This window comes from Sycon ciliatum, chromosome 8, assembly GCF_964019385.1.
Source record: "Sycon ciliatum chromosome 8, ocSycCili1.1, whole genome shotgun sequence".
NCBI lineage: Eukaryota > Metazoa > Porifera > Calcarea > Leucosolenida > Sycettidae > Sycon > Sycon ciliatum.
In genome coordinates this window covers 10,803,689-10,855,758 of record NC_088650.1, presented here as the reverse complement: position 1 = coordinate 10,855,758, position 52,070 = coordinate 10,803,689, and the positions used below count along the sequence as shown (strand labels likewise).

Here is a 52,070-nt window from a genome sequence, read left to right as displayed (position 1 = left end):
TTCCTGGAAGGGTGGATGAGACGAAAGGGAAGTGAAAAGGGAGAGGGGAAAATAGTACTTAGCAGAAACACTGCTCAGGGAAAACTACAGGTAAAACCACCAGGGAGAAACAGAATACATGACGAGAGCTAGATACGAAAATCAGGAATTCCAGTGGTGGAGAATTTGTACGTTAAATAATGGTCTTTCAGGAGAAACCGAAACTTAGCAGAAGATCGCTCCCTGCGTAGGCTCTCAGGAAGCTTGTTCCAGACAACTGATAAACCGAAAAGAGGAGATTTAAAGAAATGAGTTCCAGAACGGGGCAAAACGATAGAGGAAGGGTGGCGGCAGCTGCTGGAGATGGTGAAACTAAACTGGCTCAGTACGAGTCATAGTGCTGGAAATTAGTAGAATACATGATGAAAATAAACTAGAGAGAGAATTTGACGACGCCATTGGAGCGATTCCCATTCACACAGACGATTCAGAACATTCTTGGATGTTGTCCAAGTAGGAAGCTGTCGGGTCTTACGCATTAGGTAGTTTGCACCACACAACCATAATAATTGAATGTGAGACCGTCCGTGCCTGGCAAAGTGGTCTGTAGCACCAGGCTGGTCGCTAGTCACGGTGGTCTTTAGTTACAGGTTTTACTGTAGTACCAGGCTGGTCGCTAGTCACGGTGGTCTTTAGTTACAGGTTTTACTGTAGTACCAGGCTGGTCGCTAGTCACAGTGGTCTTTAGTTACAGGTTTTACTGTAGTACCAGGCTGGTCGCTAGTCACGGTGGTCTTTAGTTACAGGTTTTACTGTAGTACCAGGCTGGTCGCTAGTCACGGTGGTCTTTAGTTACCGGTTTTACTGTAGTACCAGGCTGGTCGCTAGTCACAGTGGTCTTTAGTTACAGGTTTTACTGTAGTACCAGGCTGGTCGCTAGTCACGGTGGTCTTTAGTTACAGGTTTTACCGTACATGTATAATGCATATCCACAAAGTGTAGGTTTGAATCACATAATGTTTAGCTAATAATAATTATTATGCATGTAAGCAATCAGTAGGATGCTGTCAGTGGTGACCCGCTCTGTAGCATGCGCAACGAAATCCCGAGAAACGTACATGGCAAAGAATGTCACGTACTGAAGTAGTGCCCGGACTGTCATGCGTTACTATACTAGTACGTCATCGTATGAGCTGCACTGCTAAACTAAGACTTAGTAACTTGAAGAGAGAAAAGGTCACTTTACCTGTTCAGGACATGAATTACTCTATCTTCACTCATTCACCTGATCGTAACCCGGCGGCATAAATGCCTTAGTTCTACGATGGAACCAGGTTCAGAATATTTGGAATACTCCGGGGAGTCACTAGAGCCAGCTAGTGCTCAGGATAAGAACAACACGTCTGAAAGGTCACCAAGCTCGAGGGAGAGTCCCAGACTCCCAGTTTGACACAGTCACCGGCTCAAGATGGTGGCCCATCCCGGGAAGTAGCCTGGGGCTAAACTCACCATCCCGCGTGGCGGCGCCACCACTTGCTCCTGTCCGCAGAATTGATACCTCGTTAGTGTGCCTTTCAAAATTACTACTCTTTGTGGTGGAACGAGTGAGCCCTCACGTGCTGATTTAGAATCCACTCGATCACTGTCTGTATTCAAACAGTCCGTGCTCGATAGACAAGGTGGATTCGTTCCCCTGGTGGCCTGGCAACGGATGACGTAGGCAATACAGGAACCTGGTACATGCACAAGAGGTGCACGTTTCGCTGAGTAATTCTACAAGACATTATCCACGTACATGACGTAGTACATGGACACGTACAGTGTACATGGACATGTACATACTGTAATTACTCAATCTCCAGACAGCATGATGTTTCAACCTTATTAGGTCTATAGAAAAGAAAAGGACCAAGGAACTACAAGTCACGCTATAATGTCTATCCGAGTCCATCCTTATTAGGTCTCCTCAGTCAGCGGAGCTCATGCTCAAAGTATACTGAAGTGTGAATTCATAAAACTGCCTGATATCGATATACAAATGTAGTGTTAAAATGTACGTACATGCACGTGCTTCGACCATTTACAATATCTTATCACTGAAGTGTACACCCGTAACATGGTACATCCCCATAACACCCCCCCCCCCCCCTCAGGGTCCCTTCTGGCCCATAAGATCCTGGCGTACATGTACATGGGATCAGCTCGCTGTCCCACCGAATTTGGACACTTGGTCAGAGACCAGAGGTCTTCCAGCGTCATGGCATGTCTAATTGGCTTCGTGCAGACTTCTACAGATCACTTCTGTGTGGTTGAAGAGCAGGGATAAGTCATTCTTCCTGGCTCAGGACCTCCATGACAAGGGAGACAGTGCACGTGGGAGGACTCAGTTGAAAAGTAACCTGCAAGTGGGCGAGTGACGTACATTCTCACAGGGGACTTTCGTGAAATCCCAGTGGGGCTGTTTTTGCCGTACACAAGTCAGAGGCACCTTGGGGAATTGGGGGGGCCGCAGGACTGATTCTGCTTACATGTGTTCATGTACAATTGTATGTTTTGTACAGGCCGAGATAACAATGTCCATTATCTTGTGTTTACTTCTTTCTGGCAGTCTAGTACGATCACAGTTGTTGTTGATATACAGTCACGTGACAATATGCATTGCACATGTATAATGTATATGTACATGTACATGTACATGTATGTGGTTTCTGTCCATGACTCCTCATGTGGACGTAAATGACATTGTATACACTAGTTACAATGTACCGAAGTATCAATAGCGATGTCCAACATAAGCCCTGTGTCTGTGGCTCATACAGGGAGATGCATCAGACCCATTGCTAAAATTTTGACACTACAATGGACAGAACTATGGTGTTCAAGTGGCGATTTACCACCATGATTATCGTGTTATACGTATGCAACCTGACAATGTGTGTGATATGAACCATGTTGCACACATGAGCACACTTAGCACACTGAGTTTTGTGATGCAAAGACTCGGAGAGGTGTGGTTGACTCATGCATATCATCAACAGAATATGAAACTGTTTCAAGATATAAAAAATTGCGCGCTGTATTGCCTCACGCACTACAGGTTTAACGTGAATGTAGTGGTAACGAAAACATACCTAGTGCTTTGACAGATCCGGTAGCAGGAACTATTCTCGACGTGTACCGTGATCGTTTGGTGATTCCTCCATGAAGCATGCATTCAGTACGTGCTGCAATTCTGTAATATAGACAGCTAGCTTTCTGAAGTCCCTTCGCCGAGCATAATCCCTCTGTGGGTTACATTGTAAGAGGCCCTGTGTCTATGGGGATGGCCCTGTTTTAATAAACAGCGAGCCCACTGAGAAAGATAACAACACCAAGCCAAAGTGAGAGAGTTGCCTGAGCTCCACGTCGAATGAGAGATGCCTCGTCTGTAATTTGTAGCTCACCGGTGCTGGTATCCCGCGGCTGCATGCCGGTACACCAAGCCAGCACTGCACAATATCCGAATGCTGATCACGAACAGGATTATGTTTTCAGTCAGTCTACCCTGAAAGGTATCGTGACCACGATAAACAGTATGTACGTGTATTTGCATTCATTTGTTTGGATTGTGGTTGTGAATGTACCGTTACACCGCTTTCAAATCTTCACCAGTGCAAGGAGGACAGAACGTTCTAAAGCAAGAAATACATGTGGTCAAAATGGTATACAAGTGCTGTATTTCACTATTTCTCCAGAGAAAAGAATCTGAAAGGTGTGCTGGCTGGTCAACGTCTTGGCGATATTCTGTTGTTCATTTCAGCCCCCACATGACTTGATAGTCTTCCTATGGCTGCTGCTGAAGGCTCCTCCATTTAGGCTACATGTACATGTATATGTACGTTACGTTTTGTGCATAATCTATAAATTGAAAACAAATAAAGTTACTGAACATGACCACGCTTGATTGGCAATGGGTGCCATTGGCTGTTGGACTCTGAGATGATACTGCCACAGACTTTGAACCATGTGGTTTGTTATTGAGTTTTGACTCGGTACTTGCTTGCTTGTTCCACTGACGATGCATCGATATACAAAGATCATGAGGATTTATAATAACATACCAGTATCTGGATAGCATACTTGTATATTCAGAAAAGGCGCAGATATCTGTAAACGCGTTTCTGGTCTCGACGTCTCTGGAGACCTACTTCATTTGAACTGGAAATCGGTGTGAGAAGCAGGGAATGTGTCAAAGCAAAAATCACATCTACTTGTGTTCCTGAGAATGACATAGGAAACAACGTGTCAGTCTATGTCATTGTCTCTCTCTGTCTCTGTCTCTGTCTCTGTCTCTGTCTCTGTCTCTCTCTCTCTCTCTCTCTCTCTCTCTCTCTCTCTCTCTCTCACACTCTCTCTCTCTCACTCTCTCTCACTCTCTCTTTCTCTCACTCTCTCTCACTCTCTCTCTCTCACTCACACTCTCTCTCTCTCTCTCTCTCTCTCACTCTCTCTCTCTCTCTCTCTCTCTCTCTCTCTCTCTCTCTCTCTCTCTCTCTCTCTCTCTCTCTCTCTCTCTCTCTCTCTCTCTCTCTCTCTCTCTCTCTCTCTCTCTCTCTCTCTCACACACACACACACACACACACACACACACACACACACACACACACACACACGCTCTCACATACACCCTCTCTATATCTCCCTCTACGCGCTTGACTCTTACTACCCACAATTAGTCTTGCTGACTTGCTAATTAAGTCGCGACGGTGGTTGCCACGCGTGTATGTTGTAAAATCCAGATAATAATCATTTCAATGGTTGGCTCGTAGTCCTCCAAGTTATGTCGATCAGTATGAGTCATAGAGATAGCGCATATTTGTATTCCCTCTAGCATTGACCTAAGATGCTCGGGACCATGTTATCAATCTGCGCGATATGGCCTCAGGCAGCGTGCAAGATTTCACCTTCAGTCTCTACTGTAGTCTCGTCTAGAGCTACGTTACATACGGGTCGTGCAAACACAGTGTGCCTTTGACATACACTGTAGTCCGTAGATCTGTTTGTTCATCGCGGCTATACATGTACATGCACTGACCCTGTATATTACTAGTATTCTGATAATGTATGGGTGTTGTCACCGTATAGATATTTTACCATTGAATTGCAATAGAAACAGATCCTGTGCCATGACCTGATCGCTTGTGGGCGGCACTATTCACCTGCTGTCCAGTGTTACCGGTACAAGGGCATCTTGGGCGGCTGCTCTTCAACAGATTGGCAAAGTCCTCTTGGTCCTGTAGTCGCTCTAATGGCTTGAGTTTGCGCCATGTTATCCCTATGAACTCATGTGCTGCCTGCAGATCACCAGTGTATTTCTATCGGTTCGGTTTGCACTGCTGTATAATACATGTGCATGTTTTTCGACGCGCACATTGGCCCTTGGCAGATATGCCACATACATTGTATGCCAGGCAGAATTCGAGGAGTTGCCCTCCATAACCCTTGTATTGTTCTACCTAGGGACTAGGGAGTCGCCCAAAAACAAATTGTGCGGCTCTCTGGTTCTGCCAACACTTTGTCGAGCGGAATCTTCCAAACGTGCGCGCATTATCCTCCAAGGCCCAGCACACACACAACAGTGAGAAGAGCAATGCCTTCTCCTCCCAATGTGTGAACAGCTCTGGACGTTGTGCATCGTAACATGAATCACTAGTGCAGCGACGGTGCCTACTGTATAAGTACAAATTTCGTTTTGAATTGACTTTCGCTATATTCGTCAGGGGGCACGAAATAACTGAAGTATATACCAAACTAAAGGTTTTTTTCTGCACGTTCGGGGTGACAGACATCGACATTTAGTACGTAACGACCCTGCTGGTGGAGTGATCTAACCAAAGATTTCGTAAACGAAAATCTGTACTAACTACTAGTATTCAATGAAATCCGATCAAGCGGGTCAGCTTTGCTCTCTGCAACAGGGAACATCCCTGTATTCGCAGATTGAAGGTAGTACAGTGTACTAGTAACTCGTCCTCCGCTTACTTGACGCATTTAGCAGCACTGTGGTAGTGATTCAGCACTGCTGCTTTGACCGATGATTGCAAAGAAGTTGCTTCTTCTGATACATGTACATGTAGTTGACAGAAAAGCCCAGTTGATTCCTTACGGCGCTATACATGTACATGTACATGTACATGAATATATTATACTCCCAGAAATGTCACCATTGGCATTGAGTAATGTCCCTGATGACGCAAAGGTGGTCTGAGTTCGCTCCTACATGTAATTACGTATTACCGGTAGAAAACCTTGTATTGTAGAAACACGCTTTTTTAGTTTGACAGCATACATGTAATTATTATGTTGTTCCACCACCTTGTATTATGCTGTCAAACTAAAAATGTATTTCGGTGTATCGGTGGGCGTTCGGCGTGAAGAGATTGAATTGCACACTTAACCATATGTTACGCCATAGAACAGGTTGTTGACAATCGTATTTTATTTTTATCGTTTTCTTCCGCGATGGTTCATTGCCAAACAAGGGCGATGAAATGAATCACATCAATCTAGGAAGGACATGAGCTAGTTGAAAGCTAGTGGAGGAAGGACATTTTCCAGGCTTGGTGAACAGCGTGGTTTGCTGCAAGTGCAAATACATGTACAATGTTAAAACGTAAAGTTCGCACGTCCGCGTTACAACCGGCTAGACAATTGTATAATAATAACTTTATTAGGATGACCCAAAGGCAAATCGCCTATCGAGGGTTCACCGCGTTGAATGGTTGTGATATGACAAAGCAAAGAGGCAACCATTGTGCGTGTGGGGGGGGGGGGGAGGGGGGAGGGGGAGTTTCGAATGCACAGTGAAGGGATAATTGTATGTACATGTATTGAGAAACACAACCAGCTTAGGACTTTTCGCTGGTGCCAGGCCACCACTATGCCTGTAATGTCAGGGTGGCGGATGCAACGCCTAACGGGGACAGTGAGGTGGTAACTCTCACAACCAACAAAAATGTACATGAAAGAATCAGGCTCGATACCTGTGATTTGTCTTTCTCAATGCTGGCTGGAACATGCAATCCTGACGCATATACTCGTATCATGATTGTATAATAATAATAATAATAACTTTATTAGGATGACCCAAAGGCTGACCGCCTATCGTGGGGTCATTAGTACATGTACATGTATGTACACGTACAAGCAATGTAGTGTCTTAGTTCTGTGTAGTTTGTGACTTGTTGCATATTAGTAGTGTGAATTCTGTCGATACAATGTCTTATATTAGTCATCCATTTATATCTTCTCCCATATCCGCGTTAAGTTATGATGCCCTCCGGGGTGAAAATTTGGAAACAATCGTCGTGCGTGGTGTAGCGAATGACTGCTCGTGTGTTGCAAGTTGGAACGTACCCAGCACACTGTACATCATGTGTGCTGGGGCTACTCTTTCCCGGTCTATTCTGAGGCATGATTCTGGAATCATTGTCTAGAATCTACGTTGTCTAGGTATAGTCATCCTGGCTGATTGGCATTTTTAATACAACTATTTTACTTGTAGTCGTAAACAAACAATCGAGTACTCTGTTTGTGCATGAATGGGACTTGCTAAAACAGCTGAGTCTCCCGTGCATTGATATAATCGAATGGCCTTTCGTTCATCTCCCCCGTGCCACTGTAACAAGGCCGTTGGCCCGTGGCAAGCACCAGGGTAAGAGAAAAAGTGGTCGTAAAATGAATGTGTGTTTTGCTTGTATTGCCCGGGGGAGATGCACGAAAAGGCCAATGTCAGGACAGTATATGAACAACACCAAAAACATAATAATATATATACGTTCGGACCTGATTGGAAATTTTTATTTCCATTGCTATCAGGTTCGGCCTCATTTCCTCTGTGCTGCGCTGACGAGTCCACAGAGGACGAAACAGTTCTGTTCGCAGATTGATTATTATTATACATGTACTTGAACCTCTGTTTCCCACACCCTCTGGTGTTTTTAACGTTCCTTCACGGTGAAAACGGTATTCCGCGACTTCATAGTTGCGCTACTTTTTTTCGTGGGGAGCGAACACCTTTCCATCATTTCCCCAGGCTTACGTATAGCACGCAGGGACCCAGTTGTCTTTTAGTACATCAGTACGCCAAACATCTTAAAACTGTACGCGTATACGGTGCATGCTTTGAATTGATTCTTGGGAATGTAAGAATAAGCATGACATCGAACATGTGCTATTCTGAGTGGCTTTGAAATGTCTGACCTTGAAAGATACCGCGAAGACAGCTCCGATAGGCAATGACCCAAGTAGCACAAATGGCCGTATGGATGTCGCTTCTGGAATCTCGACGCTGCACCGAAATGAGGTCACAGCGGAGTGATTCAATCTATGTTCTCTAAGTTATTGGCACTTTGAAAATCTCTCAATGACTGCTTCTGATCAAATACACTGTGTTGTGAAGTTACCAATTGGCATGCATCGCGGCGGTTGGTGGAAAATAGTGAACAAGCGGCTGAGTTCTTCAAAGTATCTGTCATGAATTGCAGTCCGAGCGAGACGTGTGTTAGTTAGTGTACGTTCAGTGTTCGCACTCGACACTAATGCACGTGGAGTAAGACTGCATATTAATTAACGCATTGTGTTCGAGCTCCTACTAGTAACTTTACGAATACATAACGGATACCGTGCACCGGCACATAACCCATGCAGCCAGTCTGTCACAGTGTCAGTGAACTCTGAAGAGTGCTGTATTCATCGCGTGAAGCTGTGAGGTCGGGATGTTTTCAGTCACAGGGTGTTCTGGCCATTCACGCCATACATACAGGGATTCGGTGATGGTGCGTATCGAGGTCACCAGAGTACTACATGTAGTAATAGAGCAAAGTGTTCCCTTCATACTTACCCGCAGCACGGATACGACAGGGTTTGCATTCCTGGTCGTGTTTAAACCAGCTGCGGCATCATAGAGCTTGACAGTTTGGCAAGATGCAGGGCATTGGAGAAACCACCAAACATACCAGCGCCGCCTTAGTATCTATCTCATTGTGGTTGGCGACTTGTGGAGATTTGCGTGTCTTGACTGTTTCAGTCCCTCGCCCTGTCATCACGTGGACCAATGCAGCACTGGCTAGCGGACACAAAGATAGCTGGCCAGGACGGGTTTGTGACATCTCACGTCGCGATCGCCCTTCGCTCCCTGGCCCCAATTCCACACTGCAAGCAGCTGCTGCTGAGAATGATGATGCACATACAGTGGTATTGAGTCCGGGTTAAGGATCTGTGGTTGGACCATTCATACTATCGTCGTACGATGTGCAAGTGACCGTCCTCTGCGCTTGGCAGAGCGCCTCAATGTCGAGTGGTGCGTCTCTTTTCTGCTGCCAGAACTGGACACGCACGTCAACACTGTGGCAGCAGCAGCAGCCAAAAGCAGCCTGCAGCCGCATCCCCCTGAAAGTGCTGCAACTGTACGAGCAGATTTACAGACAGCACACAACACTCCGCCAGTCATGTTCTGTAAATTGAGCTACACGACGGCGAACAGGGCCCCTTCACATTGCCCTCACACAGTCAGGCTCGTGGTCATGCGTCGTCGACGGCCATCCCTGTTTGCCCTTGAGGTAGCGGTGCATGGGAGCGCCTCAGTCGCGTGCTGGTGCTGGAAGTGATCAGAACTGCCCTGCAATATTCGGACCCCACCTTCCGCTCCAGAAAAAATCAAAACACGGAATTGCAGAAAGTATCCCGTCGCCTAATGATTCCATCGTATCTCGAGAGCAGTGTGCGATGCTACCTGAAATACTCCTGTGACGTTTTCACATGAAAGTAGAACATCAGACGTGTTTCTGTACTATTGGTCCCCAGAGAAAGTCGTTGCTGAGAGGAGATATCCGGGGACGGACTAAGGAAGTGCAACCCCACTCAAGCGGACCGACTGCAGCAGAGAAACCCAGAGGTTCGTTTACCAACGGCAGCAGCAACCACTTCCCGACTGCTCTGTTCGAAAGCGGCACAGCGGACGCTGCGTGTGTGACTACGTCTAGTTTCTGGTTTCAATGAACGCATCTGGGCACTGCTCGTGACCTGGCGGCGCAACACCGTTGAGAATGTCGTCCTTCGCAAGGTAAGCGATGATGTATCACGCTGTGCCTAAAGGAGGACACGACTAGCTCTCGTGCATTCGAGATCCCAGGCATTGTGCATAGGAAGCAGTACCATTGAAATCTCTGGTGGTCACAACCAGGTTGAATTTGACCGTAGGCAACGAATCAGTTTGTTTTTGACAGACGCGTCTGGTTCAATGGGCACAATACAAAAAATGGGAGTAGAATCCTGAAATATCGATTACAGGCGCAACAGAGTCATGTTCAAAATACAATGAGGTCGTTTCAACTACATGTATGTGTTTTGGGGCCGAACTTACTGCTGATTGGAGTAACCTCGGAATCCCTGTGGTTCAACCTTCCCAGAATCTCTTTCTTATCAAGGGTGGAATGTTCATTTGATAGCGCAGTATCGTGTGAACTAAAGCTAGGAAATACTTTAGGATATGCATTTGTGAAGGATAGATGTTCTTGCAAGAGTATGGGTTTGTCCACGGAAGCACATGTACATGTACTGCAAGAGTATGGGTTTGTCCACGGAAGCACATGTACATGTACTGCAAGAGTATGGGTTTGTCCACGGAAGCACATGTACATGTACATGGACACCGTAGAGAAGTGCCACTGATTGGAAACGCCTTATAGCGTTAGCAGCATCCACCAAGGCACTGGTAGTACTGGTTTACGCTCGTACACGCTCTGGCATCAGAGTTAATTCGGCCCAATCATCATCCGTATTCTCGGCGATACAGCTGGAAGTGATCCAGCGATATCCTGCTGTGTACTAATGCCAGTCTGGACCGTGGTAGACCTGATGTGCCACTCTAGATTAGCCACAGATACATGATTGCATGTGTATATTGTGTAACTGGCAAATTATTGTTGGTAAACAAGAGCAGTGTCGAACAAATTAGAGGAGATCCCACCAAATCCAAACGCACTTGAGACGGATAAGTGTTCTGATACAGGTCGGATACACTAGTGGGTGGGCTGGAAACTAACGCCACAAAATCCTTCCCTAGCCTAAACGACATAGTTGTCTGTAGACTTCAGTAGACAAAAGGTCAATATTGGAACATTTGTAGATTCGTTTTCTTACTTGGGACGTGCGTGAGGGGATAAAGGGGTCGTTCTCAAATGTTCCTCCTTCACGTCAAGTTTCTAACAGGTAGACTAACGTCTAACGGCCGAGTAACAGATGCTGCGAGGCACGACAAATCAGTTTGTGCACGCAGGTGCGTGACGGTCTCGATGGATCACAACATTGCCCTTCAGTGTGCATTCCTGCAATTGCTCACAGCCAGGGGCTGATGGCGCGATCGAGTCAATTGAGATGTTCTTCTAGGAATGGGCGTCTGGCAATTGAATAAAGAGAAACGACCATTCTGGCCTAGCCGTCCCCGTAACTCCACATACTAACACAGGTCTAACACATGGTGATGTGCATGTACATACATTATGATCATGACGCTGGGTGAAAAACATAGAACGCTCTTGAGAGTTATATTCGGCGGCTGGGTATATACATGTAGGTAGTCAGTCTATTTTCTATGCTGAATAGCTGTAAGCTGTAACATGTGAATGTTATATGCCCGTGTGACCGTATTATACATGCAAGATGACGTAACGCTCTTGGTAAGAGAATGGGCGTTATGTTAGAGCTCGGATGTTGTGTTGTACATGTATTAGCTCGTTTATAAATTTGTGATGAACTTGGTGTACGTTATATCGTGCATTTTCAGAGTCAAGTATGATACTTCCTAAACTTCATACACGCATCCCTTGGCATTGTTCTGCGGGCGAAGTGATGTCGCTCGAGGGCCCGGTACACGGGTTGATCTGCATAAGAACGCCCCAAGTTACAATTAGCCATATTGAACCGTCGTACGGCGGTTGTCAGCTCATTGTGCTCTAAAGTGGTGGCTGGATTGGTACTGTCCTCACGGCCCCTGCAGTCCACAAGCATACTGTTCATTTCTTTCAGTTAAGACTTGGTGGACAGTAGTTTTGCTCACTCTCTAGCTCTCCCTTTCTTCGCCAATGAATAGACGTTGGCTGTTGCCGTGCCTAAGACACCACACTCTCAGACGATGAAAAGGCCACGACGGCCCTCAGCTACATAGCATCTCGTCTTATCGTGCTATCTCGATTGCCTCCTCCAGTAAAAGTCCGTCTTGGTCGGGCTTGATTAAGTACAGTCAAGTGTTTAAGAGTTTATCGTGTCCGAGTCAGGATGCTGGGCCTAGGTATTACTAGTAGCGCAGACGCTGAGTCACTGCGGCCCTTGTTCCGTACTCTGTCCCATGCTGTGGCTGCACCATTCGACATTGTAGTATAGTGCAGTAATTAAGTTTGGGTTACTGGCGACATCTCACGCGCAGTGTTGTCATGTAAAGTGGAAGGAGGATAGAATATACCCATGTTCACGAGCTGTAGTGTAGGTGCTCCGGACTTGACCACCGCTATTCATAATTCTGTCCCAGTCTTCTGTAGGCCTTGGGATTTGAACAGCAGACCTACATGTATCTAGAATGTGATTCCTTGTTCCAGAGCTACAATAGTTGAAAGCATGCTCCAACTGGAGCCAATTTTTAGGAGAACATCGGTTAAGAGTTGTCGTGCATGTATGCCCTTCGAGTTCGAAGTAACCACATGTACATGCGCATGTAAGTTCGTGTAATTGCGATCAAAAAGGCGATACAACTTGCACATTTTTACCTTGACCAGCATTCTTGCAGCCTATTTATACGCTCAGAGTTCTACATGACTGTACTTCTACCTGTCGTGCTCCGTTCTTAGCCATTCCTAAGTGCCAGTCGTCGTCATTCTGTCTGAGCTCTGTGGACATTGGCCAGGTTATTCTAAACGGAAGGACCATGCCCCGACCATGAATAGCCTTGAGACACCCGACTGTGCCTCAGGCACTCGCTGAGGAATGTCCCGAAGCAACGGCAACACGGGGCCGGGAGGACACGCGCACGCCCACACACAATCCGTATACATAGCCCTTGTGCTGAAACGATACGCCCATTGCTGACGTCGCAACCTGTACATACCAGCAGCTATTTTGAACGCCCAGCAACAGTGAGAAAGGTTGCCATACAATTGCGTGGGTCGAGAGATGCAATTCGTCCTGAACGGATATAGCAAACCTCACGGAACGAAGCCTGTCACCCGAGGCTAGCAAAAAAAGCTTGTCGTCTGAAGGCTGACAATGACAACTGAAAGGTTCTAGTGGGAAGCCGTGTTTATTGCAACTTGCTATTGTCTTTCTGGGATCGTTTCTGTCATCAGCCAATTTGCTTCTGCAACACGTGTAATTTCATCTTTGAACCATCTTGAACATGCACGTATCGGTGGTGCTTGGGCGATTCTTCAACCCGACTCATATCCCAACTTAGCATGGACATAATAACACCGACTTTCCTTCTTTAAAAAATATTTATAACACCTTGGGGACGTGGCAGAGGGCGATAATGGGCATGCTACTGCCAGCGTGTGTTACCAAGTTCAGTTCTTCGTGTCGCAAGGAGTTTTGTGAGAACCGAGTGTATGCGTGGCGATAACGATGTTGTGGCAGTCCTTGCAAGGGACATGTCCATGGCGAGATGATGGACTCTTGAAACTGCAGTGTTGCACTAGAACTGCGGCCAGCCCTGTGTTTTCCTGTAATGGCGGTATGAGCAGTCACGTCAGTTCGCCATCCTCGTCGTTCTCCGGACCTCTGGCCCTCATGCAGAGTACCGTCACGTCTTGTTATGCTGCTCTGCAGTGTTGGGTAAGTCTATGGAGAAACGCTACCGTGCCTTCCCAAGTTACTGTTAACACGAGAAGAGGTAAAAAATGCTGAAGTTGAAAATGAGAATGAGCCAGCAGTAATCACTGCGGCAAATCCATGCCGGTTCCTTTTTTTTCTTCTCCTCCCCTTCTCCCTTCCTTGCCGTGGTTGGCTAACACCCTCTTAACCCTCTTAACATTTGCTCTTTGTATTGGCCGGTGTTCTCACTGTGCTATGAGATGCTGTAATAAATAAATAAATAAATAAATAAATAAATAAATCAAATAAAAATTCAGGGAATGGAAAAATGAAATAATTTAAAAAATAAAATAATTTTTCCATCCTGTGGAACATCAGCACGGCGTGGCTCTATACATGTACATTGTATGTACATGTATGAGTATCGGTATAACATCAAGTGTTGGAATGTATCCTTCGGGGCGGTACAAGGTCTGTCACCACCACTAACGCCAGCACGCTTCAGTGCGTTTTCTGTGAACTGTGCCACCACAGGGTACTTTGGCTTCGAAGATACGCACCAGCATTTTCCCGTATCAAGAGTGTGTTTCGTTATCACCACTCCAGAGGGGTTTTCGAGTGTCTGCGTCCATGCACCAACGTCAATCTATGGTGTGCATTGTCGCGTGAACGTGGTCCAAGGGCCGCAGAAATGATGACAGCACCAACTTTGGGGAAGGGCGACGGTATCCGAAGAACACCATTGAGTAGCCCTTGGAGGCATTCAAAACACACGTCCACCCTGGCACACCCCAGCAACAATGCCCAATTATCGCAGCCGTTTTCAATGAGGTCGACTCGTAACTATGGCCAGCGCACAGTCCATGAACATACATGTACTTCAAGGTACACACAATCTCTGCATAAAAAAACACTACTTCGAAGTACAAAAAAAGCGGATGAGAATGATTCCGTCTTTTCGTAGAGTACCTGGCGTTGACCGTGGTTGACGTGGGACCCACCAGATGACTGAATCGCGTCTGCTTTCCTCTACTGTTTCATATCACAATGGAGTACAAGATGTGAGCCGTGTGTACAATCATGTAGATGTTGCTGCTGGGTGTAAGTGGAGATCGGCGCAAGGAAGTAATGGGACGCGCTGGAATAGGATATCACACAGCGAAGGTAAACAAAGATGTATCCAACTCGGTCAGAGATTCTAGCTGATGGGAGATACAAACTGTGCTGAATTGCTAAATGTTAGCGTCAACGTGCAGCATGGTGGATGCATTACTGCTCTTTCAGTGGTTACCCTCTTTCAGTGGTTACCCTCTTTCAGTGGCTACCCTCTTTCAGTGGTTACCAGATTACGCTTTGTTTCTTCAAAGGCCTTTACATTCGTGCTCTGGCTCTGTTGCCACTTGGGGTATGGGATTTAAACAAGGATGTACATGTAGCAAACTACCTTGGGCAATTTCAAATGCGGCACAGGATATACGAAACCAAGTACTGTACAGGTACAATGAGATGAAGTACATGTACTTCAGTGCAAGAATGTACGGTACCGAATATTGCTTTCTGTCGTGTTGGAACAGTGTAAATCGGTGGTTTTGAATTTTGACATTACACTTATATCCGTCAACATTGTAGTTCTTTCAAATTGATACGTTTTGAAAACAATCCTGATAATAAGGATGCGCCGTTGGTGTAGTGGTATCATGCAAGATTCCCATTCTTGCGACTCGGGTTCGATTCCCGGACGGCGCAGATATTTTTTCCTTCGTTTTTGGCAACTCTCTCTCTCTAGATCTCTAGATCTCTCTCTCTCTCTCTCTCTCTCTTTTCTCTGTCTCCCTTTCATACTGCAGTATGCCCAAGAGTACTCTTGGTATGACTTATTATTATTATTATTCTCGTATCCGTCCCGAATGGGACTCACAACGACAGAATTAACTGTGCGCATGTGTGTGTGTGAGAGTGGGAGAACGAAATGAAAAAGAAAAGAAGGAGAGTCTTGTAATAATAAATAAAGGTCAAATTTAAGAAGAGTAGTACTAGACTTGGTATGACTGTAGGAGTAGTAATATATCAACTACATCCAGTATGCCTGTTACTGTAATAGTTGTATTGAAATGTTGTTTTCGTATTCGCCAGAAGTGAAACAAATGTCCATCACATCCACTCGGGAAATTGTCAATTCTGTACTGACGTATAGTTATCCTCTATGTTTGTCACAATACTTCTTCCAGAGGATGCTATCACCGGAAGGGGGTGCCCATTGAAACGCGGCTCTATTACATCGAAGTCGGGAACCATTGAGCAACCCCCGGGGGGGGGGGGGGGTAGGGGGGGACCAATGTTCTCCAGTCACCCTTGTGTACCTGCCGCCAATGATATCTGTACTCTCTTGTACATGTACCACCATCCTTCAATGCGACGGACCCCACGATAGGCGGTCAGCCTTTGGGTTGTCCTAGTAAACTTATCATAACAACTGGCTGGCCGCAATACAATAGAATTTGAAAACGAAGAGAATGTCAATAGGTATTAGTTTTGGTGTTTATCGGGATGGTTCGGGCCTATTTTGTGCGAGGATAAAAAAAACGAGGTTCATGTTATTGCCCGCTGTACGGTCGTTCAGTTCTGCCACTCTACAGCTTTTCAAGCAGAGAGTGCCAGTTTGGAGAATATTATCCGGCTAAGGCCATTCACCAGCAATACCACAAGGCAGCCTTTGAACCGCATACGATTCCGCCACTGAATTGCCTGTATGAAAGAAATTGAGAACTATTCCCTTTTGGGAAATGCCGATTATATAAAGCAAAGCATTCGTGGCCCCTCACGGTACAGGTATGGAGCCGATATTATAATGTAGTCTAGACAAAATGCGCGCCCATTGCATTCCATCATGCCTGCCACTCAGTATCAAGAGTCGCTTTATGGGCTCAGAATTGTGGGATTCGCTGTTCATTTTGCTTGAATAATTTTATTTACAATGGCATCTCAGGCGGTTTTTGCGATGCATAGCTTTGGCTGACAGCTGCTCACAATGGGAGGCACGACACCTTGGTGCAACGTTTTCGCCGGTCAAAGCTGTGCGTGCTGTGATATTGGTGTGATAAAATGTCGCCTCTACACCTCATGACTATCCCATTGCCTGCATGGGATTATGACATTTTCGTCAACCGGCGATCATTTCTGGCATTCTTGCTTGGCTGTGAGCATCTCCGGAGGCGATTGGAACACACACACACAACAGGTGAGAGTAGGATTACTGAATATGTGACGTGAACTCGCCCCGAGAAGAATGTGTCAGGTTCAAATATCGCCATATCATTCGGAAATTATCGCAGCACTAGATCCACAATAAATTGAATTCTGACACGTGCCGAAACAGATCATTACCGTATTGGAGGCGTGTTGTATCGTTGTGGATCGGTTTGTCGCGACTATGGAATATTCTGCCGACGGTCGACCATCTAAGCATTATACTGTGCAATGCGTCTACATCGATCAGGATAGTCTACTTTGCATGCAGGTAGGATCTGGGTAGGTAAGATTAATTTTACATACATGTGCATGTAGATCCAATTGAGTTGATCGTATTATTCTCTTCCGTCTACGCACCTACGTGTGTGCAACAAATCATTGATGGAAATGCCAGTGCCCCTGGTTGTGTTGGTGCCGTTTAAATGCTTCGCAGATTTTCGCTTTGAGTCTCCGCGTGCAATGGTTTAACCTGTGACAATGTGCTCGTGTGTCTGCGTGTCTGCTCGAATTGGACCGCATTGGTGCAAGTCACAGGTTGTCATGTGGTTGCCTCAACACACGGCCGAGGTCTGGCCCATGACATTTCGTGAGATCTTCCTAAAAGGAATACAATACGACAAGCGCCAAGGCACGATTTGGCTTGGGCGAGAGAGTTTTGGAAATCGCTCCGTGTTGTCCCGGGCAATTCGTGCCCAAACCAAGAGGCAATGCGTGTGAGCCAGTTCTGTGGTCTCGATCGGGCTAGCAGTAGCAAGTACTAGTACTAGTAGTACTCTGCTGACTTGTTGCTAAAGACGACGTATTGCGGTCCCACTGTTTTGGTCAGGTCCGACCATGCTGTCCACGGCAAAGTCGTGTGTGTGTGTGTGTGTGTGTGTGTGTGTGTGTGTGTGTGTGTGTGTGTGTTTGGAAACGCCTGAGGAGTCATCGCCCATGGCGCACGTGGTAGTCTAGTTGGACGCATCGTCCTGAGTCGAAGACTGCATTAGTGATCGCGACGTGCAGGTAGCAGCCCGTGTACGTAAGTCGTCGTAGCCCACTACAGGTAGTAATAATACTACCCAGTGACTCTTACCCAAGTAAGGGAACCAACCATCAAACTCAGGACAGTAGTAGGATGTGGTGATTCTGGCACATCACGTGGCCCAACGGCTAGTAAGCACTACACCACAAACCGTAAAGGCTTGAATGTTGCTGTCACGTGTCCAACCAGATACATTACTAATCCTAGTACTTGCACTGTTGTTTATGTTCCCGTTTGCTCCGAACTTGCCGGAAATTTAAGCTCTATTTGTAGTGTATTTCGCACTTGGAATCTCGCTAGATTTAGCAGGTTTCAGTGTCAATAATTCGCCAGTATTCTCTCTATTGACTTCATCGTTTCATGCAGCAGGCCCATTCCTTTTTAGCAAGTGTCCATTTCCAGTGCAGTCCTGCCTTTTTGTTTATCATTCGGATTCACAAGCTGGCAGGTATCATGAATCGTGGCTGCCTTCAGGCTCTTGTCCTTTCAGACCTGTCCAAAGCTAACCGCAATCCAGGCTTTGGTCGCAGTCTAGCTAATATTGCCTACTACTGGATTTAACAAGGGATTGACAAAGGTTTGCAGTGTCATGCTGGTCATACTCGAGTCATAATAACAGAAGACGGTGACATCGGACGTATGGACTGGCGACCCCCTAACCCTGCGTCTTGCCTCGACAGAGCGCATTATGAAGCGCTCGACTCTCGTGGGACATGGGCGCGTTGAGTTGTCAATGCGAAGCGACCGTCTCGTGATGGCCTGCGACATTGAGACTTAGGGCCTGGCCCGGTCCAGGTAAATACTAATACTAGCACTAGTAAATACTGAAGGCAGTGAAGGCTCCTGGGAACGACGTACACTGGCACAATCACACTCACTCGCGACCCAAACTCGCACTCCTGTTAGCGCACATACATAATACACACACGCCTAGACACGAGCAAGCGAGCAAACAGTACGGGGTGTCCTGCGCACTGCGTAGCCCTCTCTCTTTCAGCCTGAGCTTCAGACAACCAACACAATGAAACACTGAGGTGTACACGATGCGCTTGCACCTACACCCAAAACCTTCCCATGATTACAAAGAGACCAACAGCCGATAGATGCATGCTTGAAAGCATATCAAAATCTAAAGGTAAGGTTGGTCAAGGGGAAGTAATTCCAGACTACAGCATTCTCATCTTTCCTGGTAGACCAGAGAAAAGGAATTGTGGCATTGAAACGTTTCTGGAATCCTGTGACAGAAGTGGTGATAGATCAAGAAAATAAAGTGTTTTATACGTCGAATAGTCGCAGCGGTAGTATCATCACTCCATAGTGTGTCGTTGAAGCAGAACAGTGTCGAGCAACGTTCTGCTTGATCGGGCACAGGTGGCGACGTGGACGAACTGTTGATAAGCGCGTCACTCAGGTCTGAGAAAGCCGGTCTTCAGTGCAGCAAGACCAACAACACTGATCTACCAAAGACCAGAGTGACACCTAGTACACACAGACGGCCTACAAGTATGCGACACCCGCATGAATGTGAAGGCACAACGGTGGAGAGATGACCAGGTTCGCAGAAGCCACGAGCAGGAGGAGGACAACGGCGATACTAGCGCCTTCAGACAATCAGCTGTCTGCTCACAACGACATGACATGAAAACCGAGCAAAGCAGAAAGGATCGAGATGCTGCGGCCGGTCCTGTCGCTGCTGCTGCTGCTGCGTTGGCGAGCAAATCCGGTGAGAACAGCGGTGACTTAAAGGCACAGGCAGCGGTGGCGGAGGACAGCGACTCGGATGAGACTATCAATAGCCTGGAGTTTCGTTACGGCGTCGTGGACTGCGGCGAAGTCCCCGTGTTCCCCGACGAATGGTCGACAATACCGTACCGGTCCTGGATGGATAACAGCGAATTTTCGCCACTGCCAAGCGAGTCACAGGTGCGAAGTCCTCCCATACTAGGTGCGTGCGATTCACACGGTGCTGCTGCAGAAGATGATGGGGCCACATGTGGACATTCGACGGGAAGTGGCATTACGGCAGATAAGTGTGAAACCTGTCTCGGCATCCATACTAGTGAGGACGACGGTGGGAGTGTGCAGAGAATGGATGTCCCTATGCCACTAACAAAACCACTCGAGACGTGCACCCTCCGAGCAGCTCAACGTCAAGCTGAAAGCAAAGATCAGGGTAGGCCCGGCGAGTCGCTGTCAACGTCAGGCACCCCGGTTCGCTCAGTCAAGCTTGAAACCCTCTGTGATGACCAACAGAATCTGCCCATACTTCTCGGGGTAAGGCATGGGAGGGGACGAATAGGGTGTTGTGGAAACGCGACCCATCACTCACACACAACATAATCTCCACTCAGCGTGTACATAATTGTACATGATTGTACAACATCACACCTTGTGTATGGGGGTGCATTCTCCTAATGTAACTAGCATATTTGGTACCCGTGCGTTTCTAAAAGAGTTGATACGATAATCCCATTGCCGTAACGCTATAGGGTATGTGATAGTTACAGGCTTAATAACATCACGCGGTCACCGCTCTGTTCCTCTCTAGCACATTGGTTACACTAGCCTTTGGCAGCGCTGAGGTACACGGGGTCCATGCCATCATCGCAGCGAGGCCATGGGGTCTTCCTCTCGTCCGTTTCTCAGTTTGTCAACATTCGTCGAACACAGCCGGCTACATGTGTACTTGTGAACAAGTTACGATCGTCTGTTTCCGACGCCGCTGATGCAGTGTGGCCCGCAGAGCCGCTCTGCTCAGCTGCCTGCGAGAATGGTGGCTTGCTTGGCCAGCATGGAGCAAGCAGCACCTGCTTCAGTTCGTACAAACGAACCCCTTCCTGGCGCCTAAGAGATGGAGCGATACGCAGGCTTTGCTTTCTTACTGCACCCAGTTTGTCCACTCCTTTCGACATTTTCCCCAGCACCAGATAGAAGTGTGCACTCACCGTGAGAACTAGGTAGTCTAGGTACAGTCTAAGCTGACTAACCCTCTCCTACTGGCACAATCCCTTCAATATACCGTCCACTTGCATGCATGCTCTGCGGTTATTGTGCGCCGAACTGGCTGATGGCCTTGCACCATTTCGCACACTTGGCCACCTTATTCAAGAATGCCAGGACATCATGATATCTGTAGCAGAGGAGGGGAGATGTTTTTAACACTTGAGATGTGGCTTGCTGCGCTCCAGACACACCAGTCCCCAGTTTGATCCAGCTAGAGGCGAGATCTCAGTTCACCCTTTCACTGGATTGCTGAAGACCTAGCTAGTGAGGTGAGACAAGGTGATGGTGAGCGCGTGTTCCAGTGTGAAGTGAGGACATTGGCGATGGTGTGCTGCCTGCTCGGAGCTCAGAGACCACTGCTAGCGAAGCACCATCAGACCGTAAGTCCTGTCGGGTCGTTGGACCGAGTGGATACCATTCAACAAGCCAAGAAAACATTGATTAGTGTCGATGATAGTGCTGGTAAACACTCCACATGGAGTCTTTTGCTGCCAAATCCAATTGCAAACGCTGAGAATGATAATGAATGCTGAGATGAGTGTTTAACTTAATGACGCGAAATTGAGTCATGCGATTATTGCTAAGTTATGATCCTAGGGGACGGATTCGTACGCTTCATAGGCACCCGTGTATGTAGTTGTATATCTTGTTCGATAATACTACGATCATGTAGTACACTATAGAGTAATATGGCACTTGTGCGTACAACCTAGACCTGAGAAAGTGAATGCATAATTATTATGTAGCATGCATGCTTGACCATCCAACTCGAACAATGCAACTTCCCGTGGAGTAGTAACCATTTTCTCTTCTCGTATTCATGCCATGAGTGGTCCGAAGATGTACACGCAGAACATAATTGCTGCAATGAAATTGCTGTGGATGGACGAGCTTTTGTTCCCCCATCATCCGTTCCCGTCAACAACCTCACCTGAATTACTTACTGAAGCAGCATAGCAGCTGAAGGATCAACATTGAGTAGATCGATGGTTCTACTACCAGATTACCATTGTCCTCTCAATGCCCCCTAAAACATGGCTCCGCTACATGCGCTCTGTAACAAGCCAGTTTTTAAGCGCAAGTTTCCGACAAGATCGAACACTTATGTTTGCGTGGCGTAGAGCTACGACTCGGCTGGGAGTGTACAAAATTTGGTAGACCGATCTGTTGCCTGCTGAACGGTTTCGTGTCTGCATACCGGTGACTAGCAGATAACATCTTCCATTTCCTATCCATCAAGGATTGCGTTTCAAGCACAGAAGGAAATGAGAACGCAGCCCATTGGAAACATGCCCGAACTCATGATTGCCTTCGCGCTGCGTATAGTCATGGCCTGGATGTTTCAATAATTGCTGCAAGGCGACGCCAGGACGACTCAGTCTAAACACTGTGCTCTCCGGAGTCACTAGACGCTCTTCAGTTCAACTTTGTTTCGTCATGGCGTGATGGTGTAGAAACTGTTCGAAATCGTGGCACATCGCAAGCATTCCCAGCCCATCCAAAGGCGATACTTCGAACGTTCCATGGCTAGAAACGAAATGAAGATGTCGACTTCAACTGGCGTTTCTTCGGAAGCCCTCGAGACTATGACAGTTAATTTCAGTAAGGAAATAACATACCAGCACCGCTACCATTGCCCTTTGCCGCGCGCTAGTGAAATTGTCTAGAGCCGAGCTAAGCTGAGCTGAGATTGAGAAGATGTAGATCTACCAATGTACCAGGCGTGCATCAGGAGCTTCGAGACTTGTGCAGCACTTTCTTGGCCCAATAAATAATAAGCATCTTCTCGACTGGCTACTTAGAACCTATCAGAAGATGCGTGCGTGCACGACACTCGCCCAGCACAGCAAAGAAAAAAGAAAACGTCTATTCATATCTACCGTTTGGGTCAAAGTTCAGAGGCACTTCAGCACAGCTCCTGATCCTACGAAGCCCGCACAGGGCGAATGGTCTGGGCCATGGGATTCTGCGTATGCAGTCTACCAACTAAGTGTTGGCTAGTCTGATGTTGACGCTGGGAGTTCACGGCAGTCTCTACGCGCACAGTGCAGGGTATAATTTACACTCAATTGGTGACTACTAAATCCTGTCAACGCTCTGCTGAAAGTGTCACCCGGAGCGTTACGACGTAAGAATGATGCGGGGCATGCTAAGGATTATCTCGAGCTACATGTACATGTACATGTGTATTTCACGTAATTGTTGTCACACTGCACTGACTTATTTATGCCTCAATCAATCATGATGCTGGTACATAACCGAGGCAAATTTCTGTAACGACATTCAGTATGATTTGTGGATATAGCTGTGGCCATTCGGAATTTTCTGGCAAATAATTAATGGTGTTCGCTTCCACCCTGGCTGAATGCATTCAATATGGCCGTTTGCGTGTACGCATCGGGAAGCGCCATTCGGGAGCGGAGTTCACCTTCAACCCCCGTGTGGGTACATTGCAGAGCTCTGGTGTCCTGATGTAAGCTTCTTCTACGCGTCATTAGTCAACTACAGCTGTATTGACGTATTTCATGCGCTAGTGAAGACGAATACCGATTCACAACTTCATGTTTCTGTAGTCCGATGATTGTTTCTCGCCTTCAGACGCTTTAAAGAGCTTCAAAGCAGGGAGATAGATGACGGTGCAAATCTGCAATACTGTCCAAAACGTTCTTGTCTTTATGCGAGCGTCTGCGGCGCACATCCATTCAGGTTTGAAAGCAAATGTGCTCCGAGAGTGAGTTACATCATGTTGTTTAATAGCTAATCTAACCCAACAAAAGTATTCCCCCCCCCCCCAATTCTTCACCAGCTTTTCACATCTATGCAAAGGTCTACACAGCCAGAGGAGTGAATTGATGTTTCAACATGCGCGAGACTTAGTACTGTGTTTCCGCCTGGTCGCGTTCTAACGTTTCTGAAATTTGAAAGCAATCCTTTCTGTGTATTGGGTAAAAATGCATACTGTGTTTGTCCACCAAGAAGGGCGTAGTGCGCGTGCATCGTATTGTTCTTGTATCTGCCGTTGTGAAGTCGTGCCTTTCGCAAGCCATTGGCAGGCCGAAGTGGTGTAGGAAGAGCGTGGAGAGACCATACATCACCCCCTCAGCGGTGAAATGAATCAATCGTGAGATCTCAGCCTGGCAGGGCGTGATAGCCATAGAATATACTCATTGCCAACTGCGAGCGTGTATTTTAGGCTACGTACTCCGTCATGTGGTGCAGTCTTCGGTGGGGGACTGCACTCACAACAAGGGTGATTAAAATCGCGGTTCGAATTATTTAAAACTCATTCCAGTGTTGTCCTGTTGTAGATGTCAGTATGCGGAGACTTTCAGCTTGTAGCAGGATTGTTCTCATCTGTAGATCTGACCTGGACAGTGCTCTTCTGTCCGCGATGGTATGGTGTTTTTTCAGGACATGACCCATCCGCCTGTCCAAGGCACAGCATCAGCGTTCTCACTCGGATCTTCTGCACTACTAGCGCAACAGCCCACCTGCCACGCTTGCCAACAGCGGATCATGGACCCGGACATGCTGACGGACAGCGAAGGTACCTACTGGCACAACAAGTGCCTGAAATGCTGCCGATGCGGAGCCGCCTTCACGGATAACGCAAAGGTCTACACAGCAGAAGGAAGGATTTATTGCGAATATGACTATTACACAAAGTGAGTGTCGTAGCCTTATCCAACCAAGTACAATACATTTCGAATTAATATTTATTGCGAATGTGACTATGTATTACACAATGTGAGTACCCTAGCCCTATCCAATCAAGTACAGTCAAGTACATACATTTCCCATCACGATGGATGCGCACCTAGTGGCAGGGCGCAAAGAGTGCTCAAAATGCCGTGGAGGCAGAGCGTAGAACGTAACGTCGTTCAAACAGTGGACAGGAAGGCTGTGTGGTTGTAACTCTGAGGGTTTTATGCACAACCGTGCAATTATCAAGCAATATGAAAATGGTGCGTATACCCCGTTATCACTCCACAGAGCCTTTCTGTCCACTGTTTGACTGTACATTTCCAATCATAATGTTTGTAAATAAATTCGTTTTATATGTATACATGTAATTATTATAGTCATGCCATGTATTATTGCTGATTGCAACATGCTGCAGTTGACATACGATATTTGGAGAGAGGAAATTAGCGGATTAACCAAAACGCGATTTCCATCTCCCGTCATGCTTGCCTCTCAGGAACCGATGGTATGTGGCGGGGAAAGGTTTGTAGTTGCTTCCGCAGGATATGCCCTCAGTGGCGCGCACAATGGCCTCGAGTTTCTCGCACTTGTACGTCGTTTGAGAGGTGTGAGTAGCCGCCTGTGCGTGCCTGGGTCTCTTTCTCCTTCTCGCTCACGGTGCGCATACCGCCGCTGAGCGCTGGCGATTCCATGCGGCTTATCAGCTATTCATTTCCTGTCCTCGCTTCGTTGAGCATTGCTGACCACCAATGCCAGGTTTGGGCCGGAGCTTTGTAGTTCTACAAATACGCGACGGACACTTTGAGTTCGATTCAGGCCATGTAACATAATTGTTACATCACACGAACAGCCGCAAGCTATACCGACTCCAAGCCCAAGGTTCATCTCTTCAGCGATACACCACTCATCAGTACTAGAAGTAACAACTCATCGAAAACGTCGCTTGCGTCCTCAGCCAAGAACAAGAAGCGTACACAATGAGTAGACAGGGGTCTACTCACTTTTGGCTCGTCGAGGGCAAGCTCCTACGGGTGAAGAGCTCCACTACAGATTCAATCATTATCTACAGCTGGCTCCGATAGGCGATACTACACAGAAAAGGACGTCCTCATGACTGTGCACGTTTGAATCTCGCTGAAAAAAATTGTGCGGCCAATAGGTAAAGCCGTAGAAAAATCTAGTTCTGAATCTCAGGCTGCTTCTTTCGCGCAGAGAAATGTCCTTTTTTAGTATTCAAATGCCTAAGTTGGATCCGCACGCGATGGGAAGACGGAAGAAGGTTTCTCCGACGGAAGGCTAAATTCAAGATGTGGAGGAAAATGTCCCCTTCACCGTGTGATCCTTGCCCTGATCGTCCCATTGTTCCCGCGACAACCGTACAGCGAATACATACATTGTACTTTCTTCAAGTTATGTATTCTGTGCCTGAAGCTCCAGCCAGCGCCAGAGAGCGGTCTGTGCTACTGATCGCCAGCGAGAACCTAGCGGTCGCACACTTCTGCCCGAGCTACGTCGCCGACCCATAAACGGTAAAGCCTACATCTCGGCAGCAGCTCGACACACACTCGCGCCTTACTGCCACTCCACTCCTCGCTCGGGTTCCTGCGCTGTGAGAGGAAGAGAACGACCAATACAAGAATGTTAGGTGCTGGCAGTATTCACAGGAGGCATGCCTCCGCCGATTGGGGACCATCATTCTGGCGCGATGAATGGGAACTGCAATGGCCGTCACGATGCTCGTGCGCAGCCTCCGGAACCGCTTCATTCAGGACTCAGACGAGTGTCCTGTAAAACGGTCGCAACTGTGCGCCTAGCGCCTGCGAGTTGAGAGTGCCAGCACAATCAGTCATGTTACCCGACGATCGCCGTATTTGGCGTGATCTTGCGCGGTGGAGGTGCCAGGACAATGGAAGGGTTTGAATAGGTTGAAGGCTGCGCCCTGCAAATGCTCTGATGGGAGTCGCAAGTACAGTGTCTCGCTTGGACAGCCCTGTTTCAAACAGTCTCCAAGATAAAGAAGAACCCATTGGAGTCCTTATCATTCACTTCATCTAGGCTAGTCCATCTAGGGTAAGTTACCTCTTGGCTTTGTTCAAGGGAGAACACACAAACAGTCGAGCTCCGCGTTATGTGCCCGCGTCGGGAATCTCTCGCATGTAGTCAGGACATTGTCACGTGTACTTGGCATAGCCTGACATTTTGAATGTGGGGCTCAGTTCCCTTTCCCAGTCGCGCTGGTGCTGACAAGAATGTGCCATGCCATGATGGCCTGTGCACTGACGCGTGACAAGGATCTGTTTCAATCTGTTTCAAGGTGGCCAGCTAGTGAAAACAATAATTGCAAGTGCCATTGCTAATGCTAGGATCCAGGAACAGTCATGCTATCAATTGGCAATTGAACTGTATTGGTTTAGTTGCAACCAAAACGTGTACTTCAAAGTACACTACTGAAGGTCTTGTACACAATTCTGTATCTTGGCACCATGACTGCATGAGCACAAGCATAGATTTGGGAAAGAAATCCCATAGAGGGGAATACACACAACAGGGAAAAATCCTACAGATTATTCCTTTACATGAACAGGTACAATCTGGATGCCGGTTGAAAGAATGTTAGATAGGGCTAAAGATCTTGTGCAAATTTAAACTAGTTTTACTAAGGAGACAACACGTACACAGCAAGAGAAAAATGATGTCTTCCTTCTTCCCTTTTCTTTGTTTCTTTCTCTTCCGTCTTGCCGAGAGGTTGGCTATCACTCATCTCTCGCACTTTGTGTGCCAATTGTTCATAGACCAAGACTTGAGTGAAATGAAAAAATTGAATGTCTGAAAATGCCCCATTTCTTAACTAAACTACCCACTAATTGATAAAAGAGTACCTCAAAGGAGAATTTGAATGCAATACAATCATAGTAACAGAATGCACGGTTAGCTCCTACTACAGCATAACAGGGGTGTTGGAATCGGTACGGCATGTGCCGCCAAAGCCGCACCGACAATTTTGTGTTGGGATTTTTGAAGAAGTGGGATATGGGCTATTTGGGTCGAATTTCACTGGACATTTCCCCGGGAAGGACCCCTCGACCTCCACCCATTCATGCCTGCAACAATGCCGAATGCCTTCCGACGCCCCAGCAAAAGTAATGAATCCCTGCCCCTGGTCCACAATGCACCATTGCGCACATCATAGCAATGCTCAATGCTTGTAAAATGTGTTTGCTACCTTGCGTCTGCAGCCGACCCATTGCCAATCACACACGCTGCTACAAGTGCTACGGCGTACTACTGCACGGCGAGCCCGTCCAGGAGGCAGAGTACGACCGTCAGTGGGTGTTCATGCACGAGCGGTGCTTCGTGTGCGACGTGTGCGCCAGGCCACTCCGCTCCGGCACCAACTACATTTTCTACCAGCGGTGGATGGTGTGCGACAATCACTTCAACTCGCACGACCATTCCTACTTCATGCACGAGCATGTGCGCACCATGCTGGACCACTGCGTGGCTACGGGCACGCAGCCTCACCAGCTCTCGCCACCGTACAACCAGGGACCGTACGACCCAGCGGCGACGGCGGCGGCCGTGGACCCGAGCGCTGGCAGCATAGAGCACTACAGGCGCGTCCCGTCGACGACGTCCGACGTGTTTGAGCAGATGCCTGAGCTGGCGTCGACGGGATATGCAGCGCCTGTACATGCGACGCGTAAGTCCCGACATGGAATGTTTTCACTTTTCATAGGGTCAACTGGCACATGACATGTGTTAACAGTATGTCGAATTACAACTGTTCTATTTTTTTAGGAGCTGTATACTGAACTGTATTTCAGGACTACCCAAAGGCTATCATTGCATCTTTTTCTGATCATCGCGGCAAGAGGAGTTACTCTTGTTTGGAAATGTGATACCACTCTGTGCGTATCCCGTGAAGAGCTCCAAGTATTTCCCGGTACAAGTATGCACAGGTGTCGGGGATGTGTAGAATGAAAAAAACGGTTGCAGTACTGTAAACCCTGTCCTGACCAGACGCCCTTGGTGCAGCAAAGCCTGTCCTGATATGACAGGATTCCATTTGATCCAGAAATGCACGTCCGCTCCACAGCACTTTGGTGCATGAAGATCTGTCCGGTCGATACAGGATTCCGCTTGGTACAGTGTCTGGCAAACACAGGTTTTACTGTACAAACCGGGCCTATTATGCAAGTCCTGACCGGGACTGTTTTGAAAATATTGTAATAGAGATTCGGTAACATGGCATGGTCTGTTGGTCTTCTCTGCCCTTTTCAGCTACGCACATGCCACACCTGCAAGCCTCACCTACTTCCGACATGTACAGATACCACCCATACACACCCGACGTACCGCCATACTGGGTCCAGCAAGGCATGCATCCAGGTGAGTTGTTTGCAGTTGTTTGCACAATATTGCGTAATGATCTTTGTGAATGGTGAGCTGGAGAAAATTCCCCGGCTAAACGTGCAAACCAAGACCGCTTTCATACAGCTAGAAGGATATGGTAAAGTGCTGGCTTGTGAAATTCGAACTGATGAGTAAAGGGGCAACACACTTGAATGCACGGAATGGTACACATAGTGGCCATTAATTTTTCACAACAATTTCTTGCCTTTTGTTTAACTTCCACTCGCGCACACTCATTGCTCATACACATCTGAACATTCTCAAGGCTCTTTGTGATCTTTTTTCATAATGTTCCATATCCGTGCATTGTGTTCGTGCCAGGTTCAATGATGGGCATAGGCGGTCGACCGGTTACAACGAAGGCCAGAAGAAGTCGGACCAGCTTCACAGACGAACAGCATCGCATACTGACGGAACGGTTCGAAGAGGATCAAACGCCGGACAGCAGCGACCTGGAACGGATAGGACGCGAATGCGAGCTACCGAAGCGTACAGTACAGGTGAGAGGCCACTATCACTGTAAGCCATGCATAGCCCATTGCACTGTCTATTGTTAGACTCAGGTGGAGAGCCAAGGATTACTTTATAAGACCGTTGGTCATTGGTGTGCAATGTTATCGCATCAGCTGATTGTAAAGTAACTGGTGGTGTTAGGGGACATTATAGCGTAACCTGTAGTTCCTTGGTCCTCTTTTCCTCTTATAAAGTGTATATTGTGCGGATAATTCTCTTCAGATGCTGATGCTGGGAAAGTGTCCAGGAAGCTGCTGTTTTGTTATTGTATACTCTGTTGTCTTCTCCCCTTCCGACGAGTAGGTTGTGTACTTAGTAAAAAAAAATAAAGCTGTTTTGCTTCCTTGCAGCAGTGGTTTATTTGAAGATAACATTGCCGAGTACTTTAAAGCATCATGGGCTTGGAAGCTACAAGTAGGTGGATTGGGAAATCTCAGCAAGATGTGGGAACAGCAAGGGAGATAGCAACTCCAACAGATACATGAACAATGACAGAGAGAGGTTCATTTTTGAACAGGAACAGTGACTGAGGTGCAATCCCTCGCCATTTGTGCCACCGAAATTCTGCTGAAGTACTAAGGTTGCTGGATTAACAGGTCATACTGCTGGTTTGGGCAGAAACGAGACAGTTCTTTCAGTTGCTGAAATGTATGCCAATTTATTGATGATTGAAGAGAGATTGTTTTGGATGGTCAGAATCCCTTTGGACACGACCTGCAGCTTCGTATCGGAACTAAAATGTGCTTTGGGCAAGCTACCTAGATCCGCACTGCAATTCGGTCTTAGCATCAAACTTTTTGGTCTGCAGTGTTCGGGTATAGACTGTCACCAGGAATTTCCTGGTCATGAGCAGCACGAATTCGAGTTGTGGTGGTTTGCCGACAACATATTTCCTTTGGATGTTCAGAGCACAAAGCACAAAGGAGGTAATCATTGAAAATGGTTTGTCAGCTTACTCAGTGGTTATGGACATGCCTGTCTTGAACATGCTTTTTTCTTGTTGATGCTCAGATATGGTTCCAAAACGCACGTGCACGCAGCAAAAAGACGCCGCAGACTAGCAGTATAAAAAAGACGACGTCCGAAACGGATAAGTCAGCAAAATCGAGCACAGTATTCTCTGCCTCACCGGAAACCACACCGAGCACGATATCGACAACAGAGAGCATCCCGTCGGAACATGGCACCCACACGTCTGAAGTACAGCACACCAGGTCCCACACCGGACGACCTGCCGGTGAGGGTGCTGCTACGAAGGGGAGTCGCACACCCCTGTCGAGTGTGGCTCGGTTAGAATCGGACACGACGCCGATGTCAGCCGAGCGCAGCCCTCTCGGAGCTAGCCATGCCACTGCCTCGCAAGCTGCAGACTGGAAGCCGGTCAGTCATGCAGGAACAGGGTTCGAACAGATTGACTATTTCAACAGTCCGCCGTTCCTTGCACAGGACTTTGGGCTGCTGGACGAATCCTCGGAAAGTCGGACCCCATAACTTGACCAAATTATTCTCATTTCAATCAACTCACGAATTCCCTTTAACCCTATTCTAAAATTACTAGAGAGACCACCACAAATGTGCTCTTCTTATTTCCTTTAGCCTTACTGAAATACAGCCAAAGACTGAATTTATGCAGCTCTAATTTTGATGCTCAAATTTTTCAATATTTCCCTACACGAACATTGCATCGGATTTGCCCTTTCCCCCCAGTTTATCCTTGAATTAATCCCTCTAGTCAAATCCGTATCCATAGGTTTCGAATTAATTTTTCTTGATATTCCATCGCATTATCTCTTGCAGCTGCCTAACTTGCATACATATCTTTGGCGGGGCAGTTGTTTGTCGTTTAGGGATTTCCCCCTGAACTACACCAACATAGTTTGTGCATGTGCAAGTTTGTGTGTGCATGTGCAAGTTTGTGTGTGCATGTGCAAGTTTGTGTGTGCATGTGCAAGTTTGTGTGTGCATGTGTGTGTACATGTGTGTGTCTGCCGGGGTGGGCAAGTCGATGTCCGAGAGAGGGGAGAGAGTTTGTGCTCACACTTGCGTGCTGATGTGTGAGAGGAAGAGGGAGCGATACGGTTTGTGTACACACCTTCTCGGTAACTCGTGCATGTGCGTGTGGGCATGAGTTGATTTGAATATGCATGGTTTGCGTACGTGTGCACGAGGCCGTGTGTGCATATGCACATGTAAGATAAAGTGTCCGTGTGTTGGCAGCTGGCCCGCTATATATACAGGCCTGGGCAGAGACCCTGTCGCCTGTCGGTGATCCAGCTACTTTAAACATGGCCTGCATCATCTACACTACTCAACCATGACAAACACAGTCATGCCAAAATGGAGAGCACCTCCATGACAAACACACGCGCGCGCACGCACACACACACACACACACACAGGGGCATCACAGGGCAGTGGGCAGCAGTACGACTGGGGTCCGGGGCCTGTTTCAGTGCTCTTTTATTGCATTTTCGGATGAATTGAGCGGACCATCCTAGACAGAAAGTGGTCGTACCGGTCGTACCACGTGTTATGCCCCTGAGGCACTAAAACGGAAGGTACCCACGAGTACTCGAGCCCTGCACACAAGATCACGCACATTATTATAATGACACATTATTATTTCATACACATTATCACACTGTTTTTACATTTGACTGTGCAACTAGAGGGAGAGATCACTGTTGATTGTGGTGCTGGGGATATAGGCAAAAACTGTTACTGTTAAATTCTTTGCAGAGAAGAGAAACCTGTCACCTATTGTTTTACGAATATTGCATGATTATCTTTCTTCATGTAGCATTTTTTTAATAATTAATTTCTACTGCACTTGAGTATACCATTCATTTGATAGGAAATCGGAGTTATCATGAGTACAATTAGGCATCACCAAAGCCTGGAGCAGCACCGAAAAAGACCAAGACACATGCAATGTCGAGTAGCTGGGGCCAAAATCTATAGCTGGTTGGGCAGGGGGGGGGGGGGGCTCCAGAGGTGAGATTAGATTAGACACCGGTTGCATGACGCGGTGCAACTACAACGGGGGAGCATAAGCAGAGATGGACAAAGAAGGGGCTCAATAGTAGTCTATAACAGGGCCATGCCAGTGACTTTTCCAAGCTAGCAATTTGCCAATACGCCATTCTGAATACGTCAGCATACACACACTGTGGTACAGGGTCACTCACCGTGAAGAATAGCAAGCTGGCCAGTTGTATCAATAGCTTCCCGGAGATTATGGCGATATAGATCGAGGAGTCGGACGTGTTTGCATCACTGGACATGACTGGCTCGCAACACGCACTATTCAGAACACTGGAGATAGGTGAAGACTTGATATAGGGCTGATGTGACGGCTGTACCTACACAGCAGTGGTCTGCGAATGCGGATTGGTCCCGCTTGGACTGCCCGGAAGGAGGTGCGCATCTGACCGCCGGGACGCGTTGTCCACGGCAGAGCCGCTACCCTCTCTGACGACCACTTCCATTTCGGTATCGCCATCGCCGGCACCGCCAGCAGGCGTTGGACTCGGTGTGGAGTCGGCAGCTGAGCAATAACATGAACAGGGGAGAAACGTGGGTGTTTACCTTAGCCTAACGCAAGCACATGCATGGCTACCTGACTTCGTGCATACATACAGAATTGAGAGCACCACCCCCTCCGGCACTTATAATTACAGCATCCCTCCCACCCCAACCCGATACGTGCAGTTTAAAGCCATTTCAGTGTATGCATTTCAGCACGAGTGCGAAGTGTTTACGCTTACGTAACTGAGCGCTCCGATCAACAGAGCAGCGCATTTGAGCAACCTTTAGTGAATACTTTATGCCTGTCTGAATGGAAGATATGGTCATGTATGAAAGTGGGAATTCCTTTGGAATTCGTTTTACAAGTGGTAAATTCTCCGTTTTCAGGCACCATGTATTTGAAGCCCCTTGGAGAGGATGGTTGTGCATCACATACCTAACAATTCCTGTGCTTCTGCTTGGTCGGGCTGGCCGGAATAACGTTCGCCAAAAGCCGAGTGAACCGTCAGTACATTGTCGACGGCATCGGAAACTACAGCCTGAGCAGACTGTGTGCTACCGCTTGATTCAGTGCTAGCACGCCGCTGCGCTAGATAATCTACCGTGTCGTCAATGTCACAGCCAGGCAAGCCGATACTGCTTGCTGGCAGCTTGCTCTTCAAGAAATCCTTGGCTTCCGTTGCAGTCGGTCGCTGGTTGGGACTTCTCAACCAGCATCGGTTCATGAACTCGTGGACATCTGACGAACAGTACTTGGGCCATGGTAGAAGCTTTCCCTCCGCAATCTTGGCCTCCGCCTAGCACAAACGCAAGTATTTCAAACATGTCATCATCATCCTTGCCATTGGCGATCCCCACCTTCGTCAACCCCATTAGGCGATAATGGATAAGTGTAAAAATTCACACGAATCGAATCACAGTTTCCATCCCGTGAAAAGATAAGCAAAGTGTACTTCGATTCCAGCGTCTGTGCGTGAAGTGTGTGGGTACAGTGAGGGCTGCATCCCATCAGCCTTTGCAGTGTCACAGGAAGCGTGAGTTTCGGAAGTCTGAAGAAAAGGTTGAACGGTCTCGGCTGGGTCTCTTGGTACAGACTCATCATTTCGGAATAGTCATCTCTTATCCACCAGAAGTACACAGAGCATAACATGGAATTGTTTCTTATCCATACTCAACTGTGGAGCATTGTTCAACTCAGTATGTATTCCCAGCTTGGGAAATTAAACTTGTTGAAATATTACAAAGTCAGAAGTAGCCAACAGGAAGGTAACATTTGTTTACATCGTGCACAAACCTCTTGCTCCTTCAGACTCGGGTAGGGCTTTTCTCCCTTTTGAAAGATCTCCCACATGGTGACGGCCATCATGTAGATATCCGACTTGCACGTGATTTTGTCTTGTCCAGATACCATCTCTGGTGACATCCAGCGGTACGCACAGTTGAAGCGGAGGAAACCTTTCGGCCTGACAAACAAACACGCAACAGGCATGATGCACAGACCAGCGTCGCCAAACCCAGTGTACAACAATGAAGTCAGCTAATGTACATATACATATCTCGCGTCCTCATCAAGTACTGCTATCCACTCACGCTAACCATGATTGCAAAGCCAAGAAAAAAGATCGTTTTTAACCAACCAGCGCACCATAACTGCGCTCCCCAGCCGACCGCCACACATTGCCACAGCACACCACCAGCAAATCGACACATCCGTTCGTACTGAATTCAGATATCGTGTAGTGGTTGATGATTATTCTGTACAGGGCCGAATGCTGCTGTATATCCTAAATTAGTCAATAAAGTACATCAGACAAAGTATTGGTTGCAGAGTTGATACCAAGTGGGCTTACTTGCGGTATTCCCAATTCAGCTTTTTGATGTGAAGCTCATACATCGAGAGCTTGACCTGAAACTGATTGGTGACAAAGCAGTTGCGACAGCCCAGATCCTTGTGGACAAAATCTGTTTGATGAATGTATTCCACTGCCGAGCAGATGTCGTGCGCAAAGCGCACCAGCGTCTGCTGGGTCATAATGCCTGCAGAGTACCAGTCACACGCAAGAAGTACACACAGAAACCAAGCTAGGGTGCAAGCAAGCCAGCTGGGAATCCAAAGACTGGGATGTGCTGGAGACTGACCAAGAACGCAAGAACGAGCACAGGAATACATAGACAGTTAGTTATCCAGTCTAACACTGCTCTACCTAAAAACACTGATGGAGCAGTCACTAGAATCTATTTTGCTCACATCAAGTAAGTATGAGTACATCAAGAATCCAAACGCAGCAGCAAGCATTACCCATGTAAGCATGATGCCACTGGCCACACGATCATATGAGCCCATGTTTAGAAGGTGCACATGCCCCCCGCGCCCCATGTGGGCTACAAGCTTGAGGTGTAACCTAGTCTGAATACTCACCCGGTCGGTCCTCGGTCGGTAGTGCGGCTCTGGTGCTCATCTCCGACTCGCGCAAGAAGATGTCCAGTCGACCGAGCTTGGGATACTCGAGAACCTGAGCCGGGAAATGCAACCCGGATTCTGCAGTAGGCTGGGAGAACAGAGTAATTCAAAGCGAAAAATGCCTTACCCTACTGAAACAAATAGTCTGCGAGGAGAGAAGAATTCATTGAAAGCTATGAAAACTATTAAAGCCGCATATATCACCACCCTACATGGATGGCAGTTGTTCGAATTTTAGGCGTGACATTTTGCAGAATCCCACTGAAACGTACTGTTGGTTCGAAAAATAATCGTGCTCCTACAAAACAAAGCAATTTCTCCTACACAGATGATAGAGTGCGTGGAACAAAGAAAGCGAGTACAAATTTGTATGGATTGGTCCTTGAGCCAACGCATGGACAGCCTAATGTGGTTCAGACTGATGAGCTCTCCTGATTACTGGCTAGTACACTGAGGTGCTCATAGAACTTGAATTTTACGCATGCATTTTCCTGATTTCTTCGCCAGTGTAAGTTGTATTGCATTTTAATCCATTGTGTTAATAGTCCTTATGCACATTGTACAGATGTACGAAGTTCTGTACTATGGCCGTAGGTGTGTACATACCCGGTTGGGTGTTCATTGTGTGCTATACATGCGCGTTTGACCCATTTAGCCTCACAATTCATGGCAAACGATCACTTTTCAAGCCTTCTTCACTTTGGGATTGAACTAACGACTAGCTAGATCTCTGCCGGAAAAAGATTTCGTATGAAATGCCTTCATGGCCCATTTCATAGTGGAAATAGCAGTAAACACAATAGGGTCCTGCACATTCAACACCCAACCGGGTCTACGGGATTCTACAAGATTATACGGGATTTCGTGCATCTGTACAATGTGCATAAGGCCTATTTTGGGAGAATGAAGTTGAAGACACCACTGCAGCTGTACTTATGGTTGATAAATATGGTGGTAAATGCACACCTGGCAATATGGCGGTAAACACACGCCTGCCCACACACACACTATCGAAGCTACAAAGATCTGGCCCAGAGCTCTCCTTCTCACCACCACCACCACCATCAGTTCGCGCCTGGCGCCTCGTGTTAATTTTGCCCGTATAAGAGGCTGGTACAGACTTGAATTCAAGACGGGTGATTTTTCCCTGTGGCTTAGTGGTAGATGATCTGCACAGGTTGCTTTGGGATGCCTTGTGGGTTGCAGCTGAGAAATCCTTGCAGACTTGTGGAATTGCGCCAGTAGAATTTCCAAGTAAGGTCACCGCGTTAGCCTTAGTTAGAGAAACCGAAGTTGCGATCAAAATAGTACGTAAAGATACCTGGGAGGAAGAGTCGATTCCTTTTGGAACCCTTAACCGCTATTATACGAGTGCAGCTATATACAATTTATAATAATTCATATTATTGTTGAGCACTTACATTAACCATACCATAAAACTTCAGGATGTTTTCGTGGTTGGAGGCGGCAAGGACTCTGGTTTCTTTACAAAAAAGAGCAGCCATTCGATCCATTTCTCCCTCATCTATGCCATTGAACGCTCTCAGTAAGCAGTCATGTTTGCCGGTTTCGCTGTCCAGTTCACAGTATGTGACCTAAGAAGCATTGAACAGGTCAGAAACACAAGAACGACATCAGTTGTAAGGATCACTCACAAATGGCACGTCGCCTGCAAAATAGTTTTTTTCGCAGAGAACGAAACGCGACCAAGTATAGCCAGGCATGTTGTCCGGTTTACCACAGTTGCTATTACACCTAGACCAGAGGAGATGTGTTATTTTTCTGTGAATACTTTTCGCAGGCAGTCAATACAAGCACTGTATTTTCCAGAGTGTAAGCCACAATTTGATTTCTCAAAATTCACCCAAAAAGAAAGCGATGCAGCTTATACTCCGATGATCAAATTACCCGTGATAAATAATAGGGCAGACGTCTGCATTTTGTGGACGAACAAATGGGGGCGACTTGTACTCCAGAAGATACAGTACATGTAACAGTCTCAGAATGCCTGTTGTGATGGCACTGGTTTGAGCTTCTCAGGTCTTCCATGCAGCTACTATCTGATCTTATACATGTTTTGCATATGGCCATAGTGGACAGAATGCTGGAATCAGATGGCTCCTGCCAAACATATTGTCACCGCTGTCCATGCACAGCGCTACGAAGCTCACTGCATCGTCACGTGCGGAAAACAGGCAGCCTGCCTGGGATTTTTCCACATGACACAGTGTTGCGTACTCTACGCTAGGCATGCGCACAGAATACACCACACTCGGTTGAGCTAGTCTACGTGCTTTGTCACATATAATTCCTCCTCAATGTGCTTACATTGTTTGCTCTTTGAAGACGTCTTAATGAAATTAGTAGATTCTAAAGTTCTGCTCAATGAAATCTGATCACATGGGTCAAGTTAGCGTCTGCACCAGATCACAGCCTGGTCTAATCAAGTCCAGGGATGCACTGTTTCGGGCAAATTCTTGACTGCGTCATGTCACAGTGATCGGATGTCATAGAGTGGAACTGCAGTTCCAAACTTGTGACTTCATCCAGTATCATGAGCAGCATTATTCCAGTAGTTCTTGAAGATTACTAACAGCCAAGGCGCTGTAGCTCGTTTGGCCGTACGAACTCACATACACTTAACCTAGGAAAAAAGGGGATATGAGACCACCAGCGTCTAGACACCTGTCCACTATGCTGGGTAGTTAGATGGACATTGCGACATGTGCAGAAATCATTGATGTCGAAACACCCCGATAGTGTCACTGAATACACTGGTGTTGCCACTGAATGCATTCTTGACTGAACTACGACACCAAAATCTTAATTTTATTCCCTGGATGGTAGCCCTCATTCATTACATTGGTTGACACTAGCCCTCATTCATGAAATTGGTTGACACTATGTCAACCATGGATTGAGAAAAATAAAAATAATAAAATAAAATAATTCACGGTTCGGGTGAGACTCGGCCAAGGCCCAGTTTTCCGCATCCGCAGGAACGCCACCACCTTCTTGGATGAAGAATAACAATAGTAATAAAATAAACAAGTGGAGCTCTTCCCGGAGGATAATATACTTACGTCACCGAAATTCGACTGACTATATGAGGAGATCCAGGTGACCAAAGGCGACGGAATGACTGGTACAGTGTCTGAAATCTCAATTGGTCCGGTTCCCTGCGATGCGACACAGAACAAACATAGTATGTCCTGATCAGTGTGTTACCGTAAAGTACCATTGATCCCCCCCCCCCCCCCCCTCTCCCCCCTCCCCACGCCATGTCGCTTCCCAGCTGGTTTTTCCGGCAAGGGGCGGGAATTAGACCAAGCCGTTCAAGTGCAGTACGATGTACAACAACGCAGAAGGTCAGACATGGCATGCTGGATTGTGCACATTTTCATCCTGCACTCGCACGTATTGTGTACAGCAGTACATGCGTCGGTTCAATATCGTAGTTCGTTGTATTAGTCCGCAGGCCAAAGCGGAAAAAAATGCTCCAAAAAAATTTCGTTCCCGCTGATGGGGTACCAAGGTTTGTTGACTCTACGTGATAGAGTGTTCCTTTACGAGCACAATGATGTAGGTTTGGTGTCAGGGGATTTGTCCTTTCGCGTGGAATTGAGGGGGGTTCGACAGCTGTCAAATATGCACAGCTGTCGTGTACGGGGATTCTGAGCAAGCACGGAAACTGCTCAAAACGGATCACGTGATGCACGCCACGCAGAATTTGGAAATTTTGAACTGAGTGATCAGGTGACGGCGAACACATTGTCAAATTTCTGATTGTACGTACAGCCATTTCCTGTTCTTCCTTTCCTTATGTCAAGCAATGATTGCGCGTTGTGTTAGGCCTTTGTCGTCCAGCTCATGGCGTCCTCGCCTGCTTCTTCAGAGTCCCTAAACAAGCGCAGTACTCGCCAGTCCGTTGAAGTTCCTCGTATCGAGCCAGGAAGGAAGAATTGCATATTTTGTGGATCCATCCAGAAAAGAATACCAGGTACCAACAAAAAGCAGAGTACTTCTCAGATTTTGACACTCGAAGCTGAGGAAAGGCTGAGAAAAGCTGCTGCCATACGGAAGGACGAGGGCATTTCGATTGCCATTTCAGCAGTCAGTAGCCTCATTGCAAGAGAGGCATACTATCACAAACAGTGTTACAACGATTTTACAAGAGAGTCATCCCTTGCACGAATCCGTGACAGCACACCAGCTACATCGACCCCAGCTACATCGACCCTAGTCACTAGCTCGTCTGCAGGTAGCGCTGAGCATGACCTGTCAACACCAAGACAAGAGGGAAACATCGAAGACTTTTACCACCTAGTACACCAGCTGCTGTTTGTGGAACGCACTGCTGTTAGCATTTCACGTCTTACGGCAGACTACAACGCGACAGTACATGGAACTGCTAGGAATGACAGAACCAAAGCTTCTATCACAGAACGGTTTGGTGAATCTGTCACTTTTGTGCGCCGTCCGTCCCGGAACAGGGCTGAGCTAGTTTTCGCTAATGCCCATGCCAGTGAGATAATAGCCAGTTTGTATGCCGAGGTGGAAGAGGTGAGGGATTCGGATGGGGTTGATGATGATATTTGGGTGGAGGAGGACAATGCAGCTAACACTTCAGGAGGTGAAGGTGTTGTAGCACAAGATCGCCTGCGTATTGTATATCACGCCGCACGTCTTTTACGGACTGCGTGCCAGGAGACAAAGGCCCAAGAGTCAAGCGGGGAAATCCCAACAGTTGCTGAAGCAAACGCATGCTTACCCAGCCTACTCCACAACTTTCTGGCTTGGGTAGTGACTGACCAGCATCATGATGACATCGGTCAGGACAAAGTTGATTTGGATGAGCAGCTGCAACGTCACGTCTCCTCCATTGGCCAGGATCTGCTGTATATTACATCAGGACTGCCGTGCCCCAAACATGTTGTTCTGGGACTGACCCTACATCACCTCTACCGGAGCAAGAAGCTGCTGAAAATGCTTAACCGGTTTGGGCACACCATTGCCTACTCCCAGGTTTTGGAAAGGGAGACTGCTATGGCAGAGCGGCGAGTGCGAGACGGGCACATAGTGGATGCGTTACCGGGTGGCATTGACCCCCACCGGCCATTCTACCATGTAGCAGATAATAACGACTTAAACGAGGAGACTCTGGACGGGAAAGGGACCGCACACTGCACCAACACCGTTGTTGTCCAGCCCCGTGCTTCATCTGTAAGCCGCCCTGACAGTGATGAGCTTGGCCCAGAACTCTGCCAAGCACTGCCAGGCTTCCACGCCTTCACTGGGTGTGATAGCACAAGTGCTTTTGCATACCGCGGGAAGAAGGCTGCATTGAAGATTCTGCAAAGCACCGGTCCGGTTGGGTCTACATCTCGGCAAGCATTCACCTCCCTGGGGAAAGGCTTCGAACCACAGACAGCTGATGTGCTCATCAACCTTGAGACATTTGTGTGCTCCTATTACAAAGTCTCTGGTTGTAGCAGCGTCAACGATGCAAGGTATGAGCTGTTCTGCACAAAGACCTTGCAGTCAAACCAGCTTCCACCATGCAAAGATGCCTTCCTGAAGCATGCCGCGAGAGCTAACTACCAAGCTGCCATTTGGCGCCAGTGCATTGTGGCCCAGCCTGCGATACCAGCACCACAAGATAATGGCCAAGGTGAGTGAGCTGACTGTAGCATATAATGCAGTTGTAGAGGAGGACTGCAGTATGAAAATGATGGATATTCTCTGAACAAGACATGTTCGTTGATGTTGCTACTTATACAATAGAGTGAATCAGCTGTGTTATCAACACAATCATGCATGAAGTAAGTGACTGTTGTAGTGTAAGAAGCTTTTCTGATATATGGAGTAAATAATTTGCATTCCTCCAACTGTTTGTTCTCCCCATTACAGGTTGGTGTCTTGACCAGAACGGTGATCTAGCTGTGGACTGGCTTAGTATACCACCCGCTCCCCACTCTGTCCTCGAGTTTCTCAGCTGTGGCTGTAAGACTGGCTGTGGAGGAGGCAATTGCTCCTGCAGGTGTCACATGCTGGTATGTACAGATGCTTGTAGCTGTCACCATCATATACGTCGACGTCTCTTCACGGGCAGAAATTCGAGAGGGGTGGGGTGGGGGGGGGGGGGGTAATTAGAGCGGGGGGGGGGGGGGGGGGGCGGATCAAAGGTACTTTACGGTAATAACGGCCAACAGCAAAGAAGAACACTCCGAGACCAATGGCCTTGAAGCGGTGCACCTCAATAGTCCTCAGGTCAAGGTTCGTTTTCTGATCCCATCGCATCCGAGAAAGTACCGAGGTATGAGAATGGTTACTAAGTAATTCAAGGTCACTGAGTCGATTCCAACAATGCCTAGCTTGATGCGATGGTGAATTCTATTTTGTTTCTCATCAAATCCGACCTTCCGAGACACCCAAGCTAAATCCCCAATCCCCTGCAAATGATCTATTCCTTGTGGAGTTAGGTCACAACTGTGGTAGGGATTGGCTTGCCTACATGCTACAGGCTTCCAGTCCCCAATTTGTGAAAGCTAGTGAACGAAGTACAATCAACTTCGCTTATAACAACACTCGGTGGGGCATCAGAAAAGTGTCTTTATTCGCGAAGCGTCGTTATACCCGAAGTCTCATTATATGTACAGTCAACTTCGGTTATAACGACACTCGGCGGGGCATCAAAAAAGTGTCCTTATGCGCGAAGTGTCGTTATACCCGAAGTCTCATTATATGTATTACAGTTGGAAGGGACTTTGCTCTGGGCATGGAAATGCTGTCGTTATTCGCGAATTGTCGTTATATCCGAAGTCGTTATTAGCGAAGTTGACTGTATTACAGTTGGATGGGACTTTGCTCTGGGCATGGAAATTCTGTCGTTGTTCGCGAATTGTCGTTATATCCGCAGTCGTTATTAGCGAAGTTGACTGTACTGTCTTTTCCGCAGTGTAAGCCTTACTGTAAACACTAGTATTACACCTCCAAAAGGTTGGTGTGGCCTACATGTACTATGATAGTCAAGTCAACGGTGATAAGTAGGGTCGATGTCAGTATTTCGTAACAAAAAGTCTGGGCGCGGCTTTACCTCCAGCGTGGCTTCTACCCAGAAAGTATACAGTACACCTCAGAGTATGGTAAGTTGGTAATCCGAGTGTGAGAAGACAAAAAACAGTACATTAGAAACCGGGCGTACAGCAAAGCCTGCGGCATTTACTCACCACTGTACTTCTGAAGGACTTGACCGTGTCGTGTTCATATTTCCCAACTGTTCGGCGGAGAGCAGAAAAGCACAGGAAGTAAGGTGGCAACACGCAACGGGAACACCATCAATCGTTACAGTAGCAGACCTAGCTCATCGCCATAGTGCAGGAGAAACAAAACTGTGTATGTCCAACTGTAGGGGAACAAAACTGCAAGAGTCTGCTTATGCAGAAGCAAAAAACTGGCATACCGTACTCCTGCGATTAGTGCCCCTAGGGCACTTTTATTTCAATGTCAGATGGGGCACTAGTCAAGAGGAGGCACTATTCAAGAGAGGGCACTATTTGTTCAATGCTGGTGCATTCACGTCATCCAGCATAAAAATAACAAAAAGGCAAGAAAGAACAGCCGAACGTTTACATGTAAACTGTCACGACTCAACAGAAACGGCAGCAAGAGCTGTGACTTTGATCCTGAAACCACCAGTGCAATGACATGGACAAGATTGGTTACAGGCCCGGGGTGGGGGGCACTATTCAAGACAGGGCTTCATTTTTTCACTGGGTCTTAGAGACTGGAGCGCTATTCGAGATAGGGCACTATTCAAGAGAGGACGCTAATCGCGCGAGTACAGTATGTACATGTATATTCCCTTCTATCAATGCATGTGTAGTATCCCTGCCCCTACACATGCATGTGTAGTATCCCTGCCCCTACACATGCATGTGTAGTATCCCTGCCCCTACACATGCATGTGTAGTATCCCTGCCCCTACACATGCATGTGTAGTATCCCTGCCCCTACACATGTGCTGCACGATCTCTACGGCATCACGGTCCTGCTGCGTTGTGTAGAATTATCACTGGCACTTTGCTTCAGGCGATTGACAATGCCCGTAGCCAATTGTGGTGTTGGCAGGGCAAGTGCCCCATAATTAATACATAAAGCTTGTTAACAGCCTGCCTACTCACACCCATTGCATATAGAGTCCGATGGCTACGTCAACACATTAGTACTTACATGCGATAAAGGTGGCAAGCCGTTCCAAATTCAAAAAGAAAAATATCATGAACAGGATGACAATGCAAAGCAGCACAATGTAAGCAGTCTCGAGGTAACGCGATGGCTTTCCCGGACTGCAGTGACACAAGGACACGGGTTTGAAGGCACACGCAACAGCAAACAGGCGCACGGGCATTCACAACCACGCATGCACATACACACATACACACACACACCCATACACACACACACACACGCCCGCACGCACGCACATACACACACGCATGCACGCACACACATACACACACGCAAGCACGCACACACATGCACACACACACAGAACAATAATCCCAATCAATGCCTTGGAATTTGCAAACTAAAGTGTCACACTCAACTCTCCGAAAACAACTACCGGTGTCATAGTGAAAACACAATGTGTTAATCTGGAAAATATCAACAGAAAAGTTGAACCTTTCGGCAGCAATTACTTAGCTATGCCTTTGTAGAATTATTGATAGGCAAAAAATATGTTGACACGAAAAGAAAAGGACTTACTCCTTTCTGACTGCACATTGGTCTGAAACAAAGAAAGGGACAACACAGCAATCACTTAACTGTAGTTTGGATGAGGTGCAGCATAATGTCTTTACAACTTTAGCAGTAACAGAAAAATTCAAATACCTAGGTATAGAGCAAGTTCACGAGCGGGTAAGAAAGAACATAGAAAAATGAGTAAGGGCTGGTCTATGAACGGGGTGGGGGAAGAGAGGGGGCGCTGCACCAGTTACCCCTTTGGCTAGAACCCTGCTACTGCAGTCTGCACTGTAGGTCTATTGTTCTTCTGTAGTGTGCTAATTGTAAACCAGCCTGATGAACTACCCTATTCTCTAGAGTATAACCCGCACCCCCCCCCCCCCATTTTTTTTGCTACGAAATACATACCGTATATTCTCTATTATAAGCGCCGTGCTTATATTTTTTCAACACCCCTCTACCACTTGCTTAGTGAATATACATCTATCCTATTTACCACTGTTAATTTTTCACCGGAGTAAAAGCCACAACCCCTTTCTTCGGGTGAATTTTGAGTGTCCAAAGTGCGGCTTATACGCCGGAAGATGCGGTACATGCTCAAAAGGCAGTCGGGCAATGGGTTTGTAGGACCTTTTGACACGAAATACAGACATCTACCCTATTTATCACGGTCAATTTGATCACCGGAGTATAAGCCGCACCCCTCTTTTCGGGGGTGAAATTTAAGTGTTCAAAGTGTGGCTTATACTCCGCAACATAAGGTACAAGTCAATGTCGTGGAATTCCGGTAATGAACCCAACTTGCCACTGAGCAGGAACGCTTTTGAAGGCATTCAAGTGCGCAATGTATACATTTTTGTCCGTACATCATCCGAGGAAATGGCCTCCAAGAGAGGCTAGTGAAGACTCAAAAGTGTACAGCAATAGTACTAATTCTACTGGAAATCATTCCTGACGTGAGGAAGAGTACCGTATTTTCCCGCATATAAGTCGCAGCTTTGTACACTAAATTCCAAGGGTAAAAAAGGGATGCGACTTACAATCGAGCAGGATTTACTACTGAAGTCAATATATCTAATCATTATACCTCATTCCCCATATTCACCCACATACAATTGGCCATCTACATAAGTGGTGAATATTGCTGAATATTCACCGCTTATATTCACCACTTATCTTATATTCACCACTTATATTCACCACTTTTCGATACTTACTGTAAGTGTAAAGAGAGCAGTACTCGGTGCTGCGCTTCATTACTCTTCAGTCAGCGCAACGGAGCTGCCAAATGCCCTAGAAAATTTCTACGCTAACTTCAGTAAACAGGACTTTTCTGAGTACAAACGAAATTCCTTGCTTGCCATTGCCGCTGGATCCGCATGTGACCAGGTGCTGAAGAGTCATCAACCAACAGTGAGCATCTTCACAGACGGAGCGTTCCAGCGAGCTAAAAAGGTTTTGGACGCTCAACGTGCCAATGGCCCGATGATTGCGGATCAAGCGGCAAGCCAGGAATTTCATTTGTACTCAGAACAGCCCTGTTCACGGACGTTAGCGTAGAATTTTCCTAGGGCACACAACAGCTCCGAAGCGCTGCCTGAAAACAAAAGAAGTGAGGGTAGAACCGCTTGGCTCGCTGTTTATAAACCGACTCCCGAATTGGTCAAATCTTCACGTGAAACGAAACGCTTCTCTGATTGGTCAATCTTCGCCTGAAACGAAACCTCTCTAATGATTGGCTCCCGCCACAAAGCTGCACGAGCATGTTCTCCATGGTGATTGGCACGAGCGTGTTCTCCAAGGTCGTCACCTCCCATGCCACATGCACCAGTACGTGTACACAATCGATTGAACAAGATTCTGAACACGCCGCCCTCCGATTCATGCAAGAACACGCCAGTCGGTTTACGATACTGAAGCAACAACGACTTACGTAACGTTAGTTCTGCGTACATGTACATGTATGACCAACAGGACTCGTTTGTTGGGTTTTAGGGACGAGAGGGTGAATATGGAGAGGTATAAGTCTAATATTACCTTCAGCCTCGTGAATATGGGCGAATATTCACCAGATATACAAACCTCGGCTTCGCCTCGGTTTGAATACTAGTGAATATCCGCCCATATTCACTCGGCTTCAGGTACAAATGGCTAAAACCTGAAAATGGGGGTGCGACTTATAATCGGGAAAATACGGTAAGTGCACTACTACTGCACTAGATTAGAAAAAAAGCACTGTTTGGCTTTTTGTTTATAAATTTTGGTCAGTCGGCTAATATACTGGTTTTTTCTAGGGGGGTTAGACAAGGGGAAGTAGCCATTTAGGGGTGTGAGCCCGTCTCTCAGCACCGGGAGTTACAGCTCGCTCGACTCTACTGAGTGAAGAGGACCCACACCTTGATCTGGTGAGCTTCGTTATGGGTGATTCTGCAGTCAGATGTGCTACTGCGGGGATCGAACCTGTGCCCTGTCGGGTCGCAGGCAAGTGCAGTACACACAATGTACTACCGAGGAGCCCCATCGGCATTGCATTAGAAAGAAAAAACTGCACCTACATCACGGCCGCAAACCCCACCACTTCAGAACAATTCTAGATATGCCAATGGTATCTTGGCATGTACAGAACTGCTCGAATAAGAACAGTTCAATTTGGGTACACTGGCATATTCGAACCAGCGTGACCATCATAATTATACATAATATGTGCGCATGACAATTGTCACCATAGAACAAGATGAATGATGACGATAACCAATGCTGACATATCTCTATTACTAACACAAACAAACCATTTTTCGCAAACGACATAATTTTGTCAGTTACAAAAAGGCTAGCACCTCAATTTCATGCCCACCTCCGCTAACTTACTGGCTTTGTGCATGGCACAAACAAGCTCAGTACCCGGTAACCAAGCGCACAATGTTCAATAATAACGACAACAAACGTTGACTGTGCTGGCAAGCTCACCTCCATCAGGTTCTGACACTACTAGTTCTGCACAAAGACTGGCGGATACGAGCAAGACCAACACTGCCACGGGAGAGGCCGACATCAACGCCATGCTCCTGCTGAGTCCTTTGCGCACGCATAGAGCGCTCGCATGAACCTCGACCGTTACAACAAGATAGAAGAAGCAATCTCCGACAGCTGCCTTTGGGAGAAGAAGAATATTTATCGACTATGAAACTGTTAGCACAAAACGCCATGCGTATTTCACTATTTCGCAGTGTGAGCTGACAAGTTTTTTGACAAAAATCTTAGCCCGAACTATTTTTAATTTTTAGTGTCACAGTCAGTCAGTGGCAGTGCAGTACAGTACTACAGTACATGTTATGTATACAGTGGGCCATGGTGGCAGTGCAGCTAGTACTACTACTAGTACTAGTAGTAGTAGTGTAGATCTACTCAGTCTAGTTAGTCTGTAGTATTAGTACAGTTGAACATCGATTATCCGCACATCGACTATCCGACCATTCGATTATCCGTAACAGTTTTTGGGTGCACGTGCCGTAGAGTACGCACTGTGCATGCATGTAGTGCAGTGAGCCATTCAAAAAATACGAAAATTTTGAAAAGTAAAAAGGTCGTACATGTAGATCTACATGTATAATTATGTTTCTTATCCGGAACATTTGCCTTATCTGAACACCGCCTGACAGTTGTCTGCCCAGAGGTGGTCGGATAATCGATGTTCACGTCAAAAACTCACCTGCTTGATATGGCGCTTCTGGTCATCGCAGAGCCATGAAATTTTGGCTCGGAGTATAACACATCGTAGTCTCACTGTGACATATGTTTTCTAATCAAAATACCAAGAGAGAAAGTGAATATTGAGTCCGTTCCGGTTTGCAACCTATTTCCTATTTGAAACCGTCGCCTCTACAGGCCAGGCTGGGGCCCGAGCTGTACGCGGAGTTTTGCGGATTACCCGTCACCATGGTCACTATATGTACATCTCGTCCGCCCCAGGAATGCCAGGATACCTGATAAAGGCTGATTCACTCGCATCTTCTGCTACATGTAATGATGTACTGTATCTCGCAATTGTTAGATTGAGAGCAGTGTTAGGTTATATCATGTACTGTATCTGTACTAGTATCAGACTATCAGTGCGAGAAAGAACTTTGAAGAAGGCGAGTTCGACCATACGATAATGTATTGTCGTGATTTCTACCCTGCTTTTCATTGAAAACACTATCTGCATGACGTCCAAACCCTTTGCCATGCAGACCACCAGCACTGATCAGGTGCTTTGTACTAGAACCGTGGTACAATCATGTAGTTATGCACCTACCTCCGAAAGGATGCCAAATTATGCTCCAAATTTTCAACCACCAAATTACATGTATGCCAATAATTATGCCGGCATATTCCGCCGGTGCCTAACAGGTACATACATGTACATGTACATGTATTGGAAGATTTGGTAGATTTTCGGCGATTCTCAAATGAACCCTCCAAAATCAGCGAAAAGCTTAGCGATTTTTGGATATATACAATGTACATGTACATGTAGCTATGAATAGGATGAAGGCCGCAGACATCACGCAACTACGTTACTTGTACGACATTATTATTATTATTATTATTATTTAAAGAGTCGGCGTGGAGAAAGCAATTTTATTAGTGCAATTAGGAGTATAATCGATGCAGACATGGCCAAAACAACAACGAGTTCATGGAATTTTTAAGGATTTTTATGTTATTCAAAATCGATTTTCGTGTTCCGCTCATCAGTGAATAGTATCGGAACTGAGGCGATTTTGAATAACATAAAAATCCTTAAAAATTCCATGAACTCGTTGTTGTTTTGGCCATGTCTGCATCGATTATACTCCTAATTGCATTATTATTATTATTATTTTTTTTTTTAATGGAGTGCAAGCCTCTTTTACGGGCAAAAATTAACACAATGTATTAAAATGCAATACAACATACACTGGAGAAGAAATCAGGAAAATAAAATATGAGCTCAAAAATGGAACGAAAAATAGCAAATAGAATCAAAACTCACGATGGAATCAAACTCACGATGGAATCAAACTCATGATGGAAACTACAAAACCCAATGAGTTGGAAAACCAACCACAGAATTAGATATTGGGAATAGAGTCAGACACAACAACGACCGAAATCAGTACACCAAAAATCTGTCCTACAAAAAACAAAGGAACAAAAAAAACAAGAAAGACGAAGTACAAAGAATCCCCAAAAAAGAGGGGAGAACGGGATGAAAGAGGACCGGAGAGCGGCAAACCCCAGGAGGACTTAGCGTCACGTAGTGGCGGGAATGCGGGCCTCCACAGAAACAGCATCCACATCCGCCGCCAGACCAGGTGCACGGAATGCACGGCGACTCCCACGAACCATCAGGACGGAGTCACGGACAAGGCTGAAAGCCAGGTCCGTCCGCAGCTTTCCCATCACGAGGGGATAAGGCTGCGAGAGCTTGGTGGAGAGCTTCGTTCCGAGCAGCTTCAGGAACCGGGTGGCCTCCTTCGCCAGGGCACCAGCGGAAGACAGGACGATCGGGGTGAACGACGCGTGCTCAACTTCCCGGATCCGGGCACCGTATGCCGACTGCTTCTGACGCTCGTGCCATTGGAACACCTCAGCCAGCGGGCGAGATCGGTACGACTGTGCGTTGGGATAGAACACCCTTACATCAAAAAAGGATCAGTCTGTACCGACCAAAACCCCCTGGCCTTGATGTCCGGTCTGGCGTCGTCCGCAGTGAGCAGGGCAGGACCATGGTCAAACGTGCGGACCGTCGGTAGAGGTTGCAGCGGTGGCTCCAGCTGCACATCCTCAGACACTTGAGAAAGAAGTTGGCCCAGGTAGTTGCGGACATGGTTGTGCCGGTGGATGGGATAGCCGCCCAACCTGCAGATCATTGCGTGGTCGATGGTGAACAGCCGGCCGCATGGACACTCGGTAGGTGAACCGTGGATGGTGAGGCCATACCGAATGCATAGGGCATCAACGAAGGACCGCCGGTCGAGGGAGTATCCATGCTCGCGAACAGGAAGACAGGTCAGCCATGCACCTGTTCCCTTGGCCTGGAGGTGCTCCAGAAGCATTGGTGGTAGGGCCTCTGGACCAGCTGTCTGCAGGACGGTCTTGGTTGTCACAGACTGGGCTTGCTTGGCAGCAGCCTTGGCGGCGCAAATGGCTGCTGGGTCCACGCTGTAGAGGGAGGACTGGTCCGCGATAAGTTGCTGGAGACTGCTCGTGATGGACAGAGATGCTGTCCGCTGTTGCGGGGCAGCCTCAACTGGATTGAGCACTGCAAGGCCACCATGACGCACAGGCAGAGCAAGAAGGCTGCGTAGAGGGGCAGGGACGACTGGCACACCCAATAGAGCTGGCAACAAGACGGAGCGAAGAGAGGACTCGAGAGGCTCGAAGACGTCTGGTGCACAGCTCGACACGCGCATCAGGAATGTCCAGCGGTGACGGTACCCAAAGACCAGTGCGGCATACACGGCTTGGGGCTCGGCCTCGGCCACGTTCGCCAGCTCACGCATCTCAGATGCCCAAGCCTCCACTCGAGCATTGCAAAATGTTGTCTTGAAGGCTTCCGAGCCCAGAGGAGCACCCAGGTAGGGGCGGCCCTCAGTGGTGATGTGGACATCGGTGTCGGCGAATGCAGCGTTGGCAGCATCGAGATGCTCGGGCTTGACAACCAGCCAAGTCTTGGCAGCGTTTGGATAGTAGCCGAATGCTGGGCCAAGTTGACAGATCTGGTCCCACCAGGTGCGAAGGCGCCGCAGCAGGCCAGCGGCTCCCGCGTCATCGGCATACCATAGCTGGATGGTCGAGGCGTCCGGTCGAGCAGCGGACGCACCGACGCCGGCTGGTCTCTCAGGCGATTCGCGGTCATGCACCGTGCCAGCTGGAGAGTCGTCCATAAGGGCGGTGGCGAGGGTAGTGACGAGTGGCGTAATGGCAATAGAGTAGAGGGGCATGGCTAGTGGGCAGCCTTGCGTGGTGCCTTCAGCAGACCAGATGACCGTACCGCTGACGTGGAGAGGTACTGTGCTGCGGTAAAAGTTTTTCGAAATTGTTGCTATTGATGGACATAGTAGGTGGATGTTGTGGAGCATAGCTGCACGGTTCAGGGAGTTGAACGCGTTGGTAGCATCGACCAGGAGTGCTCCCTCTGTGTTGCTGCTGTCAAAGTGGCGACACAGGGCATGTGCAGCGGCCTCCGCCCCACCCTCCTGCCCAGCACAGGTTTGAAGTGCCCCCGCGGCCTCAACAATGTCCTGACGCGTGATGCGGAGGACCACCTTGGCAATGAGGCGACGGAGGGTCTCCCCAATGCCGATCGGGCGCACACCAGGATTCTTATCCAGGGGCACAAGCCTCCCAGCCAGCAGCGGCGCCAAAGCACCCGAGTCGACAGGAGAGGTGGCGAGGCGCTTCGTCAGCATGGCTACAGCGTTGCATAGGCCCGTGGAAGATCTTCCAAATGAACAACACATCCTCCGCCAGGCAACTGCATCCAGCCCAGACACCCCTGCCGCACCAGACAGGGAAAGGGAGGTAGCCCGGACAAATGCAGCATTCACCGGTTCGAACAGCACGGGATGCGTTGGGCGGCAC

General features: G+C 47.5%; 2 protein-coding genes and 1 non-coding gene across 5 annotated transcripts; 2 read left to right on the top strand and 1 right to left on the bottom strand.

The window, feature by feature from the left end:
• The first annotated feature begins 13,591 nt into the window (after positions 1-13,591).
• On the top strand, positions 13,592-31,600 carry LOC135823371 (LIM/homeobox protein Lhx6-like). 3 transcript variants are annotated; one of them, XM_065336224.1, is made up of 6 exons: positions 13,592-13,839; positions 24,506-24,759; positions 28,036-28,499; positions 29,081-29,188; positions 29,534-29,712; positions 30,737-31,600. In XM_065336224.1, the coding sequence occupies exons 1-6, from the start codon at positions 13,630-13,632 to the stop codon at positions 31,214-31,216; spliced, it is 1,695 nt and encodes a 564-aa protein (XP_065192296.1). In that variant the 5' UTR covers positions 13,592-13,629; the 3' UTR covers positions 31,217-31,600. The 3 variants fall into 3 exon arrangements, with proteins under 3 accessions (XP_065192296.1, XP_065192295.1, XP_065192297.1); XM_065336223.1 differs by lacking the exon at positions 13,592-13,839 and adding an exon at positions 18,730-20,365; XM_065336225.1 differs by lacking the exon at positions 13,592-13,839 and adding an exon at positions 20,408-21,474.
• On the top strand, positions 15,494-15,564 carry Trnag-ccc (transfer RNA glycine (anticodon CCC)). The gene has a single exon. It is a non-coding gene; the product is annotated as a tRNA-Gly (tRNA).
• Positions 31,601-32,555: 955 nt separating the features above from the next.
• LOC135823372 (BDNF/NT-3 growth factors receptor-like) lies at positions 32,556-47,677 on the bottom strand. The gene is made up of 11 exons (XM_065336226.1): positions 47,430-47,677; positions 44,484-44,505; positions 43,947-44,062; positions 42,944-42,990; positions 38,798-38,893; positions 37,136-37,309; positions 35,673-35,802; positions 35,104-35,290; positions 34,548-34,716; positions 33,690-34,050; positions 32,556-33,272 (listed from the first exon to the last, which is right to left on the bottom strand). Exons 1-11 carry the CDS (start codon positions 47,521-47,523, stop codon positions 33,088-33,090), a joined length of 1,581 nt encoding a protein of 526 aa, XP_065192298.1. The 5' UTR covers positions 47,524-47,677; the 3' UTR covers positions 32,556-33,087.
• Between the last annotated feature and the right edge of the window lie 4,393 nt (positions 47,678-52,070).

Excerpts from the sequence above, each read along its gene's own strand:
- LOC135823371 (XM_065336223.1), top strand. The coding sequence starts at position 19,610 with ATGAATGTGAAGGCACAACGGTGGAGAGATGACCAGGTTCGCAGAAGC. Across the intron at positions 24,760-28,035 it reads GAATATGACTATTACACAAA|CCGACCCATTGCCAATCACA; the intron begins GTGAGTGTCGTA and ends TTGCGTCTGCAG. Across the intron at positions 29,713-30,736 it reads TACCGAAGCGTACAGTACAG|ATATGGTTCCAAAACGCACG; the intron begins GTGAGAGGCCAC and ends GTTGATGCTCAG.
- LOC135823372 (XM_065336226.1), bottom strand. The coding sequence starts at position 47,523 with ATGGCGTTGATGTCGGCCTCTCCCGTGGCAGTGTTGGTCTTGCTCGTA. Across the intron at positions 44,506-47,429 it reads AGTGTCAGAACCTGATGGAG|ACCAATGTGCAGTCAGAAAG; the intron begins GTGAGCTTGCCA and ends TCTTTGTTTCAG. Across the intron at positions 37,310-38,797 it reads GTCAGTCGAATTTCGGTGAC|GTCACATACTGTGAACTGGA; the intron begins GTAAGTATATTA and ends AATGCTTCTTAG.